We start from the raw sequence: 72089 nt of genomic DNA, 5'->3' as shown, positions 1-72089 counted from the left end.
AGCATTGAATATTGTGCCATATTTACGTTCTTTCATCTTGTTAAAATGTTTTTAATAAAGGCCAAAAACATTTTTGCCCTTGAATCGTATGTCTAAATGGTTCACTCCCGATTATTTTACGCAACCGAACTATCAAATTATAAAATGAAAGAAGTAAAAAAGACATCTATATAAGCCCGTGAGATTGTTTTGACTTTAAAATGGCGACCTTCGTGTTTTTGTCTTTTTTTCCAACGACATACAAATCTACCCATGTTTGATAAAAATGTGTTGAAATAATCACGACTAACTAATACCATTATCATGGTTTATTGGTAATCCGGCATTCTGCATTTGGCCATGAACATGTATACAAAAGAAATATGGCCGAAAATGGAATAATACAATATAACCTACTGAAGGCAAACAAACATTACAATAAAAAAACGTTTGCATAATAACAAATAACATGTAATACATTCATTGGTATAAACATGCAACCATACAACAGCTATACCATTTATTTCTCATATTTATTTCTAAGTTTAAAAGCTTTTATAAAAAAAATGGCAAAAGTTTTGAGCTTTAGAACATTATTGAAAGACCTTATTGATAGGTCTGTACTTATGGTAGGCCAGGATGTCCTGATATCATAATGAACGTCATGCGACCGTCAAAGGCCAAGAATTTAAACCGCAGATTTAAAAACCTCGAGCGAAATCTTCCAATCTTCATGTGGGCTTTTCACAAAATGCTGTGGACATATGCTATGATGGTCCTGACGTAAATAATATCATGATTTTAGAGGAACTCTAGTCGCCATTACAATTGTTGTTGCACATAACCATCCAAACACAGATAACCACAAACACCACTCAACAAAAGCTTCTTACTATTAACTCCACATTGACAGATCACAAAGCACCACAAACACATGCAAATAAACATAGAAACACATACACAGATTGCAATACCCATCAGGACCGCCCTCGAAAAAAATCCAATATCTGATGTTTTTATGTATGTTCAAATACTCTCAATTCTGTGAACAGTGACTTTTGGATGGGGCATCCGTGTCCTTTGGACAATATTGTATTTATATAATTGCAAATATCTTAGAAGATACTGTCTCGATTGCATGAATCTGAGGCATACACAAACAAATGCAGTAGATCGACACTTTTGAACAAAGCGATTTAGGTGGGCGATATTGGGCCATCGTAGCGCTTATGTCAATAGACTCAATATAAATACCTCATCATAAACATGTAACTGACGTTTGTTCATCACGTGTTAACTTGTTTATCAATATTTAGTTCTCCGAGAGATTTGTTGGTAAAAAAGCACGTCACACATACTCTGTTCTCGAGCTTTGTGACGTCAAAGTCCAGGATAGTCAAAAATATTGCTACGGCTATTATTTTTTATTCGTTTTCATTACTTTTTTCTGACAATGATTTTTTTCCTTATATTTCTTGAATTGCTTTTTTCAGTGGACACAAATCGTATCGTTATGTTATCTCCCTTTGTGAAAATGACGCATTATTAAGTAGTAAATTTGTACATTATTACATTTCTGGTATTTAATAATTGTTTTTATATAAATAATTTGATAGTTGCAACGAGTAATGTTTGAAATTATTTGGTTTTCGCTGCAACTGTCGTTTGTGTCTGTAAATTTCATAGCTTTAAGTTAATTTGTGTAGCATTTTAACTACGCGTATAGTGTATCGTTGAACATAACTAGGTATCCTTGTGCTATATGATTTTAATTATAACACACATGTCGCTATAATATTATTTAAATGTGTTTTATCGTCTGACGTTTATGAATTTAAGTAAATTATTTGTGTAATTAATATTTTATGGATGAATACATTGGGCGACGAAGTACAGAACATAACAGAAGTGCTGTCGATAACATGGTAATTTCTTCGAAACAAAGACTGCGATATTCATTGATATTTACGTATGCAATAACAGTAGTTTCATTATTTGTCTTCTTGTTCAATCAGCGACTCACATATTGATTAATGTATTAATGTATTTGCAAAAACGTATTCCCTTGAAAGTGCGTGTCGCATGCAATTATTCATATCAACCATATATATATAATGTTGTTAGTCAAGTTAATTGTTGATCATTCAAAATCATGTTTTTACTAATTAATATCATAGCCACACGCTAACCACCTGTGGTCTATCCCCCGAAAAAAACGGGACGAGAGTTCATCAAAACTTTGCCGATAAACCAAGTAATTTGATATCAAACACTGGTGCAGACAATGACGCGGGATCAGGTCGTCGGCGGCGGCCGAATTCTGTAGAGGTTTTAATGTACTGACAGTCCATACCGAACGATGTGAAGTCCCTGCCCTGTAAATTTCTGACGGATATCGTAGGACAATATTGGAATATAACACAATTCTGACACGCATCACATTCCAATGAGTGTTTTAGTTTGAGAAAGAAAAGTGAAGAATTTCGTAAAGCGTGACATCCGCATTGTTGCGACAAGCTCGAGAAAGATCGATTTTCCTAAGAGATTTATCGCATTGTATTTGAGACTTTATCCTTAAAGGGATCTTTTCACGGTTTGGTAAATTGACAAAATTGAAAAAAGTTGTTTCAGATTCGCAAATTTTCGTTTTAGCTATGATATTTGTGAGGAAACAGCATTACTGAACATTTACCATAGTCCAATATAGCCATTATATGTATCTTTTGACGATTTGAAAACCTAAAAATTATAAAGCGTTGCAACGCGAAACGATTGAATAATTTGGAGAGTTCTGTTGTTGTCGTTTAAATTAACGAAACTACGAAGATTGCTTATATAAGGTATAAAATACTTAACAAGTGTCTACCCGGCGGAATAGCCGAGAGGGCTTATGCGTTTTTACTTCAGACTAACTACAGGACTCCGGGAGTCACTGGTTCGAGCCCTGGTACCGGCTACTTTTTTTTCCTTTTTTAAATTTTATTCTTGATTTTTTACTGGAGCTTTTAAGATGCAATGTTAACATTTATCAATATAAAGCATTTAATGACAAACTTCAAAATATGCCAAAATCTGTGAAAAGGCCCCTTTAATGGGACTTTTTCACAGATTTGGCATGTTTTGAAGTTTGTCGTTAAATATTTCACATTGATAAATGTGAACATTAGAACTAAAAATCTCTAGTATAAATCACACATAAAAAATACAGTAAGATAAAAGTTATCCCTACCTGGTCTCGAACCTTTGACCATTGGGGTAAAAGATTAGCGCCAATACCACTCGAACAACCGTCCTGCTTTCAAAAGAAATGTATTTTAATATTCATTTCAGGTATGTTAAAAAATATAACGATAACAACCGGACTCTCCAAATCATTAAATCGTTTTGCTTTTGTAACGCTTTATCTTTTTTTTCAATTGCTAACGTTGATTTTTAAACGACAATGCCGTTTCAGTTCGAGTCTCTGTCATTAATGCTATTTCGCTCACGGATATACATTGTTCAATTATTTTTTGAATCCGTGACACAAATAAAAAAAATTCTAATTTAGAACAGGTCGCTTTCAGCGATTTTATATATTATTATCTGAAACGTAACATCATCAAAATCAGTCATTAGAAATAATTGACGCATCATTTTCCTATTATAAGTTATAACCTTGTCTTTCCATTTATTATATATAATATGTATCTTGAACATTGACCGCTATGTATTTAAAAATTATTATAAGTTGTGTTATAGAAAGAGTGTTTTCTTTTCGGATATAATGTATGGCATGGCAGTAAGGATATGTTTCACTTCCAGAACAATCTTTTCATTATAGATTTATCCACTTCTAACTAGGAATCCAAGCCATCCAGACATTAAAAACATTGTTCTATGAAATCTTACGGCAACATAGAACAAGAACATTCAATTGTTTTACCGTTTATTTGTTCATTATGCTATTTTCAAAGAATATATCGCTTATATCATAGTTCACATCAATATGAGCCGCGTTCTGAGAAAACTGGGCATAATGTATGTGCGTAAAGTGTCGTCCCAGATTAGCCTGTGCAGTCCGCACAGGCTAATCAGGGACGACACTTTCCGCTTTTATGGTATTATTAGTTTCAAAGAAGTCCCTCCTTACCAAAAATCAAGTTTAGGCGGAAAGTGTCGTCCCTGATTAGCCTGTGCGGACTGCACAGGCTAATCTTGGATGACACTTTACGCACATGCATTATGCCCAGTTTTCTCAGAATACGACTCATATAATAAGAAGATGAACACTCAGCAACTATGGCTAGTGACATATCAGTGGCAGCTTCAGTATCAGTTCTAATCACCATCGGTAGAAAATAGTAGATTATCACTACTATTAGCATATATTATATCCACAACTATGTCAAAAGCTGCTGTTTGGCAAATAGCATCGCCAAACCATGGGCTTAATTGCCTAAAACAATTGGAAAAACTATGGAGTAAAAAAGAGAAAGTTTTTGTTTGAGTACTTATCTGCAGTTATTTAAAAATAAATAATACATGAATATTATATTCTAAACTGTAGAATTGTAAATTAATACATTTAATGTCATTAAAAACACGTCTTTTGTATTGTCCCAGTCAAAATTGCCCGTTCTGGTCGCAAACTTATAAAGGAATCTAACGATGCCATTCTGAAAATCATTGCCTATGTGAGCGATATAGAGAATAACAGGTTACTGCCTGATCTTTTTGTAATATATCAGGCAAGGCTTAGAATGATATAATGACGAGGCTTGCCTCTGTATCTTCGATGCCCGCTGTTTACAACGAACCATATGCTCTGTACAATGATTGTATTAGCGATTATGATAATAATGATAATAGTAATTACAATACTCTGTGGCGTGCATTTGTTAAAAGCCGATTAGAACAACTAAACACGGAATGTTTATGTCCATTTGTGTGTTTGGATAGCAGGCTCCATTTTGGAAATGAACATTTTTGTGTTTCCAATATAAAGAGCGGAATTCCATTATTCATAATATGCTTCTAGATTATTAAGCGTTTCATTAAGCCCTTCTTTCATTTCTGATAAGATACAGCAGTTGCCGCGTTTAGGAGATACATTGACAATTGATAAATATCTAGAAATTCGCGGTTACTGCACTATTATCGTTTACTTATTATCAGCTGATGCATAGAATAAAAACACGCACGCAAAGCTGTTATTATATTCGCACTGAGTCTGATATAGTACACACCGTTAGGGAAGTTATCTATTGCTTGTTTATCAAATTTCAAGTATTTTTATTGGAACATCGGAAAACTGAACTTTAACATTTACATACAAGTAAACATAATATAGGCAAAGTGCATCAGTCGATTACAATTGAAATAATGTTAATAGACATGTACTGGAAAGTGTTGAAACAAAATGTACAAACGTGTACGTATTTTAAACAACTCGGAAAGACCAAACAAGTTATACATGTACAATATATTTAGAGTTCTATAAACCGTTTTTAGAAACAGCAAACACTTGTAATTTTTACTCGCGGATGTAATGTTTTAAATTCCACTTGATTTGGCAAGATAGAACGAATACAATATTTTGCTCGTTTTTATAGATTGGGAAAGTTTGAAATAAGTAATATTCGGATTAAAGTGTGTGTGCGTTACAAAGTTTACATTTGCGTTTTTCTGTAGGTGTTATTATAACTACCAGTCTTTGTCTCCAATTTATGGGCGCTTAGGCTTAATCTTGATAACTGTTGTTTATGATATTCAATGTTGTTATGAATAATAAAGGAGTTCATCGCCTTTTTAACATGGTCATATCGGATATTTATTCGTGCAACGAATTCACGATATGACGATGTGACAAAGGCGATGAACTCCTTTATTTGTATAATGAAGGCATCGAAGTCCCAATAAATGTTATGAAGTTGTTTGATACAAATATCTTGGCAATCCTTGGTTATAATTGAGAGGTAAAGTAAATTCAAATAAAGTTCTGTCAAAACACTGTTAAATGTAAAATCATCAACAACTTTAGTACCATTATATGCTTAGGCGGTCGCTTTCATTGATTGGTAGATACGAAGAATTGATTTTTTTAACTGTATAACAATAAGCAAATACTTTGTATCCATACTATTGTCATTAGTATGCAAAGATTAGAAATAGATGGTCAAATAACATCGTTAATTAGTCCACACACATTCTCCAAATTTTGAAGCATTCGATACCTACAGAGGTATGGTTCTTTCTTGAGTCGTTCGTATTGATATCTCTATTCCTCTATTAAAAGATATGGATAGTGTAACTGTTGATTCGTCAACCAGATTATTTGTTTACAAATAATTTAAACATGTATTTTAAAAGACTCCGCATTAAGTTGTTATGGTCAATACAACCCATAGACATAGCATTGCTAAAATACGCAATCATATTGGTCGATTAAAACTGTCAGACATTTTAACATTATCAGAAACGAAAGACAGTGCGCTTTATGTAATATTGACGGCTATAATGACGCGTATTCTTAAATATCCATTTTATCCATAAAAACAGCATGATAATATTATATTCCTTAGCACATTCAAGTTTGCTCAATTGTGGAATAAAGACGGGTTCCACTCATTAATTAAGTATATATATTATATATATTATAATTATTTCTTTGTCCCTTTGTAGACGGGTTAATGTGTGTTATCAATCATTCACTGTTTTATCGTTTTTAAACCCGCCTTATTACATATAAAGGCAGAGCATACCTGAAGGTACATAATAAAAGGCATATTTACAACTGCATCAATATGCATGACAATGTAAAAAGGCATTAGTCAAAAACACACATAGAAGCTATTATGAATGAGCAAAAAAAAAAAAAATTCTTTGTTTTTATATATATATAAATGTATTAAGCGGAGGCGGAATGGAGGTACGATAATTTTTCTAGCAACTTTCTGCTTACAGCGTTCTCTAAGACTGAGAGAAGGGCGCTTTGCTTTGTCTGCGAAAGGACGCTAAGCGCGTGGTCACGTGACTCGGACCCCGGCGCCCGATTGGCTGAGCGCTATGCAACATTAGGCAACCTATTGGTACACTTCCAATCCGCCCCGCATCTTTACATAACTTAGAACCAAGCTCGATTCATAAAATCTTTTATGTGTGCATAAAATTTCATTTATCATTAATTATAATTTGTAACATAAATGCTAATTCCATGTTTCAAATAATTGTTCTCATAGTTTATTTAGGAAAATCTATAAAAGTCGAGACTAATAAATCCGGATCGCAGCGCAATTTAACACCTGATTGCCAATTGAGTTTAATTGAGTTTAAGTTCTTAAACCCCGCTGGTGGTACCGCGCACAAACTTGGCAGTGCTGAGAGCAGATACAATCAGACCGTTATTGGAGAATTCCGTGAAAGTGTGCATTTTATAATCGACTATTTAATCATAAAAAGTCGTTGATTGATAATGTCACTTTATCAAATAACGCGGCATTCCGATCGACATTAAAATAATGCGGGCTCGAGACGTTGCGTTCATTTACAGCGGACAGGGTAGCTTCTGACCGGAATCCGGGGAGCGCAGGCTGGTATGGAGTTTAGTTGACCGCAAACCGTATAAGTCCCATTTTTGTTTGACGCGCCTCAATAACTCCGCACTAAATGCAAGATGTGGTAAATAATAAGGTTAAGAAACGTCCTCGACAACCTGGACAAATATAGAGTGATGTTACGCCTGCATCATTTCCTTATTACAATGACAGTACCAATAATAATTTCTTACACGCTATTCGTTTTTTTTTATTCAGAAACAACACACTAAATAAATTCACGAGAAGCGAACTCGCAGGCTCGTCTTCAATGAGTCGTATTCGGTAAATAGACCTTGATTAACAACATGTGCTTCAGTAGCTCGGGTAATTTTATTATGCAGATGATGGAATTTACTTATACAGCGATGCGATTCTACTGCTAATGAAATGCGGTAAACGTTGTGTAAAATACAAATCGGAACTTGACCTTCAAATAGAAACGTATTGATTGTAAACGTGTTCTCATTGCCAAAACATAAGAAATAGAAATTTTACTTTCGCGAAATAAATTATACCAATTTATGAATTAAACATGCTTTGTTCATTAATTGTAAATAGCCCACAATAATAAAAAAGCATGGGTAATGGCTAAACGACCAATCTTTATGATGCACGACAGCAAACGAATATATAGCGGAATATATATTAAAAGAGGTTTTAATGCATGTGCGTCCTTGCCTAGTCTGTGCGGACAAGGCGGATCTGGTGGGCGATATTGATCCATCGTTACGCTCCTCATCCCAGAAAATGTAGCTGACGTTGGTTCACTGAAACGTTAATTTCAATTCGAATTTCGCCCATGTGTTAATTAAATTAATTGTCATTAAAACTTACATCAATCGTATGCCAATAGATGTTCCTTGCTTTTCAGGATTAAAATCAACAAAGAGCTTTACACTTGCGGTCAAAAACATAATTGCAAAATAATATCGAAATGGTTATCATTACGAATATTTGAAATGTGTATTTCATGATTAGCATGTTATATAGATGGAAATAATGACATTCCGCTTCGTCGGGAAAATGATTCTGAACCAGCGCAATATGCTGCGCGCCACGTCTGTCATACGGCTTTATATATGAGTTCTTTGTGAGATGGACAAATGATTAAGTAGTAAAATTATTTTTATAATAATTTCTGGTATTTTTCAAGCAACAATGCAACATAATAAAAAGATGAAAGACGAGTCCTGCATCACAGATGAACGAATGGGACAATTTAGAACAGAATATATCTTCATGTATGATACAATTGACACATAATAATTAAACGAAACGTAAAAATTATATAAAAAAACAAGTAATAGTTTGAGGAAAATTATGAGGAAATATTCTTTCTGTCTGCTTGTATAAGGTCAACGCACGACACCACAAAGCGACTCATGCGTATTGTCGCACTGTCGCATTGTTGTGATCGTACTGTTGCATTGTCGCCATCGTACTATCGCACTGTCGCCATCGTATTGTCGCACTGTTGTCATCGTATTATTGCACTATCGCATTGTCGCCATCGTACTATCGCATTGTCGACTATCGCCTTCCGGTACACAAACTATTCTTATCGCAGAAACAAAATAGATAACTTTATAAATATGAACCTTTAAATAGGTTACAGTTATAATGAAATCAAACTCTTATTAAGTTATATAATGGGCATTGATGTTATGAATGCCGAACTGTAAAGAATTTTTAAAAGTGGCTCCATCTAGGAAAAAATACAATGTGCGCATGTGTACCGGAAGGCGATGGACGACAATGCAACAGTACGATGACGATAATGCGACAGTGCGAGAATACGATAGCGATAGTACGATGACGACAGTACGATAACGCGATTTTTTCGATGGCGACGATACGATGGCGACAGTACGGTATGACTATCGCATTGTCGCCATCGTACTATCGCGTTGTCGTAGAGGTCGTCATCGTATTATCCCATTGTCGCCATCATACTATCGCACTGTCGCCATCGTATTGTCGCACTGTCGCATTGTCGACATCCTACTGCAGCATTGTTGCCATCGTACTATCGCATTGTTGCCATCGTATTATTGCATTGTCGGCATCATACTGTCGCATTGTCGCCATCGTACTTTCGCATTGTCGCCCTTTGGATTTTAATGTGTAACAACGATGGCACTAACGGTATTCCGTAGCATTCACTATTGCCTAATCGGATTCCGTACTTAACCGATAAGTCTGTGTGTCCGCTTGAAATATTTAGAGGACGATACTTGCATCCAATCAATAATAATTACCAGGCCACATGTCTTTTCTAAAGAATTGTATTGTTTCTATTAGATGTTACATATGTGTGAGACGGGCACATTTTTGTCATGTTGATTGATTATTGACATTATATTTTTTTCTAATGAAATTTTATGAGACATTTAGCGATATTTAAGTAAGAACGAAGAGTTTTGACATAATTACCGTCTGGCTTAATCAGTGGCGCACATGCGCAATTCATGAATTGTTAAAAAGTATCGCCTTAAAAGTGCTTGTCAAATGCAATAACATGTATGCAATTATCAACCATCTATAGAACGCAATTATATTGATCTTGTTATCGCAGTTCCAACTAAATAGACTTGGATGTACTTCATTAGCACAGTTAATGCTATTAGTTACGCAATTATATTGATCTTGTTATCGCAGTTCCAACTAAATAGACTTGGATGTACTTCATTAGCACAGTTAATGCTATTAGTTACGCAATTATATTGATCTTGTTATCGCAGTTCCAACTAAATAGACTTGGATGTACTTCATTAGCACAGTTAATGCTATTAATTACGCAATTATATTGATCTTGTTATCGCAGTTCCAACTAAATAGACTTGAATGTACTTCATTAGCACAGTTAATGCTATTAGTTACGCAATTATATTGATCTTGTAATCGCAGTTCCAACTAAATAGACTTGGATGTACTTCATTAGCACAGTTAATGCTATTAATTACGCAATTATATTGATCTTGTTATCGCAGTTCCAACTAAATAGACTTGGATGTACTTCATTAGCACAGTTAATGCTATTAATTACGGAATTATATTGATCTTGTTATCGCAGTTCCAACTAAATAGACTTGGATGTACTTCATTAGCACAGTTAATGCTATTAATTACGCAATTATATTGATCTTGTTATCGCAGTTCCAACTAAATAGACTTGGATGTACTTCATTAGCACAGTTAATGCTATTAATTACGCAATTATATTGATCTTGTTATTGCAGTTCCAACTCAATAGACTTGGATGTACTTCATTAGCACAGTTAATGCTATTAATTACGCAATTATATTGATCTTGTTATCGCAGTTCCAACTAAATAGACTTGGATGTACTTCATTAGCACAGTTACTGCTATTAATTACGCAAATATATTGATCTTGTTATCGCAGTTCCAACTAAATAGACTTGGATATACTTCATTAGCCCAGTTAATGCTATTAATTTATTATACAGTTGATGGAATATCCATATACTGCGTCGCGAGTCTACTGCTAATGAAATGCGAAAAACGAAATGTAACATACAAATCAGAACCTGACATTGAAAAAGAAACTTATTGATTGTTAACGTTTACGGATGAAAACAATAAATGATGAAATATTTCTTTCGCGAAATGAATTATTACATTTTATAAAGTGCACATGATTTGTTCATTTATAGTTCATATACTCAATTAATAGTTCCTGTACTGCTTGAACTGTTCATGAAATCGTGAATATAATTTCTCAAGGGTTAAACAAGCCCAGTTCATGTACACTAAAAAGGTCCACACCTTTTCAAAAAATATTTACGACTTAATTGTGAAACCTTTTCATGAATGAAAGTTCACGAATTTCATCCAAGAAGAAATCAAGGCATGAATACATGAATATTTTTTTATAAGCTAACAATAAGTATGACACAATAAACTTTATTTCGCTAAGGCAGATCAATTAATGTTCTTGAACATGTTGGTGTTTTCTTAGCATTTTATACTGTGCCATATTTACGTTCTTTCATTTTGTTAAACATTTTTTAAAAAGGGCCAAAACATTTTTTGCCCGTAAATCGTATGTCTAAATGATTCACTCCCGATTATTTTACGCAACCGAACTATCAAATTATAACATGAAAGTCAAAAAGACATAGATCTATATAAGCCCGTGGGATTGTTTTGACCTTAAAATGGCGACCTTGGTGTTTTTGGCTTCTTTTCCCAACGACATACAAATCTACCCATGTTTGATAAAAATCTGTTGAAATAACCATGACTTACTCGGTTTATTTGCAATCCGGCATTCCGCCTTTGGCCATTAACATATATACAAACGAAATATGGCCCAAAACGAAAAAAATCAATAGGGGTCATCTGCGAGTGATGATCAATGTACCTATGATGTTTCATGATCGTAGCCATTAGCGTTCTTGAGTTATCATCCGGAAACCATTTTACTATTTCGCGTCACCGTGACCTTGACCTTTGACCTAGTGACCTGAAAATCAATAGGGGTCATCTGCGAGTCATGATCAATGAACCTATGAAGTTTCATGATCCTAGGCATGAGTATTCTTGAGTTATCATCCGGAAATCATTTTACTATTTCGAATCACTGTGACCTTGACCTTTGAAATAGTGACCTGAAAATCTATAGGGGTCATCTGCGAGTCATGATTAATCTACCTATCAAGTTTCATGATCCTAGGCCTAAGCGTTCTTGAGTTATCATCCGGAAACCATTTTACTATTTCGGGTCACCGTGACCTTGACCTAGTGACCTGAAAATCAATAGGGGTCATCTGCGAGTCATGATCAATGTACCTATGAAGTTTCATGATCCTAGGCCCAAGCGTTCTTGAGTTATCATCCGGAAACCACCTGGTGGACGGACCGACCGACTGACCGACCGACAGACCGACCGACATGTGCAAAGCAATATACCCCCTCTTCTTCGAAGGGGGGCATAATAATACAATATAACATATTTGCGGTAAAAAAACATTACAATAAAAAAACGTTTGCATAAAAACAATTAACTATGTAATTCATTCATATGATTTAAACATGCAGCTATACAACAGCTATACCATTTATTTCTCATATCTTAGTTTAAAAGCTTTTATAAAAAAATGGCAATAGTTTTGAGCTTTAGAACAGTTTTGCAAGACCTCATTGATATGTATTTATTTATGGTAGGCCAGGATGTCCTGATATTATAATGAACGTCCTGCGACCGTCAAAGGCCAATAATTTAAACCGCTGATATTAAAACCTCGAGCGAAATCTCCCAATCTACATGTGGGCTTTTCACAAAATGCTGTGGACATATGTTATACTGGTCCTGACGTAAATAATATCATGATTTAAGAGGAACTCTAGTCGCCATTACAATTGTTGTTGTACATAACCATTCAAACACAGATAACCACAAACACCACTCAACAAAAGCTCCTTGCAATTAACTCAACATTGACAGATTACAAAGCACCAAAAACACATACAAATAAATATAGAAACACAAACACATCCCCGCCCCTCCCCAACCACCACCAGAACCACCCAAACATACGATGAAACGTTTTATTAAATTGCAATACCCATCAGGACCGCCCTCGAAAAAATCTAATATGTGATGTTTTTATGTATGTCAAAAAACTCTTTTCTGTGAACAGTGACATTTGGATGGGGCATCCGTGTCCTTTGGACACTATTGTTTTTATCTAATTGCAAATACATGAGATGATACTGATTCGATTGGATGAATCTGAGGCATACACAAACAAATGCAGTAGATCGACACATTTGAACAAAGCTATTTAGGTGGGCGATATTGGGCCATCGTAGCGCTTATGTCAATAAACTCAATACAAATACCTCATCATAAATCCTGTATCGTTGAAAATAACTAGGTAATCCTTGTGTTATATGATAATAATTATTCACAAAAATGTCCCTATAATATAATTTAAATGTGTTTCATCCTTCTGACGTCTAGATTTTAAGTAATTATTTGTGTAATTCATATTTCATGGATGAATAAATTGTGCAACGAAGAACAGAACATAACTGAAGTGCTGTTGATAACTTTGTTTTTTTCTTCAAAACAAAGACTGCGATATTCATCGATATTAACGTATGAAATAACAGCAGTTGCATTATTTGTCTTCTTGACAGCGACTTACATATTGATTAATGTATTTATGTATTGCAAAAACGTATTCCCTTGAAAGTGCGTGTCGCATGCAATTATTCATATCAACCATATATATATATATATATATATATATATATATATATATATATATATATATATATATATATATATATATATATATATATATATATATATATATATATATATAAATCTATTATTCCTTCTCCTATATCCACCGGTTTCAATCAATCCAATGCTCCCGCAGATGGTTCAATTGAGGCGGGTTGAGTCTAATGAGGCCGAACTTATATATATATATATATATATATATATATATATATATATATATATATATATATATATACACACACATATACACATATATAAATAAATAAATAAATATATATATATATATATATATATATATATATATATATATATATATATATATAACGTTGTTAGTCAAGTTGATGGTTGATCATTCACAATTATGTTTTTACTAATAAATATCACAGCCACACGCTAACCACCTGTAGTCTATCCCCCGCAACAAACGGGACGAGCGTTCATCAAAACTTTGCCGATAAACCAATTAATTTGATATCAACCACTGGTGATGACAATGACGCGGGATCAGGTCGTCGACGGCGGCCGAATTATGTAGAGGTTTTAATGTACCGACAGTCCATGTATACCGAACGATGTGAATTCCCTGCCCTGACGGGTATAACACAACTCTGAACAGCATCTCATTCCATTGAGTGTTTTAGGTTGAGAATAAAAAAATGAAAAATTTCGTAAAGCGTGAATTCCTCATGGGCGCGACTAGCTAGAGAAACATCGATTTTCCTCAGGAAAATATTTATCGCATTATATTTGAGACTTTATCCTTAATGGGACTTTTTCACAGATTTTGGCATGTTTTGAAGTTTGTCATTAAATACTTCAAATTTATAAATGTAAACATTAGAACTAAAAATCTCGAGTTTAAATCACAAATAAAAATGCAGAAAGATAAAAATCCCTACCTGGGCTCGAACCTTTGACCATTGGGGTAAAAGTTTAGCGTCAATACCACTCGAGCAACCGTCCTTCTTTCAAAAGAAATGTATTTTAATGTTCATTTTATGTATGGTAAAAAAATATAACGATAACAACCGGAATTTTCAAATTATTCAATCTTTTCGCTTTTGTAACGCTTTGTGTTTTTCAATTGCTAACGTTGACTTTAAACGAAAATACCGTTTCAGTTCGAATCTTCGTCATAAGTGCTATTTTGCTCACGGATGGACATTGTTTATTTATTTTTTGAATCCGTGACACAAATTAATTTTTTTTTTAATTGAGAACAGGTCACTTTTCAATTGCTAACGTTGACTTTAAACGAAAATACCGTTTCAGTTCGAATCTTCGTCATTAGTGCTATTTTGCTCACCGATGGACATTGTTTATTTATTTTTTGAATCCGTGACACAAATTAAAATTTTTTTTACTTGAGAACAGGTCACTTTCAGCGATTTTATTTATTATCTGAAATGTAACATCATCAAAATCAGTCATTAGAATTAATTGACGCATCATTTTCCTACTATAAGTTATAACCTTGTCTTTCCATTTTTTATATAGAGGATATTTGTTGGATCCGGTGGATTATCGATTTCAATTCACGAGTGATCATAGAAAATAATATTTTCACGAGTGGCGCAGCCACGAGTGAAAATATATGTTTTCTATGATCACGAGTGAATTAAAGTCGATAATCCACTGAATCCAACACATTTTCTTTTTATTTAATGCATTTTTCACAGTTTATATACATTGTTCAAGAGTTTAACTAACGAATTTTGCTGGGATAATGACGTTATTTCGTAAATAAAATGACGTCATTTCACAGTAAACAATGAAAATTATCGATAATTCTCACTGATAATTTTCACTGTTTGAAACAGTGAAATTATCAGTTTTAATTCACCGATATTTCTCTATAAACCACCGGAAAGCATTAAATAAATATATGTATCTTGAACTTTGACAGCTATGTATTTAAACATTATTATAAGTTTTGTTATAGAAAGAGTGTTTTCTTTTCGATTATAACGTATGGCATGGCAAAAAGGATATGTTTATTAAAGATTTATCCACTTCTAACTAGGAATCCAAGCCATCCAGACGTCGAGGCCGTGATAACTTCGCTCCATTTTTCTCATATATAGCTGTCATAAACACAGTTAATCCTCAACACGATCGTATTAGTTTCTAAGTATGTGCATTTACGACATTGCAAATTGGAATTAATGCCTTCGTATGTTGTTCAACCGTACCAAATCCGTTTTAATGCGATACATTAGGACTATTATTATAGTTTTTATATGTAATCAATATGGTCACATATGAACTCGTGCCTGCGTGCAAATAGACGAATAACCATGGGGTTATGAAATGTTTTATGAGATAAATTAAACACATTGTTCTATGAAATCGTAATCTAAAAATTAACAATACATGAATATTATATTCTAAACTGTAAAATTGTAAATTAATACATTTAATGTCATTAAAAACACGACTTTTTTGTTGTCCTAGTCAAAATTTCCCGTTCTGGTCGCATTTAAATGGAATCTAACGATGCCATTCTGAAAATCATTGCCTATGTGAGCGATATGGGGAATAACAGGTTACTGCCTGATCTTTTTGTAATATATCAGGCAAGGCTGAGAATAATATAATGACGAGGCTTGCCTCTGAATCTTCGATGCACGCTGTTTACAACGAACCATATGATCTGTACAATGATTGTATTAGCGATTATGATAATAATGATAATAGTAATTGCAATACTCTGTGGCGTGCATTTGTTAAAAGCCGATTAGAACAACTAAACACGGAATGTTCATGTCCATTTGTATGTTTGGATAGCAGGCTCCATTTTGGAAATGAACATTTTTGTGTTTCCAATATAAAGAGTGGAATTCCATTATTCATAATATGCTTCTAGATTATTCAGCGTTTCATTAAGCCCTTCTTTAATTTCTGATAAGTTACAGCAGCTGCCGCGTTTAGGAGATACATTGACAATTGATAAATATCTAGAATTCGCGGTTACTGCACTATTATCGTTTTCTTATTATCAGGTGATGCTTAGATTAAAAACACGCAAGCAAAGCTGTTATTATATCCGCATTTAGTCTGATATAGTACACACCGTTAGGGCAGTTACCTGTTGCTTGTTTATCAAGTTTCAAGTATTTTTATTGGAACATCGGAAAGCTAAACTTGAACATTTACATACGAGTAAACAAAATATAGGCAAAGTGCATCAGTCGATTACAATTGAAATAATGTAAATAGACATGTACTGGAAAGTGTTGAAACAACATGTACACACGTGTACGTATTTTAAACAACTCGGAAAGACCAAATAAGTAATAAATGCTAATATATTTAGAGTTCTATAAACCGTTTTTAGGAACAGCAAACACTTTACTCGCGGAGCTTCAAAGCATCAGTAATGAATCTGACATCATCGTTTATGTCTTAACCCATTTATGCATAGCGTCTAGAAAAAGGCCTTTGCGAAAAGCTTAGACCCAGATGGGACGCCGCATGATGCGGCGTCTCATCAGGGTTTGCACTGTTTGCTTAAAGGAATTTCTGTAAGATATATTCTAAATATATAAATAAATATACTAGACATCCCTAATTTGGGAAATAAATTGATCCACTTTTAAAGGAACGGAGAGTCCACTAGGCATAAACGGATTAAGTATTTTGACAAGATATAATATTTTAAATTGCACTTAATTTGACCTGTTGGAACGAATAAACTATTTTGCTCGATTTTATAGATTGAGCAAGTTTGAAATTAGTAATATTCGGATTTAAGTGTGTTTGCGTTGCAAAGTTTACATGTGCGTTTTTTTGTAGGTGTTATTATAACTACCAGTCTTTATCTCCAATTTATGGGCGCTTAGGCTTGATCTTGATAACTGTTGTGTATGATTTCCAATGTTATTATGAATAATAAAGGAGTTAATCGCCTTTTTAACATGGTCATATCTGATATTTATTCGTGCAACGAATTCACGTTATGAACAAGTGACAAAGGCGATGAACTCCTTTATTTGTATAATGAAGGCATGGAAGTCCCAATAAGTGTTATCAAGTTGTTTGATACAAAATATCTTGGCAATCCTTGATTATAAATGCGAGCTATGGAGATTTAATGTGACAACTAATATTGAACGTCTTCAAATAAAGTTCTGTTAAAACACTGTTAAATGTAAAATCATCAACATCTTTAGTACCATTATATGCTGAAGGTGGTCGCTTTCATTGATTGGTAAATAAGTACAAAGTGTTTATTTATTTTGTTAACTGTACATAAATAAGCAAAGACTTTGTATCCATAATATTGTCATTGGTATGCAAAGAGTAGAAATTGATAGTCAAATAACATCGTTAATAAGTCCACACAAATTCGCCAAATTTTTAAGCATTCGATATTTACAGAGGTATGGTTCTTTCTTGAGTCTTTCGTATTGATATCTCTATTCCTCTATTAAAAGATATGGATAGTGTAACTGTTGATTTGTCAACCTCATTATTTGTTTACAAATAATTTAAACATGTAGTCTAAAAGTTCCGCATTTATTTGTTATTGTCAATACAACCCATAGACATAGCATTGCTAAAATACGCAATCATATTGGACGATTAAAACTGTCAGACATTTGAACATTATCAGAAACGAAAGACAGCGCGCTTTATGTATTATTGAATATTGACGACTATAAGGACGCGTATTCTTAAATAACCATTTTATCTATAAAAAACAGTATAATAATATTATATTTCTTAGCACATTCACGTTTGCTCAATTGGGGAATAAAGACGGGTTTCACTCATTAATTATGTACATGGACGCTATTTCTGTGTCCCTTTGTAGACGGGTTTATGTGTGTTATCAATTAATCACCTTTTAAGCGTTTATATTCTTTATCATTAATTATTATTAATTACATGGATGCTAAGTCCATGTTTCAAATAATTGTTCTCATAGTTTATTAAGAAAAAATTATGAAAATCGAGACTACTAAACCCGGATCACAAACGCAATTTAACACCTGATTGTCAATTGAGTTGAAGTTCTTGAACACCGCTGGTGGTACCGTGCGCAAACTTATCTCTAATTATGTGTACCGTTTGTTGTCAGTGCTCACAGCAAACGCTACCGGACCGTTATTGGTGACTTCCGTGAAAGTGTGCATATTAAAATCAACTAAATCATAAAAAGTAGTTGATTGATAATGTCAATTTATCAAAATAACTGGCATTCCAATCGACATTAAAATAATGAGGGCTCGAAACCTTGCGTTCATTTTCAGCGGACAGGGTGGCTTCTGACCGGACTCCGCGGAGCGCATGCTGGTATAGAATTTAGTCGACCGCAAATCGTACAAGTCCGATTTTTGTTTAACGCGCCTCAAAAACACCGCACTAAATGCAAGATGTGGTAAATAATAAGGTTTAAGAAACATTCTGGACATCCTCGACAAACATAGAGTTATTTTACGCCTTCATCTTTGCTTTATTACAATGACAACACAATTAATAATTTCTTAGATGCTATTCGTTTTTTTAATTCAGAAACAACACACTTAATAAATTCACAAGAAGCGAACTCGCAGGCTCGTCTTAAATAAGTCGTATTCGCGGATCACGCTCATATTCGCGCTCACGTTAACATCCACGTGCACATGGAAAACTCGCTAAACATACCCCCACATAGCCATTACCTGTGTACGATAACGTGACTGCACCACCTTAGGGAGTAAGGTAAGTAATAAGTAAGTGCATTCATAAGGTATAGCGAATACAGAAATGTAGGTTATACCTGTAAATGCCTCTACAACTGTAATTATTCCAAAAAATGTCATGCATTTCAGTCGGCAAGGCGTCCGTAAGCAGCTTACATAGTTCGATTGGACGAGATAATTCAATATATTATGCCGACTAATAATTGCCTACATGGTTTAATACAATGGCATTAACGGAATGGTTATAATGATTTCTTAAAAAGAAATCGTAGTATAATAAAATTATATAAATACGCAGTTTGTTAATGTCTTATTTAAATTGCTTTTTCTGTATAAAAAAGGTACAGGTTTGTACATGTATTACAATGTGTCTTTGGGTACGGTAAATATGATCGACATTCATATGTACGCGGTGAATAAAATAAAATAAAAACTTATCAAAATTTAACATCAGCATTATTTTGAGACAGTGGTGAAGAGAAAAGCGACCGCTAGAAGTATGAACGCACAAACGGGTTGGATACTCCAAAAGGCCAAGAATCCTTATGTTAGAGTGCGACACAATCCCTAATCTAAAGGATTGCCAGCCAAATGCATTTACTGCCGCCACCTTGCCCGGATAAGATGGCGATGATGTACACCGTGCACTCCCCAATTCCCGCTCCCCGGACAATACCCCCAACGCCTCTCCATGCAATACGTCCGTTCCTGAAAGTATAAGAAAAAAACACGACAAGTCCAATATTAAAATCAAACCCGTCAGTTACTATTAAAATTGGAACGCTGAATGTATGTGGACTAAAGAAAAGGTGTATTTACCCAGATTTCTGTGAATATATTAATCAGTTTGACATATTTTGCTGCACAGAATGCAAAATAGACGAGCATGATGTAATTAAAATTGATGGTTTTGAGTTTTAAGCCCATCCACGAAAAATGAAATTCCACAGAAAGTCAGGGGGTCTGGGTATTTTTGTCAAAGAAAAATTATTCAAATTTGTAGAAATTATCAAAACTGACTCCGATTATATCCTTTGGGCAATACTTAAAAAGGGTTGCATTTCAATCGAACACAACGTCCTACTTGGAATAGTGTACATTCCACCTGAATCATCAAGATTCTTTAACCTAGATGAACTCAATAATTTCGAAATCGAGATCACTGATATGAGCAACGAATATAGTCACGTTATAATAACAGGCGACACTAACGGCCATACAGCCCAATTATCCGACTTCATAGTATTCGACGATTTCTTGTCCGAATACTTTGGCTTCGACAATGACATGATTAATAATTTTAACCATAAGTATAATTTACTTAAATATAATATGAACATAGAGAGGAACTCACGCGATCCTAAAATAAACGGAATAGGCAAAACCATAATAAATATTTGTAAAAACAACAATCTACTCATCCTAAATGGAAGATTCAGTAAAGATAAGAATATAGGTCGTTCAACATTCAAAGAGAATTCTGTTATTGACTACATCCTTTGCTCAGTAAATACCCTAAAATACTTACACAGTTTTGAAACCATAGAACTTGACCCAGTGGTCTCTGATGGCCACTCTGTGTTGTCCTTAAACATCAAACCTCCAAAAGTGATCGAAAATAAGAAAAATCAAAATCCTAAACAACACCAAAATCGGCTATGGAAATCAGATTAACAAGCCGAATTCGTCTTGAATTTAGAAAATCATGATTTAACACCAATGTACTCTTTACTTAATACTACAAATAGTGCGGCTCATACTACTACTACCACTTCTTGCACTACTACTCAGAGCTCTAGATAAGGATTTGTGAAATTAGTACCGGTACTTCCAGTGACAGAAAGAAAAGGAGTAACGCTGAAAATCAATTAGTACCTGTACTACCATATCCAACAATACAGGTAGTAATGTACTACCTGTGTTCTTGGATATTGATGGGTGTATAACTGACTTTTCAGAAACATTTGCAACAATTATAATAAACATATTTAGCTTCTTTAATTATGATGCAAATACAAAACACATAAACACTCATAACTAAATACTATTTCTTCATTTTTATTGACAAAAACACAAGCCAACTAGTAAACTAAGTAATAGAACACTAATATCACTGTCAGAAAAGCTTAAGCAAACACTTCAGCTCAGGGATCATATTTTTTTCGGTTTTGTCGGTCCTAGACCGATTGGGGTCATGAAAGACCGATTGAAAATCCCAAACAGTCGGTCCGATTCTGTTTGCTATTAAAATTCCCATGACCATGTCATAAAATCGATTACACAGTGTACATGCTAACACACCCTTATGACATTCTTATCTCGATTAGTTGTGATAATCCATTCGCTGCAGTCTCTAAACCGGTCAGGACCGGTTTATTGCACGTCAGACCAAGAATCAAAAACTTGTGAACAGCGGATTAAAGACGCATCCGGAAAGACGCGTCTGAATGCACGCGCTGTAACTAAACAAAACATGCCGATACATTTTCCACCAGCGTAATAATCCGGTAATATAACTATCAAAGAAAGTCGCGGATCTGATCGACAGAACATCCGAAAGTTATTTTTATGGGAGGAACTTCACATAAAATAGTACACAAGAAAAATAATATACATTGAATAAATCTTTAGTAAAACCGTGTTAGAATCGAAATAATTCGTGTACTTTATACTTTGTTGTTGAATAACTCACGACCGGAAAATTAGATGCGTGGTTTCAAATGCTTGGCTCTCGTGATTAAATCCCTACGCATCAAAACTATCGGCCGTGGGTTATTTGACAACAAATAATTTCTTTATTATTTGGTTTGTTGTTGTCAGTAGCCAACCTACGCACAGACATTTGGTTCAGTGCATGTTTGTAAGCTATTATCGAGCCGACAACAATTTAAAACATCGGTATAGACTTACACAGATTAATAATATTGACAACGATGAAAAGTCTGATAAAACGGCACACGAAACAACAATGAAATACCAAATTATAAAACCAGTTGATAAAACTCGTTCCGTTTAAAAAACAAGAGCACCGCCTTGCGGGTGCAGACCGCTCATCTATTTTCTTTTTAAAGGTGAAGGGACTCTCATTTTCAATCACAAAGGAGGGAGGAGTGGAGTGAAGAGGGGTGTATAGTGTGGGGTTGTGGACATTTATTACATTATCTTCCAAAAAAGCGAAAAAAAAAAAAAAAAAAAAAAAAAAAATCGGGGGGGGGGGGGGTATAGTGTGAGGGTGTGGTGATAATTTGTGAGATGATCTTAAAAAAAAAAAAAAAAAAAAAAAAAAAAAATCAAAAAAAAAATTTGGGGGGGGGGGGGTGGGGGGGGTGGGGTGGGGGTATAGTGTGAGGGTGTGGTGGTCATTTGTGAGATGATCTTATAAAAAAAAAAAAAAAAAAAAAAAATTAGGGGGGGGGGGGAGGGGGGGGGAGGGGGGGGGAGGGCACGGGGGATGGTTTGGGTGAAGTCTATTGTGGTATGTCAGGTAAGAGTAGTTTCATCAAAGTATCAATCAAATCTAATCATAAATAAAGAAGTTATGGCAATTTTAGCAAAATTTAATAATTTGACCTTGAGAGTCAAGGTCATTCAAAGGTCAAAGTAAAATTCAAGTTGCCAGGTACAGTAACCTCATGATAGCATGTAAGTATTTGAAGTTTGAAAGCAATAGCCTTGATACTTCGAGTGGATCGAAACACAAAATTTAACCATATATTAAAAGTTACTAAGTCAAAAAAGGGCCATAATTCCGTAACAATGACAACCAGAGTTATGCAACTTGTCCTTTTACTGTACCCTTATGATAGTTTGTGAGTGTTCCAAGTATGAAAGCAATATCTATGATACTTTAGGGGTAAAGTGACCAAAACATAAATCTTAACCAAATTTTCAATTTTCTAAGTATAAAGGGCCCATAATTCCGTCCAAATGCCAGTCAGAGTTACATAACTTTGCCTGCACCGTCCCCTTATGATAGTTCATAAATCTTGCAAGTATGAAAGCAATAGCTTTGATACTGTAGGAATAAAGTGGACCTAAACACAAAACTTAATCAAATTTTCAATTTTCTAAGTATAAAAAGGGCACATAATTCTGTCAAAATGCCAGTCAGAGTTACATTACTTTGCCTGCACAGTCCCCTTATGATAGTTAGTAAGTGTTGCAAGTATGAAAGCAATAGCTTTGATGCTTAAGGAATAAAATGGACCTAAACACAAAACTTAACCAAAATTGTCAATTTTCTAAGTATAAAAAGGGCACATAATTCTGTCAAAATGCATGCCAGAGTTATCTAACTTTGCCTGCCCAGTCCCCTCATGATAGTAAGTAAGTGTACCAAGTTTGAATGCAATAGCATTGATACTTACTGAGAAAAGTGGAACTAAACGCAAAACTTAACCAAAATTTGCAATTTTTTAAGTACAAAAAGGGCACATAATTCTGTCAAAATGCACGCCAGAGTTATCTAACTTTGCCTGCCTAGTCCCCTCATGATAGTAAGTAAGTGTACCAAGTTTGAATGCAATAGCATTGATACTTTCTGAGAAAAGTGGACCTAAACGCAAAACTTAACCGGACGCCGACGCCAACGCCAACGCCAACGCCAACGCCAACGCCAACGCCGACGCCAAGGTGATGACAATAGCTCATAATTTTTTTCAAAAAATAGATGAGCTAATAAAATGGACCTAAACACAAAACTTAACCAAAATTGTCAATTTTCTAAGTATAAAAAGGGCACATAATTCTGTCAAAATGCATGCCAGAGTTATCTAACTTTGCCTGCCCAGTCCCCTCATGATAGTAAGTAAGTGTACCAAGTTTGAATGCAATAGCATTGATACTTACTGAGAAAAGTGGAACTAAACGCAAAACTTAACCAAAATTTGCAATTTTTTAAGTACAAAAAGGGCACATAATTCTGTCAAAATGCACGCCAGAGTTATCTAACTTTGCCTGCCTAGTCCCCTCATGATAGTAAGTAAGTGTACCAAGTTTGAATGCAATAGCATTGATACTTTCTGAGAAAAGTGGACCTAAACGCAAAACTTAACCGGACGCCGACGCCAACGCCAACGCCAACGCCAACGCCAACGCCAACGCCGACGCCAAGGTGATGACAATAGCTCATAATTTTTTTTCAAAAAATAGATGAGCTAAAAATGCCTAAGGAAATTTTAATTGTACATGTATTACACCACCTTCATGAATAGCAAAATCAATGGTATATATATATATATATATATATTAACGTAATTTGTCATGATTTCGGATATACATGGTCGGATACTTTTCCCCATTTATATCCGGACCGATTGATGTTGCGGGAAAATATGATCCCTGCTTCAGCTGTCTGTAATACTAATACAGTCAATCTGATATTAACATGTTTTAGCCTTTTTCCTTGGTTTATATGCTTCACGAAGTCTTTTCTTTCTCCTTTTCTTGTCACTTAACCATTTTTTTCACTGCTGGCACTGGATCAAACTGCTGCAGCTGTGGTCCAAGCATACTGATTTTAAGAAGAACATCAAGTGTATCTGTACTTAAAGTACACTACTTTTTGTTTATGAAAAGTCTGTATAATACAAACCTTCATAGGCCCACACTGTGCTCAATTTACAAGGCTTAGCAGCACTGCGGCAAATTTTACAATTTAGCCGTAAAACGCCTTCATTTTTTTCTGTTACGAGCCAATCATATTTTGTTTTCTAATAATCAACAGTTTTGGTTCGGATACGGTTCCCATCATGCTTTCTTCCTTTTTTTGCCACCAATGCAATTAAATTGTCCAATATCGGGGCGACAATGTCATTTTCTGCGCTAACACATTGGATTTCATGATGGTTAGACGACCTTATGTAGCCTAATAAAGTGTATTTTTGAACAGAAAGCGGCTTAGCTGGCCCCCCTTTGCGCATAGGGTCTCGGGTCGTTTCGCCCTTAATCCCGTTCGCCCTCTGTCACCCCGGGTCGTTTCGCCCAGGGTCGTTTCGCCCTTTCAAGTGGGTTGTTTCGCCCTTATTTAATTATTATGTAATATTAGGCTTTTGTAAATGATTCTTTCGCTCCGAATAGTATTTGTTTAACATATATGGAAAATTAAGATTTTTAATACAAATTTTATAATAAATTGCAATTTTAATTTAGTACTTGTTTATCATATATGGGAAATTAAGATTATTCAATTATTACAAATTTGATGTTTGCTCAATTATCCGTTTGATTTTAATTGCAATTAATTAACGGAAACGTTATGATTCATTGTGTTACAAACGTAAAGTATTACGATTAATTAGTTTGGCAGAGGTATGATGCATTGATTTGCCAATTAAAATAATTTCGGGACCAATTTAACAATTATCAAACACACTTAGATCGGAAGACGTGTGATCAGATGATTGACTAATTACTAGCACAGAAACATCAAAAGGAGACATTATAAAGGCGTGATAGTCATATTGTTTTTGACGGGTTTACGGGTATCGAAAATGACGCGACGGAATAAACATACATATTAGAGCCCAGTCTCAAACTTTTCGGTAATTTTAATTAACGAAAAGCGCCGTTAGGTTTCAGACCAACCAATCTCGCCGCGCTGACGCGGACGTATCGATACGGCCAGATATTTTTCGTAAATGCGTAAAAGGGATATTGAAGTCGTAATTGTACGGCCAGTTTATAAAAATAAATGCGTAAACCTTCATTAAAAAGCCGTATTTACGGCTGTACGGCCCTTATCTAGAGCTCTGACTACTACTACTACTTCTTCTAATACAACTTCTGCTACTACTTTTACTTCATCTAATATAACTACTCTTAACACAACAACCACCACCAACAACATCAACAACAATAATAGTACTATTCAACACGACAATTCTATCAACACCGAAAACAATAGTCGCAACAACAACAACAGTATCAATATGGCCCTCACACAAATAGCACAACTATTCCATACGACAGCCGTGCAAACATTTCAACCAAAATCATTTCATCATAAAAAACAAAGAAACACACCACATTCAATCAAATCTAAACCCTGGTACGGGCCTCAATGTAATAACAAGAGATTAACCTACAAACGAATGCGTAAACACTACAGTCAAAACAAAACATCAAACAATAAAAACGCACTGAACCATTCAAGCACAGAATACAAACGAATCGTGCATTTCCATCACAAAAACATATACATCGTACTCAAACCCAATTACGAACCATGAAAAACAAACAACCGAAGCATTATAGGAATTACCTTAAATCACTCGAAAGTCACAAAGACGAAATTAAACCAAACATCGAACAATTGTATACATATTTCAAAGAATTAAACACAACACCAAATGAAAACACAAGTGATCATGACCTCTTTAGCGTTGAACCTAATATAATTGACAACAACACAGAAACTACCCTTTACTCTCTGATCAGCAGTGATGAAATTGATAAAATGATCAACAAATGTAAAAACGGCAAAATATGTAGCCAGGCCGACACTATTTGCAATGAATATATTAAAACCACGATAACTCTGATGTTTCCAATTTACACTAAACTTTTCAATATGATATTTAACAGTGGAATTATACCAGACACCTGGTCCAAAGGTTACATCTTTCCAATATACAAAGGTAAAGGCCCACGCGATAGCCCTGAAAATTATAGGCCCATAACGATCCTATCATGTCTAGGCAAACTATTTACATCCGTCTTATATGAAAGATTAACAAGGTATAGCAATGAAAATTCCATAATCAACCAAAATCAAGCAGGCTTTCGTAAAAACTTCTCCACAACAGACAACATATTCCGTCTTAATTTTCTTATAAACAACATGAACAAATTAAAGAGTAAACTATTTGTGGGCTTTGTAGACTTTACCAAATGCTTTGACCTAATCCCCAGAGCAGAACTATTCCATAAACTAATTAACAACAATGTCCAAGGAAAACTCATTCGAATTATAAAAAAACATGTACGACAACATCAAATCATGTGTCCAAACAAAAAATGACACTCAGCTTTCTTTGCCTGCGACCAGGGTGTACGACAAGGGGACAACCTTTCTCCCTTTTATTTTCCTACTACCTTAATGACTTACTCGAACACCTTAAAAACAATAACAACAAAGGGATTCAAATTCAATACCAGGATGGGGAAACAATGCATTTCCTTGCAATAATAGCCATACTGTTCGCCGACGACACGATTCTATTAGCAGATTCCCCAAAATCTTTTCAAAAATGTCTAGACGATTTCAAAAAATATTGCAAACAATGGAAATTAACAGTAAATGTAGATAAAACGAAAGTCATAATATTTGTCACCAATAAAAGAACTTGGAAACACTACTCATTCAAAATAAACAATAAACTTATTGAAATAGTAGACACTTATAAATATCTAGGAACATACTTTAGTCACAGTGGAAGTTTTTTTAAAAGCAAGAACACATATTGAAGAACAAGCAAACAAAGCACTGCACCTACTATACAAAAGAATAAACAATCTCGATCTTCAACTCGACTTGCAAATATCAGTATGCGATAGCTGAATCCTACCAATTCTAACATATTCCACTGAAGTATTTGGATACGAAAACACAAACAATCTGGAGAAAATACATATATCTTTTCTTAAGAAATAACTAATTTCAGAAAATCAACTCCCAATTCATTTCTCTACGCAGAGCTGGGCAGATACCCAATACAAATACAAATAAAAACAAACACGATAAAATATTGGTAAAAGATAATAAATAGCGACCACACAAAATACACATACATACTATATAAGTATATGCTAAATAGCCCTCAAACTTACAAATGGCTCGACTACATTAAACAGATATTCAACGAAACAGGAAATACATACATTTTCGAGGCCCAAAATCATATCAACACAAACAACGTCCACCAGGCAATTAAACAAACTCTAATGGATCATTTTTTACAAGAATTGGAAGCAAAACTTAACACGTCAAACAAAGACAAACACTATCTCCTGTTCAAAAACAATATTAAACTCGAAAAGTACATAACATCACTTCCAAGTAACCTTACAACAAACCTCATTAAATTCCGAACTGCTAACCACAAACTACCAGTTAAAGTGCAAAAGATGGTCTAATATTCCTCATAACTTAAGAAACTGCCCCTTTTGCCTCCAGCTAGGATTAGGAGAATTAGGAGACGAATTTCATTACGTCCTTGTGTGCCCACACTCCACAGAACAAAGGCGTCAATTGATCCCGGGATATTACTCCACACGCCCAAATATCATCAAATACATTGAATTAATGCAGTGCAACAGCATTAACATGGCTAAACGCACAAGCTTGTTTACTCGTAAAATTATGGATGCGTTCACAAACACACAATAACTAACGTAGAATCCATGACACTACATCAAAATAAATAAACATACATACCTGCAATTCAAGGCAAATCCAAATCAGTAATCCCGCATGTGACTTTTGCAGAGCACGTGCAAAACTTTCCAATTTCATTCATAAACGCACTGCTTACACACACCCAACTCTGATCTACACGCGATCTCGATTTCGGCATGTAGGTCAGGTCTATTGGGTAAATCGATTGTTCTAAAAATAATTTAATCACAGGCTGCATACCACTGAATCCATACTCAAGCAAACGAATTAGATTAAAAACCATCTTTTCGATTCTATGAGGTTTAATTATCTAATGAACACACTTGTTATGCGCAATATAACTTTTATTATTGTTGCACGATTAAATTACTAAGTCTAATGTACATTATTATAGTGTTTGATTCGTTGCATGTTCTCTCAAATGCCTTGTAAATTCCGACTACATTCACCTTATAATAGTTATAGATGCTTAACTGTAAACAATGAAATATTATTGCATACATTGTTTATGCACTTCGACTATATCTCGTTAAAAAACGTTTGACTAAATATTTTAAGCACTTGTATAGTCTCCCGAACTTCTAGCAGATGTAACCAATATGTGTACTATGTGTTGTATTTATATGAATATGTTTTTTATTTCTTATAACCAGCAACCTTCGAATATTGAATACATATTATGTCTATTCGCGTTTTACTAAACCTTACCATATGCTGTAAATTGTTGATACTTTTGCCTATTTACCATCATTGGCGTTGAGACGCTTCTTACATTTAATAAGATCTTTTTAATACATACATTTTAATACTAATATCTGCCATTACTATTTTCGGACGAATATATTCTTTATGCGACTTTACTAATATCATAACGGTTAAATAAGCTACTATAATTACTGCATAAAAACTTATATAAATGAAAAGAAAAATCTGTTTAAATTAGTATCACTGAAACAATATTCATTCAATACAAAGATATAATCAAAACATAGAAAATGTAAAGCACAACTGTCCCCGGTACGCCTTTTTTACAAAGATAAAATTTGGTTATAGTATGAAACTTCACTTATGTCTCTGTTATTGAAAACATGCTTTCAACTATGTATATCGAATAACATGTGATAGAACGCAGTCTCATGACCAAAAGCGATGTTTATGCTTATGCCATGTCTGTTATTATCATGGAACGTGACAGAAATAAAGATATTGTGTATGTGTGTGTGTGTGTGGTTGCCTACCGAGAGACCAAGACCAGTGCGAGAATGTTTGGGTGCGATCGCAGCTGAGTACCAGCCTTAAGTCTAAAAAACAATATCAAGTGTTGTTATTTGTCTGTTGTGGAGTTGTTAACACGCTTCCATGAAAATATTACACGGAAGACATAACATATTTACTTAAAGTCAAACACATAGCAAATATATTTTGGAATATATATTACTAAGGATGCATTTTTTTTCAAAAAAGATAAAATAGATCTTCGCTGCTATAGGACTTAAAGTCATACAATACAACCGCTTGATGTTATAGCTGCCTGTCAATAAAAATATCATCATATTATAGTGTATTTTCATCTTCAATCGTCAGTTTAATATTTTATAAACTACTTAAATGTATAAAAAAATATAGCATAACCAATAACCAGATAGAAAAATAATGATACTTTAGAATCATTTTACATATTTATCATAAAATAATTTATTTCAGTTAAATCGTAAAATGAAACTTGTCTTCTTATCATTTGAAATACAATAATAATACATGCAATCATAATGGCAATACTTTGTTTTACAGCAAACAATTGCATTCTGCTGGGTTTTGATTAATACTATGCATACAGGACAACATTACAAATAAAAGTCTGCGTAAGAATCTAAAACTTTATTTACAGACACACGTATTGTACTTACATGAATGTGTTTTAAATACTGTTATATAGAAATGTTGTACAATCAGTGTATATAATTTAATATGACGTCCAATAATACTGTTAAATCACAAAAAAATTATACGAGATAACCTTTAATTTAACTCAATCTTTTGGATTTAAACAATTATGACATAATTAAAGCAGTAACAAAGTAATGATTTAACGAGATAACTATGGTACTGACGTATCAGTGCATTGCGAATTACACGTATAACAATGGAAAAATGATGGGATGGAGTTGTGACCATCAGACACATGTTTGTAGACCAGTTCATTTTTGAAACTGACCAAGTGCCAAAAATCTCGTGTACGTGTAAATGATTTAAGTAAAAAAATGTATTTATTTAAGAAATGTTTGCCATGAATCTGGCAAAGAAAAAACCCTAAAATACAGGGTCGTATTGCCTAAATATGCAAAAACAGGCATTATAAGATTGTCAAACAATGATATCAGTTTTTTGTAATATAAGAACTGTTATTGGACTTTGTGTCTCAATTAGGATAAAAAGCTGAAATGTACAAGTGAAAGATTTACTTCCAATGAATGGGGTATTCAGTTTTATTGAACGGGACCTCGTTTGATAATAAATCATGATATAACCATTCAGATAAGTGTAAACCTTGTATAACAAGTTTAAGACGTGTTCCTTTACCAGACAGCCAAATAAACATGAAAAGCAGAATATAATCAGGTTTTAAAATATAAAAATTCTCCATTTGCATAAGGATTAGAAACATATGTGAAACCCAGCAACTATCATAAATTACATGTCGCTTATAACAGGTACGTGATCTAGAACGCATATTAACACCAAATCAACGCGCGAATCTTTTTCTAATATGGATGGAAAATGGGCGGCTTTTTACCACTTAAGTAACAGTAATTAGGGGGTATAAAACGGAATAAATATATGTCGCCCTCCGCATGCCCGTTTGATCACTTAATAACCTCCTATGTAATAGTCTAATAACTCATTATGGTATCGCTGACGCTTAATTGTCTTGTCATTGATACCTATTTCCGAAACACAAGTACTACACAAGTTATAATGTGCCCTCTGGTTTCAGAATTTGTTTTAAATAAAAAAAGGTATACATTATATAGACCCTTATTTTGAATATAGTTTCTTTTTAATGGATCGAGTATGAGCGGTTTTACTCTTTAGATCTGTATGACGTTCCTTTGTAAATCGCACAGGGTCTACATTCCTTTGATAAGGTTAGGTCAACTTATATATAACAAAAATGCAAGACATGCACAACACAAATGAATACAACTGAAATAGGTTTTTGGAACTGTCACAGTAAATCAAATCCTCAGTGATTTAAATTGCTTTGAAGGCTACCTAATCATATTGGACAAACTAAATTTGTGTGTTTATTTTTGGGTTGAGAACGCCTAATGAATGAAGAAAACGAACTTAATGTCAGATGGAAACTTGGCATTGACATTGCATGTGTAAATAAGACATATGTCTCAAATATTAAGGCATGAACTTTTTGCAAGAATACAATTAGTGTATCCCAGGGGGAACAAACACATTAATAGTTATTGAACGAATAAAGCTTAATGAATAAGCAAACAATAAAAGAAGTGAGAAAATGGAATCCAACTATCTGTCAATCGCGTGAGATACACATGATATTGTCTTATTATCTACTGTAATACATCGTATTAGACCGTGCAAAAGTCAAACACACACACTCAGTTTATTAGGATTTTAATTAGAATAAGTAATGAAGTCCATTATTGGAATTGAATGAAAGCTCAGAATTGTTTCGTTTGCGTGTTAAATCTTCCCAGTTTCGTCTGCAAGAACTCGCTTATTCCTCAGTAAACATTGCCAGATACACCACACATTACGGAACACATTTGGAAAGTGGGCACATGGTCACATTGGAGTAGTTTTCGAGGCACAAAAAAACACACATGAAACCCAAAATAGAAGTTTCACAAGCACATGTCTTAATTAATTGAACAAGTTGAAGGCAGGTATATAGATCATTTGCAGATTTGACAGTTCTTTAAAGTGTACCAAATGAACACACGTAAAATATATTACTACATGTAATCTTTAAGAAACATGTTCTTTAAATGTTGAAATGAAAACATAAAAGTTAAAACAATCAGGTTATTTCTCTTGAAACAAAATTCCCAAGATACAATCCAGTAGAATAAATAATTTACAAATCCACATTTTTTTTAAGTCTCTGCATGACAAACTAGATACAAATACTGTTTAGAACTCAACCGATAACCCAAGCTTAGTCGCCAAGAGTTTCTCAATAATTGAGCGGCACAACTTATGACCCTTTTTTATTATCCCACCAAACAGTTTAATATAATTCTTCACACGATACCCGAAGTAAACAACTACGAGAATAACCGCCACGCGTCACTGATTGTATCAAATTGCTTAGTACTTAACTAAGAAGTAAACTCACTAAAAGTTCATAAAACATACTTATTAATGTACAATATACGTATACCACCCAATAGCGACCACATATATACAAACAAATCATTGAAAGCAAATTAGGAAATGTATGCAACAATTTTAATCGCAGAAAGGTATTATTTTCCAAATTAGGTTTGTGTTGATGGTTGCTTGAAGATAAAAGAAGAAATCACGTACTTATGTCTTAAGTCTCTCAATGGGAATCTATTGAAAAAAACAATAACACACTGTGAACATTGTCAAAGCTTGAATCTCATGAACCGAGTGTTTTATCAACTACAAACGCAACACGTAAAAATAGGCAGGGGTGGACGTGTTCTTTAAGCTCTCACAAATATGGGATAAAGTGACTTTTATTAAACGCGAGTGCAAAAACCGAATTTTGGACAGAGGAATGGAATATTTTTTTTGTGCTACATATGTGCTTTACGTTTTGAATATATATATATAATAGGAAGCGTGGTATTAAAAAGTACTTTTTAAACATATTTCTTATAATAATAGTACATTTTGCAATTTTAGCACAATCAAGACATCAATTTCTTGCACAATTCGTGAGCCGTATTAACCACCGATAACCTAATCCGATAATTGGACTTATTCAAGCTAGCTATATCACGAACCGGTAATAACACCAATTAAATAAATACAATCGTCCTTGACACCTCGCAGTCAATTTGGATTAGATGATATTAGATTAGACTGGTAGCATACACATCGTATGTCAAAACAGAGTAAAAAACGAAAGGGGGCAGAAACGTACCAAGGACGACGCCTCTGCTAATTATACAAACGACCAGCCAGAAAAGTGCGAGATAATGTCAAACCAGTCGCCGGAAGCATCAGCCACTGCACAGCTTACTGCACAGCTGACTGGTGTCGGGCAACCAACACAAGCTGCGTATGGAGGGCAATATTACCCACCACATCTGCAATTCATGACGCCACAGAACTATACTTACCCTGGTGAAATCCATCGAAGCTCGAACGAAAGAAATTGAAACATCTTCTCAATTTATGAATTATGAATTGGAAGACACCAGGCAGAAAATAAAATCCACCGACACAGAGATTAAAAACATTAATAAACATCATAAAGAACTCGAAGAAAAGATACAAAACGTTAAATTGCAAGCAGATGAAAACGAGCAAAAACGAACGACCTAAAAGCAAGAAGTAAGAAGCATGAGAGAAAATCTATTGTTCTATGGTTGCCCCGAAGTGATAAATTAACATTGTGAGGGGACTGTGAAATCCATTATTTCAGAAAAGCTTAGAATAGTGGAGAATATAACATTAGACAGAGATCACAGACTTGGTAAACCCAGTAATGGAAAATGCAGACCAATAGTGGCCAAATTCCACTACTACCAACAACGAGAATTGGTACGGACGACGGCTATCACCAAAACAAATGACCTCAAAACCACCGGGCTGGGCATCGGAATTCAGCAAACCAAAGCAGTGCTACAGCAGAGGCGGGAAAAGAACACTCTATTCAACCGTAAAAAGAGCGCCGGTTAACAAGTGAAGTGGGCCGGGGCAAAACTTTTATCACACGAATATGCAAGCAGTCAGTTCAAGGAGGTTACACACTAGGACAAGGAAGGGAAGTTAATTGTTATAGCGTGGAACGTGAATGGACTCGCCAGAAAAATAAATGATGTTGACTTTCAAGAATACGTTACAAAATATGATCTAATATTACTTTCTGAAACTTGGCTAAACAAAAAGCAACCGCTAAACACTGACATAATTGGGTATATTAGCTACCATGTTTACGGTAATAAACGTTCTGGTACAAACAAAGGTCGCTTTAGCGGTAGACTTTCAATTTATTATAAAAATGAGTTATCGGATAATATATCCATTGTAGAAACTTACCAATATGCATTTGTGTGGCTAAAATTAAAACAAGAATTGGAGTTCTGTAGAGTCGGATATGTATCTGTGTCATACTTACATCCAACCTGTCATTTCGAAAGTTTTAATTGACCAAGATTTCGCTTTTTTGATGAAATTGAGAAAGGGGTTGAGAAATATGGGCAGCTCGGAAATACATGTATAACGGGTGACCTCAATTCCCGAACAGGTAACTTATCAGATATACAAGAGTACGATAAGTACCTTGACTGTTTTGAATAATTAGAAACAGAATCTATAAATCAACATTTCCCAGTAATACGCAAGAATCCGGACAAGGTAATTGATTGTAACGGTAAAAGGCTAATTAATATATGCAGAGCTACTAATCATATTATCGTTAATGGTCGTCTCAACAAAGAGCAGGACAATCAATTAACTTTCGTCTCAAATAGAGGCTTGAGTATAACATATTATCTTATTATAAATGCAAACTATGTTGATAATATAAACGAATTTCAAATACTCAATCGGCAGAACTTTTCTGATCACGCAGGTGTTTACTTTTCTTTAAAATGTAACACCAAAACTAGACATTACAACCGCTGAATACAAAGAGGAAACTAAGCTTGTTTGTAACTCAAGTTTTCTTGCAAAAATTTCAAGACTCATTGAAAGAGAATATCAATTTGTTAAATGAAAACAAGGAAAACATTAATTGTGAAATAAAAACATTTAACTAGCTATATTAATGACAATGCAGTAACAATTTTTGGAAATAAAGTAAATATTAACCACGACAATATTTTTCGAAATAAAGCAGATTCCCAGAAATGGTTGGATTACAACTGCAACACAGCTAAAAGAGAATTCAAACGCGCACGAAACATATTCAATAAATTAAAGATGAAAACAAAACACACTTTGTAAATATGAGAACAAAATACGAAAGAAATCTAAAGCAAAATACAAAAAATCAGAAGGAAAAAACCCTGAAGACATAGCAAAATCCGATCCAAAACATTTCTGGAAATCCTTAAAAAATGCTATAAACAAGCACCAAACAAGGATGACAGTATAACAGTAGCAGACTTTTATACGCACTTTAAAAACTTATAAGCCGAACAACCCCAACACATAAATGAAAATGTTGCCACCACCGAATCTATGGATATTGATTTAGATACAGCATTCACATTGCATGAACTCAAGGCAGCCGTCTTCCATAAAAAATAATAAGTCTTGTGGGCCTGATAATATATCTTCAGAACTAATTAAATCCTCGTTTAGTGTATTAGGACCACACCTCCTAGCAATATACAACAAACTTTTCAACCATGCCGAATACCCGGAAGACTGGGGCCTCGGATACATCGTCCCTATATATAAGGGCGGGAAATCAAATGAAACAAAAAACTATAGGGGTATAACCTTAAATAATATCATAGCAAAAATATACTCACAATTGCTACTCAACCGTTTAACAAACTGGACAAACAAACACCAAAAAATCATTAACTGCCAGTTTGGTTATCAAAAGGGCAAAAGCACAACATATTGTATATTTATACTAAACGCAATTATATCAAAAATAATAAACTCAGGTCAAACATTATACACTATACATTTTTATCGACTATCAACACTGCTATGATAAAATCAATCACACACTACTTTGGCAAAAATTGATATCGAAAAATGTGAGTTCAAAAATGATAAACGCTCTAAAAGCGATGTATAGTATCGTAAAATCAGTAATAAATTCAATCATAACTTGTCCGACCCATTCTCGATACACCAAGGAGTGAAACGAGGTGATTCCAGTTCATCACTACTCTTCATGATGTTCGTTAATGACATGTTGGAGAACATAAAGACAGATTTAGATGGTTTATTCACTATAGACGAGTTGAATTATTTCTTATTTTATATGCTGATGACCAAATTTTATTCGCAACGTCACCAAACTCACTACAACACATGCTAACAGACATAGAAGCATACTGTAATGCATCGAAATTAAAAATAAATACAGCTAAAACAAAAGTACTTATCTTCGAAAAAGGAACACATTACACAAACATCGATATCTTTCTGTATGGTGAAAAACTAGAAGTCGTTACTTCCTTTAAATATCTGGGGGTATACTTATTTAAAAACGGTAACTTTAACAGAACGCAAAAGTGCATAGCAGGCCATGCGTCAAAATCAATGCACCGACTTGTCTCAGTGCATGTATGAATTCAGCACAAAAAGCAAATTCAAACTCTTTGATATCTTAGTAGCATCAATTTTGAATTACTCGTCTGAAATATGGGGTACTACCCATGCGAAAGATATTGAAGCCGTACACACGAACTTTTTAAGGAAATTACTTAAGGAAATTACTGTGTGTAAATAAATCAACCAACCTTAGCGCGTTGTATGGAGAATTAGGAAGAATACCCTTTAATGTAATACGAAAAATAAACACCATTAAATACTGGTTTAAACTACTATCATCAAATGAGAGTAGCTTGATCAAAATTACATACAATATGCTAAAACACGATACGGACAATGGACATACATACAACAATCTAAACTGGGCATACCACGTTAAATACATTCTCGACAGCATCGGCATGTCCGAATTATGGATAAACCAAAACATACCGAAATGTCAATTTATACAATGCAAACAACGAATATTAGACACATATACTCAAACATGGCACGCCGATATTAACAGCTCTACCCGTCTCTCTACGTTCTGTTTATTCAAACATAGTTTATCGTTTGAAAGTTATTCAGACAAAATTAATGAACCAACATATAAAATTGCCCTAAGCAGATTTCGTTTATTATCGCATAACCTAGAAATAGAAAGGGGGCGATACAATAATATTGAAAAAGAAAATCTAAGTGCAAATTATGTAATATGAATACTGTAGAAACTGAGCAGAATTTCTTACTAGTTTGCCCCATATATACGCACCTAAGAAGAAAACTTTGAAGTCACAGTACTGCAGATGGCCAACAATTTCAAAGTTTCAAAGTCTGATGTCCAGTGAAAATAAAACTATGTTTATTAGTCTAGCAAAGTTTATATACGAAGCTTCAAATTTACGACGCCTGCTAGATACGTAATTAGTCTTTTAGAACGTAACAACCCTTTAACATTATTCCATCTTTTGTTTCACGCACAACATACCTTAACTCAAATTTAATTTCTCATTCCTTATACATTTGAATAGCATTATAAACAATGCTAATTTGTTTCCGCTAAACTTGTTGTTTCATTTTGAATTATTTTTAATGGCTAAGCTTTAAATAATTTATGATATTATATCAACTTTCAGAAATTGTTATTTTTTATAAATAACTATGACCATAATTCTCGTATTGAAATAATGTGATTTATAATTATTTCTATAACTTGTTGCTGGATACTAACTTAATTTCAGTGAATGAATACTGTACTTCTTAACATTACATTGTTGTCAATGTTGAATATATTTTTTCAAACGAATATATTATATATTTTTGGCACTAACACCATGTGTTCAATTTAACACTTAATCCACATCTGCCATGACTTGTATTACTTGTATATATAAAATGTATATGTGTAGGCTAAGAGCTTGTATAAGCTTTATTTGCTGAAATAACTGTTGTTGTTTGTTGTTGTATGGCAACACTAAATTACAACAAAATCTGTCGGGACCAGTCATATTAAGCCAGGTTTTATTGGCTTACACGTATACAAATAGATTTACCGATATACTGGCCTATCAAATATTTGCACTATACCATATTGCCAATTTAAACGTATCGCTATGAAACTTGGGAATATAAAAAGTAATATTTTGTAAAAAAAATCCATCGTAGCTTCGTTCGCAGATTCACCGAAACAAAACCCTTATCGCCGAGATATAGCCTGTAAGTTAATATGGCCGATATTTTTTGGCCATACGTATCAAACACACATTTCAAATTGGAACATATTGGTATTATAAAAAATAAGACAAACAGCTCATGTACAGATGTTTACTTCATTCTGAATCAAATTTTGAATGGACCCATTCTAAACTTAACCGGTCATATTTGGTTACGGCAAGATAATATAACTACAAAAAGTATACATTCTTAAATAAATAAGGCTCTTATTGTAACATTTATACATAGCTAGTGTTCTCAATAAGAGACATCGTCTGATGGCCAAATGTTCTCCCTGTTGAAAAATACTAGCAATTAATAAAAACTACATATGCATACACCACAATCTCTAAGACTTAGTATGCTACACATACAAACATAACATCGGTGAGAAAATGCATGATATCTTTACATTTGTTTTCGAGAAAAATCACATTCGAATAAATATTGGTTACACTCAAACATTAATTAAATATAAACAACGATTTGTGTTAAAAGAACTAAATTACAACGAAATACGGCACAAATCATGAAAGACATAAATGACTTATTCGAACGTTCTTGAGTCCGTGTAAATACATGTAGTTCGAATAACATCACACATGTTAATGTGATGACGCATATTTTCAGTTACCCTCAAACAATTTTTAATCGCCCTACATCGATATTTACTTCGTAAATTAAAAAATAACCGACGGGCAACCGTTGGTTATTGCGGTAATAACCAACGGTATGGAGTTCCAATACGTAGGAATTAAACGACAGCATGGATTACCGTTTCCTTATCATCGACTTAATAATTGCTCATTCTACCTGGTTAATTTTGTTCATGTTTTTTTATCGAACGTATTTTTCGTAAATATTTTTTTTTAATAAATGATCACCTGTTGTCTTAATAAACTTATCATTTATTATATGATCAGTGAAACATTGAAAAGATCTGTTTTGTTTTTTTCTCGTCTGTTAATGAAGTGTTAATGAAACAGGAAAACTCACGCGATGTTTAATCCTCAAGCCTCGAGGATTGATTTTGCGAATAAGAACAAAAATACAAGGCACGCCTCCAGAGAAACTGTATATAAATATCGATGGCTGACGTTTCTGGCATACAAGGCGATCAGAGTATTGGAACAGTCGTGGCTAGTTGTATGGCTTTGTTATGTTGGAATATGAGATAAAAAGTGTTCTTGTCGAAAACGATTATGGATGTTCAATAATTAAGTACTATGTCTTTTAACTCTACTGACGTGGACCCTTATGCTGGGCTCTCCTTTCTAGATATCAAACGACTTAATTATCCAAAATGGGGACATCAGATCACAGGAGTGTTTTTGCTATTTGTAGGGCTATTCGGTTTTACAGAAAACTTACTAGTTATTCTAACATTCACTAGAAATAAACAGTTGCTGTCAGCGACAAATATTTTCATTTTGGGTGTCTCCCTTGGTGATATGTGTATGGTGTGCTTCGGTAACCCTTTGGCATCAACGTCGGCTCTCAACGGCGAGTGGTTCGCTGGGGAGGCCGTCTGCAAATTCGAAGGATTTATAGTATACACATTTGGTCTATCGCAGCTTCACCTGCTCACTGCAGTCAGTGTGGACAGGTATATCGTTATTGCGAAGCCGTTGCTTGCACCTAAAATCACCAAGCAGGTAGCATGGGCAGCCGTACTGGGGTGTTTTGCCCTAGCTCTCTTGTGGGCGATATTTCCGTTCTTCGGTTGGAGCAGTTACGGTCTCGAGGCTGCTGGAGTGTTCTGTGGACTTCACTATGACGATCTCAGCCTGAGTAACACGACATACATAATAGCGATCACGATATTTTGTTTCTTTATCCCCATGGGCATCATGATCTTCTGCTACTACCACGTGTTTATGACGGTGAGTGGATTTTTGACGTAACACGCATGTACCATTGCCCTACCACCATTGGCGCAATGGCTCGAATTTATCTGATACGTTTGCTGTGTTTAGCATATTTTAGTTTTTGTTGTTTGAATATCTCGTTTGGTTTGAAAACATCACATATTTATTTTGATTTGAATTCATGTTAATATATAAAAATGATAATACACCAGAGACATTATTAAGAATGGAATGATCACTTTATTTAAGGCAAGAAAGCGACTGCATATACTTAAATGTTCAATGTACTTCAATGTTCCATTAAAATACTTAAAGCTGAGGTAATCACTTTCAAAATGTCCTTACTACGCACCATTTCGTTTTGGTCATTTAATCGGAAACTCTTATAATGGTTACCCGTTTACAAACGACGAACTTTTCATTAGTTATTCTATCCCTTGATAAATTAAGATTATAAAAATATACATGTCGGATAAACCTTTACTTAACTGAAATCAAGGTTGATCTGAAACTAGCTCAACAGCGTGCATGTATACAAAGTCATTCGACGGAATTCTTTAAATGAAAAGTAAATAGTTTTGATGAAAACAATAAGACAGCAATATAATATAACATTAAGAGGTACACCATTAGATCTATAATCTCTACAGTGTACTTGTGTATGTATTATAATTGGAAAAAAAGTCGGAAATAACAATGCCAATACAAAGTACCACCGTACTATTAAGTTCACAAAACCATGCATCAAATAATCCCAATAGATTTTATCATTGCGTCCTTCTATGACTATCTACGACATTTTCTTAACCCATCATTTAGATAAAAAGCCTTAGTAGATCAACCAACTAATGAGATCATTTGCATCACGATAATAGTTGTATTAGGTTTGCTGTGACGGTCTTATTAACGTTAAAAGCAGCGTCCAGCATGATACTTTCGATAGAGATATAACAAACATACACATGTGATACTAACCTTTTACATGGAATGTGTTTGATGCGTTGCATTTAAATTGCAATATTTATTATTGTGTAGATGGTATGCTCTAAATAAAATATCAGAAAAAGAAGATTATCGGACACTATAGTGTACTTCATACAATGCGAATCATTAATATTATAAACAGTGTATTCATACTACGCAGGGAGAAATGCAACATTAATACGATTTCTATCCATACGACACTTATTTAACTTCAGATAACTTGTAGAAAATGTGAACAATAAAATCAACATTAAATAACATTAATTCGACAAGTCTCCATAAAGGTGCAAGCATAACTCATTCTTTCTCAAATTAAACTTCAAGTTTAATTAATTCTAAATCAAACGAAACTTCAGTTCAGCAAAAAAATCAATATAAAGAATGGTTCTAAAAAAATAATTACTGATTACCTGCAACTTCTGTGTTTTCCGATTTTATATTTGGATTTTAGATTTAGTGATGCGGATGTATAAGCACAATGTCAACACGTGCTAGTTTTAGAATTATCAATCATTTTATTCATGGGTCCATAAGAGTTAACAAATGATATAAGAAACAGTAGACTCAAGCTATATCGAATTTGTCTATCAAATTATATTAATTTTATGTAAAACTGAAAAAGTGTGTACATGTAAAACAACACCAACAAATTATTACTATCGACATAGAGTCCTGAGCTCATCATGCTTAGTATTTTACGACCGACTTGAGTCTGTTAATTGACAGACAGACAGACGGACGGACGGACGGACAGACTGTATATAGTGCATCGTCTAAACACATACATTTACAAAGAATATGTCAACGTACTAAGACATTTTTATTTCCGCATTTCCGAGAAAAACAATACAAAGACAACAACAACTCATCAACATGTAGGAAAAAGGTGTTAAGTAAGTATAAATGACGATGCCATTTCGGTAGTGGATATGAGCTCGTACTGAATATACATTTCAATTTGCAAAATATATTTATACATACGTAGTTAAAACTTTTAATATAAATACAACTATTATTTGCTCTAAGCGTATTTTAACACAGTTACCAATTTTAAGATAAATAAAATTACATTTGTTGCAAATCATCAATGCTAATAATTGTTCAATTTGTATTCATTCATAAATAGATCAACAACATTATTTCGTATTTGATATATTACGTGCATTTAAAATTTCAGACCGCATAGTAAGTGATTATTTTATAGAAAGTGGTTTAAGGGATCTTTTCACAGATTTTCGCATATATTGAAGTTTGTCATTAAATGCTTTAAATTATAAATGAAAACTTTGGATCTAAAAGGTTTGAGTAAAAAAACAACAAAGGTAACCCTCAACTGGGATCGAGCAACTGACTCCTGGAGTAAAAGTCTACCGTTAGACCACTCGGCAATCCGTGCTCATACAATGACTGTTGTATTTTATACTCTATATAAGCAATCCTCGTATTGTCACAAAATATAACGACAACAGAACTCTCCAAATTAGGGGTGATAAATCTATCAAACAATATTATTTAGTAATGTATTTCTTATGACTAAAGCTTCTTTGATATATTTATATACTTTTCAAATTACTAATCTATCATTGGAAACTAATAACTCGTCGAATTTATACACAGATGGGTTAATATAAAATTTACTACTTATATATCTTGTTCTTAAATCTATTTAACAGTGGCATATACATATAAAATGGTATTCGTCTTTTAAATCAACGGAATTACAACACAAACAATAACGCTCATTTCGTGGAATGTTGTTCTGAGCATATCTGCCAGTTTGGATTATCAAATACAGAACTGTTATTCATTTTACCAAACCATTCTTTTTTTAAATTGTCAACAAGTCTGCATTTGAACTCTCTGACAAAACTGTTTACTTGCATAACATTTGGATTTTCAAAGACATAACTAAATCCATTATTATTTAACATCTTCTTAACATCTGTGAGTGACGGTGACGGTCCAGGGTTCGCCAAAACTTGAAAATTCTGTCAGTCATTTGGACTGACAGACTTGAAATATTTGTCAGTCCGAATCAGTTTCTGTCAGTCCCACTGTTCGACTAAACTATAACAGCAAAACACAACAAAAGAGAGTACCTTTTAGGTGTTAATTGGTTTTGATCAAATTAAAATACAATAAAAACATGTCCAAAGTCGATATAATGAAACAATTATTATATTAATAATAAACCACATATAAACCAAAGGCGTGTCAAACTGTTTTTAGCCTCCACAGCTCTACAAATCCGTGTTCTTGAAAAGTTAGGGTGACATCCAATAAAGTTTGACTTAAAGGCTCTACAAAGGTGACAAATCAAATTATTATGCATATCAACTGGTCTGATTTTTACCGGATTTCAGTAACTCATGCATAAAACTGCTAATAAAACAGCTTAGATACAACGTTGTCAAGAATTATGGAAGATAAACCCGTTTCATAATTGGAAGAAATGTTTACATTTTTGCAACTAACGTGATGTGTACCCTCAGAGCGGTGACATATGCTAAAAAATAGCCGAAAGAAAATTCAATTTTTATTCTATTTTAAACAACTTTTAACAAGCAGAAAGTAACTGATTAGATCACTACAAAGGTTTAACCATTTAGAAGAGACCTTGTTGTGAATGTAACGTACCGTTATTTGCCGCGCCGCGCTTTAGTGTAGTACGTCCTTGACGTCACGTTATATTTCTTGTTATATATACATATGTCATTGTTTAAAACTTCATACATTTACTCTTTTATTAAATATTTCGGCCAAAGGCCTTCTTCAGTAATTGTCATTGTTTATATTTTGAATCTGAATTGATAGGAAGAACATGAACACAAAACGCTTTGTACCTTTATTATCCACAAGATCGCGATATTGGTGCCGTTACAAAAAAAGATTCTACAGAAAATACAGATACAGAGAGAGGGTCACCGCCGTATCATTGAGAAATATTTGGAGAAAATCGAACAATCTAAGGAGAACGATTCATTGAACGATTTTCACGCTATTCTCAAAGCTATCGAAGCGAAAGTCACGATTCTAGAGATACTGAATGAGAAAATACTTTCACACTCACAGACGGAGATGACGGAGAGAGGGATTTGAGGAAGAAATCTTTCAAACAGACACGTATTTAGCGGAACTGGATATCCAGCTGTGTCGCTTACGAGCTTTCCGAGATCAACAGGAGAAGAGAGCAGCCCCGCATACGACCGATCTACCACGAGATGGCCAGAGAAATTCAAGTAATCAGCAGCGCAACAGCAATGGTTTAAAACCAGACGCTTCTTCTTTCTTTCCCGACAGAACTGTGACGCCAGGAAGTGTGGCGGCGAACTCTAACAGCCTGGCTCCCGGCAATGTTGTACTGAAGATAAGGAAACGTGAACGCCACGAACATCAGCCACAACGAGGCCCAGGAGGTGGTCTGCGGGGCCACAAACATCCTGCAACTCACAATCAAGAAAGGTCCCGGAATAAGCGTCTCAATGTCGCCCACGCCCATAGGGTCCGGTCAGTTTTCGTCCCCTTTGGAGCAACATGATAAATACTCTACACTTCCAGATTATCGTATCGGAACTGGGTACCAAGCACTTAATTATGTCTCTAGTGGATATAATAACGGCCAAGAAAGTAGTGCATATGACATGCGTCAGTTGGAACAAACTCCGCCAATGTCTGGTAATAGTACCATGCCTGTGAGAGGTAGTGCGAATAAACAGAACACAGATGGTTTCAGGCCCGTGCAAAAGTCACAACAGAATAAGTACCCATTTAAGTCTACATCTGGTATTCAGTTACAGTTGAATCCACCAACTCAAATTGATATACGCAATGACAACAGCTACAACCAAAGAGGAGATTATAACGATGGTGGTAGTTACAGTCAGCCAATGACGCATGTGCAATATACGAACGGAAATAGGACTGAGTCTCCGTATCAAGGCAAACATCGGTAGGTTCTAATCGCCAATATCCTTATTCAGGTCACCCTCAAAGTTATTTTAAAAAACCTACTCCATTTTCTCCCGGTTGTGCAGATAACTTCACCGACAACAGCCCACAGCATCCACGTGCTCAAAGGCAGACGTCGTCCGGAAGTCAGCCAGTTGGTAATGTGTTCGACGCGACAATTAGCCCTGGCTTTCAGTCCTGCTCTTACATGTCGGACGAACCTCCGCCTACCCCACACCCACCTGAACTATCAACCGACTCGTTCCTTCAAGCGTTCCGGAGATTTGTCAGCCGGAAGTCGTTGCCCACGGTGATGGTATTAGACAATGCTACGACTTATATTGCTGCTTCCAATCACCTTAAGAAGCTATTCAACTACCAAGTCGTACAAGAAGAACTCAGCAGAAATGGAACAGAGTGGCGATTTATTCCCAAACGTACAACGTGCAAACTCTAACCATTAGACAGTCAATGATATTGAATAGAAACCATTTAAGTATTAAACGTTTAACGCGCAATTGTGATTGAAAAACTGAAACAGACAGCTGAGTGTACATGTAATTGAAATACGAGAGACAGTTTAGAAATTATTATTCAGAAACTGAGTGATAACCATTTGATATTCATTTCAAACCAACGTGTATACTTGTGGTCAAATTAGTGTTACTGCAATCTTAAGATTTTCACGAATGATTCAGAATTTCATAAGTTATGATACATATTCTCATCTGATTGTTAATAATTGTAACTTTTTGCGGCCCCCAGAATGTTGTGAATGTAACGTAACGTTATTTACCGCGCCGCGCTTTAGTTTAGTACATCCTTGACGTCATGTTATATTTGTTGTTATATATATACGTCATTGTTCATATTTTTAATCTGAAGTCAAATGAAGAACCTGAACACACAACGCTTTTTATCCTACTTTTACAGCGAAATCGGTTGATTAAAGCCCCGTTTATTAAATTTCATCTATAATCAACGGCAAGGCTATAATCAATGGCACGAAATGACGTCATCAACTGCCGAACCGGGACTACTTTTTCCCACGCACCTCGTCACCTGTGTTTGCCAAGTGCATCAATAATAAAAACAATCTCAAATGTTTGTCAATCTTAATGACCTTAAAACAAAGGAAAGTAGCAAAAAAACGTGTTTTTTTGTCATTTATTTTTATTAAAACCTCAAGTATTATGTAAATTTAACACTATGCAAATAGGTTCTGTTGTTGTTGCAGAAGAAGTCAGTGCGAGTTGCTCCCCTTTGACCATAGAAAACAATCGTCTGGACCAAGAAATCCTGTGTTAATTTACAAGCTGTACTCGGATATGCATCCATCTGATTTTTCTTCAAAGCATCTTTTCTACCTGGCAATACGCACAAATGACACTGCATCCCGGTGATTCTTGCGTCAACAATTGGGTGTCAACAAGTTAGGTCAGATGCTGAAGGCCATGGCAAAAGACTCCGGCTTTCTCAAGCACAAGAGAATAACGAACTACTCAGTACGCAAATTCGTGGTACAAAAATTTCGAAATACAAATATCCACCCACTGAAACCATGGCAATAACAGGGCACAAAAATGTCCAGTCCTTAACCAATTATTCCAACATATCTGTTGAACAGCTGCAAAAGTGTTCATTCTTGCTCAGTCCAGTAAATGTAACAATCCAACAGTTCCTCTTGTACACCTTCACGCACCGAAACTATGGCCGAAATGTAGCCTAGACAACCACTGTCTACCGTCGAACAAGTTGATCTTGATGTTCGCCCCACCCAGTCACTTCACGGTTCACCAGCGTTCGAACAACTTTGCCTCACAATTCTTTGGTGCCACTTTCAACATTCAAAATGTTAATGTATATAATTAGCCTAAATCCAAGTAATCTTTGTTATTTCGTCACGAAATAACCACATATTATAACAAAGAAGCAAATAATGTGCACCTCGTGATCGACTCGATAGTTTGATATCGAAAGAGAATTGTGTGTGGTGTTAGGCTACGTTGTTAACAAATGTAGTTCCTTGTATATAACAACTTAATGTCATATTGATATCATAAAACTTAAAGATTTGCAATTCAATATGATTAAAATTGTAATTAATAACGCTCGACGCTTTGTTACAGAACGATATTCTGATTTAAAAAAATGATTATTTGATCAGCGGTTATTTTTGGAACGCGGAGTAATACACTGACCTTGGTTACACTACAGTCATTATCAAAGTACGACAAACACTCGTGAAAACTTATTTTGTTTAAATAAAAAAAGTTTACTGAATAAAAAGTGGGATAAATAGAATAATAGGTCAGTTTTGATTATAGATCAGGTTTATCATGCTCGGCACGAAAACGAAAAAGCACTCGCCAAGGCTCGTTCTTTTTGTTTTCTAAGCATCGCATGATAAACCTGATCTATAATCAACACTAACCTATTATTCTCTATGTACCTTTATTATCCCACACGATCGCGATAGACCTACTTTGTGGGTGATACCGGAAAACGTTAAAAATCATCGTTATATTTTTGGTGACCTGAGTCACTTTCACTTGCTCTTTTCCGAGTAAACAGCGATGCAAATAAACTGATTGTTTGCAAACACAATTAACTTGGAAGACACTTTATTTTGAGCTCAAAACAAGTTGTTTTTCTTATCTTTTATTGTAATGTCCAATAGCATATATTTATTGTTTTATGATAACCTTTATAAAGAAAATATGAAAAAAATATTTAAAAATCGGTAAATAATTACGGATCTTCACCTTTATAGAGCCTTTAATTGCACACACCCATTCACACTACTTTGGATGACTTCAATTTCTGTTTATTAGCCAATTTCCCAAGTTCTAAACAACATCTATTGTTAAAATATTTTCTCTTAGCTGAGGTGGTTGATTTCCAGGTTCAATTAAATCAATGTCTTCCACACCTTTAACTTGATAGAAAGGCCCATGATAATTACCACCATCCATTCTTGTTGTCTGAAATAACACAAAACATAATGCTACAATCTATAAACAACAAATTAACACATGTCCGAATTTTAAATTATCCGCAATATAGTACATTGGGTGGAAAAACTTCGTTTGATTTCAGAAATTGTTGGTATGTCAATTAAAATATATCCTTCCCAGCCCAATATAATAATGAAATTATTTAACAGAAATGCTCACAAATGCCTGTTGAAACAAGTTTTCATACGGTTTTTGTTGTGGAGAAACTAAATGGAACAAACAAAATGGCGGACGCACCCGGTTGCTTTTAAAACAAAGACCGTTGGTTTTGAACTCGCATGTGATAGTCAATTCTAATCCAACTTTAAACATCAAAACATCAAAATGAAGGTAACAAAAAAAGGACTTTGACAGAAGTTGAACAAAACGCATTTACCTTCTATAAATCCAATAGCACATTATACACTTTGAGTGATCATTTTGAAACCATCCGATTGTGTCGGTCAGTCGGACCGATTATCTTAAATCACTTGTCGGTCCTGAAAAATATTTACCCGTCAGGACCGGCGGACCGACGGTTTTGGCGAACACAGTCTGTGACGCAATTTTTTTAACCTATATTACAATCGTTTAAAGCTTGGTTGTAAACAATTTGCATACTAATATTTTCATTGTTAAGAATTTTAAGCCAAACCTTGATAATTTAAACATACCTGTTTACAAACAAAGGGTATCCACCTAATTCTCCATAAACAGCAACATTACATGTATTTATTTTAACTTGAAGCAATCGTTTGCAAGATTTTAAATGTATGCGTTTAATATCATCTGACTTTGTGAAACCCTACACTTCTGAAGCATAATTTCATATAGAACCCACAAAGGAGTCAAACAACTGACAGAATATTTTTGGGTTTAAATCAAAGTCATGACATTTTATCAATAATGTATTCAATGTTTTAAGGACTTTACCAACCAAATGTTCTTGGTTTAATTTAAAACTTCCAGTATAATTCAACACCGTGCCTAAATAGTTAAAGTTATCAACAACTTCAATATCATTGCCATTGTATGACCATTTTTCATTTTCTTTTAATCCTCCTCTTTTCCGAAAAACCATTATTTTAGTTTTCGAAGCGTTAACATTTAGCCCCCAAGCATTGATGTAACAAATAATTTATCTAAATGTGATTCGACTTCAGCAGGATACATGCCTAAAATGGCCATGCCATCGGCAACTAATAACAAGAGCACCGCATAACGGGTGCCAACGCTCGGCTGCGGGTGCATTTTTGAATAAATGAAAGCTTGTCAGAATTATTGTTTTAGGGGTCACTGTGACCTTGACCTTAGATCTAGTGACCCCAAAATAGGTGTGGCGTGTAGAACTCATCAAGATGCATCAACATATGAAGTTACAAAATTGTAGGTGGAAGCACTTTGATTTTAGAGCAAAATGTCAACGTTTTAGCACGACGCCGGCGGACGGCGGACGACGAGCGGGCTATGACAATACCTCGGGTATCTCCGAAAACAGCCGAGCTAATAAAATCAAAACAATATCGTCTTTACTCAAACCAGAGTTAATGTTTTCTTGTAGGTAAAGTTCAAGATCTTCAACAAATAAAGAAAACAAAATCGGCGATATTACCTCCCCTTGCCTCAGTCCAATTAAAATAATCTGAATAAGATGAACATGATTTAACACGTGACTTAACATTCGCATGCATATCCTTCACTATTCTAAGCAATTTACCTTGTATACCAGACTTAAACATTTTCAACCATAATGCATTGAGGTATATACTATCAAAACATTTTAACAAATCGACGTATATAACATAAAGACGTTTATTTTCATTTAAATAATTTTGTACAATCGACATCTATATATATAAATAGCATCAATAGTTTAATTACCTTTTCTAAATCCAAACGGCGCATCCGACAAAACAGTGTTTTCATTGCAAAAAGTTTCAATGCGCTTGTTTAAAATCGGGATTATAACTCCTTTTGTCCATTTATCAGGAAAGAAGCCCGATACAAATAAACCGTTTAACACATCGCACAAATGTGCAGACAAAATATCACTACATTCAAGAAAATATTAATTCACCATACAATCACTACCCAATGACTTATTTCGCTTTAAATGTTTAATCGCATTGCGAACTTCCTCAACAGATGTAGGTACGTCAAGTTCTGGGAATGCAGAATTGGTTTGTGTTTTCTTAAATTTTCAATATCAATCTTTTTTTGCCTATAACAACAGGCATTTTTCTTGCGCATTAAGCCTTTATAATACTTTTTACGTGCTCATAAATGTTCTCGGTTTATATATGTTTTACTAGAGTTAAAAATACGTAAAGCGTCATGGTACAACTTTTGTGCTTCATTGCACTCGTGATCAAACCAATCTGCATTCTTCATATAACTATTTACATGAAAACTAGGATCTGTTTTATGAACACATGATTTAGAAAATAACGGGTCAGCAACACTGCGAATAGTTTCAGTAAATCTATTCAACACTTCATTAATTGGCGTTCTACTTGAATAATCAATATGCTGTTTAATTGTATTAAAACAGTTAGCATACAAATAATACCTTTAAATAATAATATATAATTATATCAACCAATGATAGCTTCCTTTAAATAATAACGGTTGATACGGTGTGTGATTTTGAAAGGATTACAAATGGGTCATGTTTATTTGTACCAGCAGATTAGTGGGTTTTTCAAAAAGTTGCTTTTTCCGGGATACATATATTGCCCACGTAACGCATCGTTTCACTTATATTTAACATCGGTGTAAGACTGATACTCAGATTATGCGTTATTACATAACAATGAAAACTGTTACGGGGCGTGATCGCTTAATACGTTTAAATCGTGAATATTAAAATCGAATATGCTTGAAAAGCTGTATTCGTTAGCCAATAACTAGTCAATGACAGAAGAATCTTTATTTGAATAAAATGTTTGTTTAAATCTATTGCCAACTCTACCATTAACACAGAACAGAACAGAGTCGTTTATTCAGACTTAAGCATGTCAAGCTCATCGTCATTTACAATCGTATACAATAACAACATGAAGTAAATACAAACAGAAATATAATCATTTCGAAGAAAGATAAATTTACAATATAAGGAGTAAACATGTTATCGTGTTTTCTTGAGAATGTTATAATTTCAAACGTAGTTTAATAATTGCAGCTCTCATTATATTATTCTGCAACAAGTTGCACTAGTGAATATAATTTTTGTTTCAAACTTCATATGGAAGATATTACTCGTATTTTATGCATTCAAACCTTTTTAACAAAGAAAAATACATTAATATGAAGTCATATGATGGGCATATATAACCGCATAAATCCAACTTTATATTTGCATGTTATTTTCATTCGTAGTCAAATGAAATTTATAAATATGGGATAGGAATGCTGATAACTTAAGAGAAGAGCTGTTTGTAATGCAAATAATACCTCAAAATGTGTACACTTACTTGAAGTTAAGTATTGTTTTAGTGTTAATATTAGTACTTTCCCATTTGTTGACCACCTATACGAAAATCGAAAACTGTAGTTGGTCTATTGGGATATGGTTCCTTAGTGAATATTAAAATCGGTTCATTTAGAGGGCAATCTATAAGTTCTAAAAGTAAAACCTCTATATACACTAGTCAATTTAAAGTGTATTATACCCCAGCGTTCGACCATCTATGCGAAAAAAAATACAGATGATCCAGGGGTATGTATGCGACAAAATTACTCTCGTAACAGTACGTAGACACGTGGATTTACATAGATCTAGTAATCTTACTCCAAATACGAAAATATTCGCAAATCATAACAATAATAATAATGAATAATAATAATGACAGTAATAAAAAAATATAATAATAATAAATGATGATTATTATGATTATAATTATAAGGGTATCAATGTGTTATAAATATTTTGCGATTAAAATAATAGCTTGCTTATGTGCCTACTTATTTAACGACAAACGCCTAAAAACTTCACAATTTATTATCCTGTAAGTTTGGCCTTTAAATGTTAAGGTTGAGATAATCACAGTCAATTAAGCAGGATCTTGTCGTCGCGGGCCTAACTCGGCAGCCCTTTTACCCGACATTCGGTGTTCTGCACGCTTTAAAGCCCAGCCATGACGATGCAGATTTCTAAGAGAACTCGTAGAACTTGACACAATTTGGAATTAATTGGGAGGGAGGTTGGCAAATGTAGCATTGTGTCAACAAGGGACTTACTCGGATATGCTCGAAAAAAGTTCGATTCTGGGCGAGGGCAGTGGTTTAAACTAGTGGGCGAGTTTACGTGACACAGTAGACTAGGTAGAATGGGTTATGTCATAGCATTGCAAAAATATTGGTTTGGGGTTTCGGCGTTCCCTTAGCATAATAGCATTTGCGTATAATAAAACACATTATTTATTTTGTGTTTTCGGCGAATTTAATAATCTTATTTGTTCTCTGCATATATACACATTAGCAAGAATCTGAAACGATAATTAAATAGTCAATCCATTGTCGTCGTATAATCGATTGATTAATTTAATAAGTGGGCTTTTAAAATTGATCACGGGTGATTAGATCCGTGAGACGAATGATTCTAATTTCATCAGTTTAGGCACTACGAAAAAAATATTCAACGTCAATGTGCACCTGTCCTGCGAATACAACCATAATCACCGTGACATTGCTTGACCCATAACTTATCGAACATTTAGCAGCGCTCATTGGGTCATTGTCGACCTGAAATGGCCCACAAGTCACCCGGTTGTGACTAGAAGCAGATTCATGTCACCCTGGGGTCACTTTGGGTGACACTTCACTTCACCCCGGATGACTAGAATCAGCTTCATGTCATCCCAGGGTGACACGAATCGGCTTCTAGTCACCCCCTGGTGACAAGAATCGACTTCTAGTCATCCGTGTATATTTTTTTATCAAACGGCACCGCATCAAAGTATCAAATAAAGGCTGTTGTGGCTGACTCCCGCAATTAATTAATTTATTTTTTAGCACTACTTTCGTTTTGTAGTATTTTTACACATAATCCCTCGCAGATGAACGACCAAATCGTGTATTTTTTGCTGAAAAAGTAAAATTGTTGCCGAGGGTGACTTTAGGCTAATTTCGAGGGTGATTAGAATCGGCTTGAAGTCACCCCGGGTGACAAGAAGCGGCTTCTAGTCACCCCCGGTTGACTAAAATCGCCTTCATGTCACCCGGGAATGACTAGCATCGGCTTGAAGTCACCCCAGGCTGACAAGAAACGGCTTCTAGTTACCCCGGGGTGACTTGTGGGCCATTCAGGTCGACAATGACCCATTGAGCTTTAGTAGCCGCTGAGCAACATGGGGTCAAGTGTTGATATCGAACTTTTATAATTCTTTCACTATGTCATTCAGAGCTAGAAATTCTAAAGCTTGAATTGTATGTGCTCCGTGCATTTACGCATACACTTGCTTTATACGCATATTTTCGAATTTACTAAACACGGAATTAAAACCTCAAGCCATTATACCTGATTCTAACAAATTATTTAACAGTTAAATGCTTTTCAATGACAATGTATCCCTAATAAATCGAATATTTTCCAATGGAAATTATAATTTGGGCAGCTTTATTGCTTTGGCAGCTTGAGTTCCACAAATAATTTGATTTATGTACAGGTAAAGACGGTGAACAAAAATTCCGTGTGGGACATGAACAGTCGCGTGGCTCGCCGGAACCTGAGACTTGAGCGAAAGATGCTAAAGAGTTGCGTCCTTATGTGTGGTAAGGAGCCGCTCTTAATTTGCTTTTTACTCTCAGTCCATCGTATGCGGTAGGAAGTCAGTCTTAACTTCCCGTTGAGCACATGTAAAATTTGCTTTTAATGTATATCACGTGTGTTCAATATGGAGTCAGTTTTATGTCATTTTAAAGCTCTGTATCGCGTGTGCGGTAGTTTAATTGTGCAAGAAGTTTTAAAGTTAACTTTTGAAGTTTTGTTTTTAGCCCCTCCCCTCAATAATATTGACCGAACATGTTTGAAATGATTCATGTTTCTACCTGGTGAACTCCTTCAAACAGCCTTTAAACTAAAGAAATTATTCTTTCAGAAACTTTGATATCTTTCTGTTTCATAAACACGGTCGACAACTGCATATTTTAAAAAGGAAACAAAAGATTGAATCATTGACTTTTAAACAGTAAATATTTAAGTATAATGTTAACAGCAGCACAGCTATTTGCATATTATACACTGTAAGAGCATTGTCTTGATAATAAGACAATAACACACGGCAGAGCTCGGCCGGACGTCTACAATCGGCCCGCTGCCGACATAACGGCCCGAGGGCCATTCTGCGGCTAGGGCCGATTTAAGACGTCCGGCCCAGCTCTGCCGTGTGCTATCGTTTATATCACATATCATACTATTTTGGCCCTTCACTAAAACTTATGCAGAACCAGCTTTCCGTACTTTTATTTTCATTCAATTGATTACGCAATTTATGACGTACCTCATGTGACGTAATTTCAATGACGAAACTACCTAGACTCTCTGGATTTTAGGAAAACAATTCGGACCTGCTTGGTTTTTAAATTCCACTCGTCCGCTCGTATTGACGAGTGAAATCTTGAAAGGACGAGTGAATTTCCCTAAAGCGCTCGTCCTACAGGACGAGTGAAAAAAGCTGATGTTAAAATATGTATTTTCGGACCAGTAAATAATTGAATAAAATCATTATCTTCATGCATATCTATTCCCAAAGTAGAACGATAATGAACCGGAAATTGTAATTGTTAATTATATACAGCAGGTGCGCGTTGTTATGCGAGACAGTGTCCCGAGTAAATATTGGCTTTTTAGTGTACACTTTGCGCGTCAATGTTGACATGGAACCATCCGACTGCATTCATTGTAAGTAATAATTTTTAAATAATTATTTAACCGCAAAGTACGGTTTAAAACCAGTCTGAATTTCATCTAAAAAATGTCTGACAACCGATCGCCGTGGCCTAGTGGATAAGGCGCCCGCCTTGGGATCGGGAGGTCGTAGGTTCGAGCCCCATGGGGAGCGTTTGTCTAAGGATGGATGTTTGTCATGGGACTTGTTCCGATTAGGCCGGCTCTTGAGCCGCGAGCGTTAAACATGAATGGTTACCGACTTCTATCCGCCTGGCGTCTGGCATAGTGATAGGAGTTGGGAGGTACATGGTATACACGCAAAAAGTGTCTCATAAGTCAGATTGACTGGCCCTTTCAATAGGGGTGACACTATAATAAAAAAGACCTTTACCTTTTTACAAGCGTTCTTTAAAGGGAGGGGGGGGGGGCGATGTTCAAACGTCCGTAACAGAAAGCACGCGAGCATTAGAAAAAAGTAAAACACAGCAGTCTTCATTTATTTATTGTGTGTTCCTCATAAATAAAGTAACTTATTCCGATATAGGACACTTTATTAGTCATATTAGCCCTTTGCAATCTTTATTTCACACATATTCAAGGACGAGTTCATGTGTTTGCAGGACGAGTGCAGTTTAGAAATATTTAGTCCCCTGCAGTTAAATATTTTTTAAGCATCGAACGATTCCAAAACGTATTTCGGATTTGTGTTTGTCATTCATAATTGGGAGCTTCGATAGAAATAAAAGTATTGTTGATCTAATCGCTTCGTCATTCGATTTCGTAAATCGTGTTTATGGACAGTGATTAGCATTCGATGCAATCGTTTAAAAATGTGATTTAAAATCAAAATAGAAAAACGGATGGAATAACAAAAAATGGAATAACAAATATTTTTATTGTATTATTATAAGAACCAGATTTAAGTTGTCATCGAGGTATGTCTGTCTTTTTTTATATAAATTTTGCTGTTTCAGTGGTTGTCGAATCTTGTTAAACGTATAGCACAACTAGAGGCATCAATTTAATGTACAGATGAGTTTCAGTTTCAGTGGATATTTGTATTATACAAATTTTCGATCATTTTGTTGAGTTGTTGCTTAATTGTATTGACCACCGTTGGCTAAAGGTGGTTCCCACTGCCGATCCGATCAACTCGATCATCTCGATCACCAAAATTTCCCGATTAAACCCGACCAAGCTCGACTAAATAGAGTATACACGACTTCTTCTCGACCTCTTGTCGATAACACACGACCCCCACACGACTCATTCACAACGTCCACTCAACCATCTTTCCGATTTCCGCTCGATCATCTCGACCTATACGCGAGCCCTATACGATCTCAGCTCGACCAAGTGGACCTCAGCACGATCGCCACCAGATCTTCACATGACCAGATCGTGATGGTCGTACGACAGTCGTACAAAGTCGCGAACGGTCGTGCATTGAAACTTTGAGAATAAAAACTTTAAACATTGTTGTTCACTAATCACTTTAATCATCATGGATTTTTTTACTAGTTTTAGCAGTATAAGTCGCCTAATTGCCATTTCTTGGCATCTTTAGATGTTTACTCGTCCGATTCTAAGAGCGTAATGAGAGACAAGCAAAACGTTTTGCACTTGAGTTTTGTTTTGGTGACATGAACTCGTGTATGGTCGAATAGTAATCGGGCAGTGATCGTGTACGGTCGAGTAGACGTCGGGTAGCAGTCTAGTAAATCTGTACATCAAATCGAATAGAGGTCGAGTGGATCGTGTTCCAATCTAAAATAGCTCGGGTAGAGGTCGAGCGGATCGGGTAGAGATCGTGTAAAAGATGTCAATCCGATCGGCACACGATTGCTTCACGATCAACTCGATCTTCTACTCGACTAATACACGACCACTTGCCGAGCGCTTCTCGATCCATTTCCTACTCGACCGCTACTCGATATTTTTTGACATGTAAAAATATCGGGTAGGACACCCGACCAATGCCGACCTACCATACCGCCCCGATCACTCATGCCGATCAAACCAGACCAGTACCCGACCGCTTGGTCGGGCTTGTTCGAGTTGATCTGATCGGCAGTGGGAACCCAGCTTAAGACTGAATGTGGACGCATTTTTTTCAGTAAAAGCCGCGCGATCCCATTCTTTTCTGATATGAAAAATCGGCCCGGCTCAGCGGGCTGATATATACGGAATATTACGCTAGTCAATTATTCCAAGAGTTTGTATTCAGTCGAGTGGCTTCTGCGATGACGTATATACTGTGAAACCATTTATTTTCGTCGGCACAAAATTTCGCCCTTAAATATGTCCATTTCTGGTTTTGAAAAATAAAAAAAACGTCCGATTTGTTTGTAATACATGTTATACGCAGTTGCGAAAAAATCGTGCTGGGGAAAGAGTGGTGACACTTGGTAGTCACTTGCAGGAGGTGGGCCTTGTTTGGCATATGCCAATTAACAAGTCTGTTATTTTAGGTGATAGTAACTGTCACTTATTATTTTATGTCATTGACACGTTCTTTGTTATGATTAGCGGATAAGTGGGACTGAATAATAGTTAACGTGTGTTTTAAACAACGAATCCAATTGCCAATTAGTCTTTTCCATAACTATCACGGTCAAACTGATAACAATCTTACCTTTATCGGCGCCAATTAGAGAAGGAGCGAACATTATGATGAGCTAAACACTATTGTATGCTGTTGTTTGCTTCGTGTTCGCTAAATAAATCTCATTTTCACAAATAAAACAAAATTAACATTTGTGCATTTTTCATGAGTATGGTATTTAGTCTGAATGACCTTAGTTTCATTAAAATTTGGTCAATGCAGTTATCAAACTGGTTCTATTATACGAAAGAGGATCTAGTTTGTTAAGTGTTTTTTTCTGAATGGAACGCTGCATTTATTGATAAACAACTAGTATTAACTCTATAAAAAAAATGTTTTTGTTATAAAAACAACAACAAAGGTACGGGTTTTTATGTATATGTTCAAAAATAGAAGATGCAGTTAAAACCAAACAACCAAACACAAATCAAAATGTTCTTTATTAATTTGTAACAAAGCGCAGAATATATTTCAGTCAGGTGTTGAGCACACATCGTCATATTTTAATTGCGTTTAATAGTATTGTCTTTAATCCGGATTCGCCGCGTGTAGGCTGTATAATCTGCAACACCCCTGAAAAACACAATACTCACAATGGGTAATAAAGTTGTTAACAATTAGCGCTAATCAACACTATTATACCTAAACGAAGTCGACGCATTCGATACAGATATTCTTTGTGTCAAAACCGGATTTAACTTGAGTGTGAATAGTCGACTGTTTCATGTTCTTTGTATCAATACCATCTGTGTATCTGTATTATTAGTATACCAGTCAACAAACAAAGTGCGCGCTTCCGCATATGGGTATTCGGACGTTCAAAAAATTGACCTACGGTTTAGCGTTCATGCCGTCGAACGCATTAAGCAATATAACTCGTTTTTTTCACTATTTTTTTATTTGCAAAAAATACTAGTGGCTAATAACTTACCTTGCAATCTTTTTTTCTCGCATTTTGCGAGTGTGCGAGTGTTAATTTTGAGACCTGTGTATATGCGTGGATTACGCTGGATTTAAATGCCTAATGCCTACGGTAATTCAGTCTTATTTGTTTCGAATATGAGACATGATTGCTCGTTAGGATCTTGAATTCGTCCATCGGTCGAAATACGAAAAAGGCGAAAATTAATGTCGGACGAATAATAATGGTTTCACAGTAATAAAATTTATATTGGCCCGCTTGATACGAATAACGGCCCTTTCGCGACGACATTTCGTTACTATTTAAAGTAACCATATGTGATATACATAAATAAATAATATCAGGTTTGTAGATCTTACGTGAGATCTCTAAACTTTTAATGATGTCACTTAGAGCTACACACCTTTTTTGGCATAGAAATTTTTGGTATAAATAATTAACATATTTTATATATGCCAATTAGAATATATCTGGTAACAAGGTAGAAATCCGTCCGTTTGGCGCTTTTAAACTTAAAAATAATCGCGTTTGTCGAAATGAATGGACGTTTACGTCTAGAAATCCCACTTTCGGTTTTAAAAGCGATACGTTTGAAAAATAATAAATTACTTGCTAACTAGGCTATAGATTTAATGAAAATTTTGCACTCTTTTAAATTGCATCTATATGTATTGATTATCATGTATTTCATTTCAAAGTCAGAGGCAAGATGTGTGGCTTTAAGTGTTCATGACGTCATGTTTAAAAGTAGTGCAATCTTATTATGCTATTTATTTTACACAAGTTCGTAAAGACCGATATTCACCCACCGAATTAAACCTGTATCTGCGATTCGCAGCAAGGGAAGCATTAAAGAATGCGTTAGGTTTATCGAACTGAAAACAGTTGATCTTTTTAGCATTAACATGGGTTCACTTTAACATGTGTAAATTTAAGATGACATTACAATTATATCACGAAAACCTAACGCAAATATGTTTAAAATCTCTTTGCTAGTTTGGTCAATTAACATCATAAAATGCCATAATAATAATAATAATGATACTAATAATACATGCTTTATTTACAGAAGGTTACACATTAAGACAATGACACATTATACATATTATGCAGATGAATCAATACTTTTTTACAATGTGGCCTTCTTAAAAAAAACATACACACATAGGTCTATAACATGTAAAACATTCAAACAATATTTTCTTGCACCAATACAGAACACACATTTTGTCTTTTAGACAGACACACATGAAATAACATTGATTAGAAAATAACATGACATATAATTGATTAGAAAATAAATGTGCTTTATATTGCCTTTTAAAAGCAGAGATAGAGCATGACATTCTTATTCCAATTGGTATACTGTTCCAGATATTTATGCTATGGTATGAAAAAGCTCGTTTTTTATAATCTGTATTTGCTTTGGTATTAACAATATCGTTATGGGTGGCAATCTGTATTTGCTTTGATATCTTTTTTAGCAGAGATATTTTGCTGCTTATTTTAGAGCATGTTTTATCAATGTGTACCTTCCATTGCAGATGTTTGTCGATATAAGCCGTATTTATTATGAAAACCCATCTGTATATAAATTCCACAAGTTATTACTTTCATGCGACAAATCAGTAATTTACAATGTATGTAAATATATAAAAGAAGCGCTTGTTATAAGAAATACGATTCTGAATAATACTGTTCCATAAGTTTCATTACCGCTTTGATAGTTGATTTGTATTTGTATTCCTAAATGTATATTTATGTTATGTAATGTTTATTTGTTATACCTAGTTACGTGACAGAAAATAATATGTAAACTTAAGTATGAAGACGATGTACTTGTGTATAAGTCTGAATAAACTGTCTGTCTGTCTGTCTGTCTGTCTGTCTATAAAGTCCTAAAATATTATGGCTAGTGACATTCTCAATAGCATAATTATCTATTTTTAGATTAAGGTCGATATTTTTTATTTTGAGCCAATAAGCATGCATTTTGATTTATTAGGGTTAATCATCATGTTATTGAGGGTGCACCATTTTTGTATGGAATAAATATCATTTTGTAAGTTAGTCTGAATTTCGGAAGGATTGGCCCTGTAGAAAAAGTGTCGAGTCATCAGCGTACAAGTCTTTGTCTGATTGGTTTAGTAATAACCCTATATCATTTATATAAATTAGAAACAAGAGAGGGCCCAAAATAGAACCTTGAGGGACACCACTCTTAATAGTTAGAGGGGTAGAAAAACTAGTCCCTAGTTTAACGCATTTTTGTCTTTGACTAAGATAAGACCGAAAAAGGGACAAGGTACCATCTGAAAAGTGATGAAGTTTTAGTTTGTACAACAGAATTCCATGATCTACTTAATCAAAAGCTTTGTTCATGTCAATAAAAACAGAACCAATACAATTACCATTATCTATATCTTTTAGCCACTCATTAATAAGTCGAATCAGTGCTGTTTGGCAAGAATGATTATCTCTAAACCCTGACTGATGTTTATTTAACACATTTGTTACACGAAAGAATTATTTTAATTCATTTGATAGGTGTCTTTTGAATATCTTGGATATTGTTTGTAAAATTGAAATCGAACGATAGTTATTACAGTCCTCTTTGTATGAGCCTTTATATATTGGTAGAACATACGCTTCTTTAAACAAGTCGGGGAAAATTCCTGTACGAATACTATTATTTATTAATCGCGGTTATTGGTAAAACAATATGCTCACCATAGTATTTTATAATATTTGCACTGTGGTGAGCATATTGTTTTACCAATAACCTCGATAATAAACACTTAAGGTATTCATAATCTTGTCTACATACTGATATAATCAATAATAATTAAGATTTTTGAATATTAAATATTACAAAAACTGGTTACAAATCAAATTTTTGCATTTAAATTGCACGTAATATCATATCGCCGTATGGTGCTAGATGTAAGTTTCCGTCAATATCAATCTGTCTAAAAGGTGCGTTACGGAGCTAGTTATAAAGTTCCAAATATAATAATAATAATATAATAATACTAATAAAAGCCCTCTGGCTATATGTTTTACATCTGCGTACATATAATAGCTAGACATGTGTACGTATGGCACGGATCCCCCACAGTCATTTTTTTTTAAACTTCAGCAAATATCAATGAGAAAACAAACCCGGTGCGGACGTGAACGTGTTGATTAATATGTAAGTAGAGTTGTATCCCTCCTGCAGCAAACAGTATTTCATTGTGCGCAGGAGAACCCATTCATTTGGCTATCAATCGGACATTACTATGGTCTTGCTGCTCACATAGCTCGAATAATCCCGCTTCCAAAATGTCTTAACATTTAACACTATGCTAACAATATGTTGTTTACTTTAGCCGTATACTGGATCGTGTGGACGCCCTACGCCATTGTCTCGTTCATCCAGACGTTTGGTGACGCTGACAGCGTTCCTATCTGGTTGGCTGAACTTCCTGCGGCGGCCGCCAAGTCCCAGGTCGTCTGGAACCCTCTCATCTATGTTGCGACCAACAAGCAGTTCCGGAGAGCGTTCTTTCAGGTAATTTTAACTATGTTAACAATTGTGTAAGTCTGATGACGTCAAACCAACATCAAGGTTTTGAAACAACCAATTATTAAACGAACGTTTCAGCTTTAAATGCATTTGTGCAAGTTGTTCGTCTTGTTATTTGGGAAAGTTTAAATGACTGGAGTGATGTAAAAGTTATAACTCAGTTCACCGTGAAGTTTGAAACGGTCGTTTATAAAATTCATTGACTCATTAACATTGAGGACAGATGTTAATAGGAAGACGACAAACGAATACAAGGTCGACAGGATGATAAAATTACAAAACATATAAACGCACACTATTAAACATTTCATAAAATATTAAGCTCACATTCTAGTAGCGTGCCAAACCTGCACCAAGTAAAAAGGTTTTTTATAAGTGTGCAACCATATCAACAATCGTGAAAATATATAAGTTCACAAAACAGTAATGTTAAGCATTCTCTAATAAAAAATAAAAGTAGCAATTGAAGTAATGAAAATAGCCATCAGAAAGTAGTGAAAACAAATCGTGAAAATAGCATTTCTATGAGACGTATACGTCAAACAACGAAACAGGCCTATCCCACTCGATTTTTCTGCTAAGTTCTTCTCAGCTGTCCACTTTAACACTCACTATTAGTAAATATATATCAAGAAAGTAAGTTACACTATACAAATAAAACCCGCTACAGTTTATAGATTGTTGATTCTTTAAAATTATACTGGTTAGAGCATGAAATAGTTTTCATTTAATTCATCTATCGTTTTTTAAGACAAACACGTTTGTTTTTATGAAGGATCGATCACTATTGGAACCGTTGCTGTGCATTAAGTACCTAATTAAAAGGCCGGCTAAAAAGTGTACGAAACACATGTATTTTGATCCCAATGTCAATCCCGACAGTCCGTTGCTTACAATTAAAATGTATTCGAGCTTTGATGTTCGCATATGTAAGCAGGTGCTCGAGAAGGCCACGTGGCTGGGTATTGAATGTTTGGGTAGTATATATATTCGGAAATGCCATGTTGTTTTTTCCTTTTCTTGTGTTCAGATTTTAGAAGTATTCGGATAATATATGCTATCAGATTGTAAATTAATATATGTTATAATTGGACCGCTCGGTTTACTAGTAAAGTTTCAGGTTATGGTATATATTATATTTTCGAAAAATATTTCGTGTCGAGTGTACTAAACTTGGGATCAGGCTAGTTTTCGAATTCGTCAGATAATCGTACAGTGCATATTTATCGGAATGATACTATTTTTTTGAAAAAGGAAGGTTGTATAATTGCGGGCAGATTTTCTATACGATGTGTCTGCATTCATATTAAATATGAGTGAATTTTGAATTCCATTACACATTCCATTTGATACAGGAATAAAGAAACATTATCAAAAGAGAAATATTTGCGAGCATCTTAACTAGTATTTTTTCAGGCAATGGACAAAACATATATTAAACATGAGTTTATGGCGTCTCTTTCAGTCAATACCGTGTGGTGGTCTGCGGGAGATGCTGATCAAGCGAGATGAAGTGCAGGAGCAGGAGTCGAAGGAATCAAACTTGGACGACAACCCGCAGCAGACGCCATCAAACGTGAGTTGTAAATGGGATTCGGAACTTGTTCTCATCTCCCAAAACTTTCTTGTAGGTAAATCTTAGTATACATTATTTTATAAAATTCATACTAAATAATACATGTGTAGCGTATTTGTATAACGTCAATTTTTTGTGCTAAATGTGTAACGCGACTTAAACGTCAAGTATTGTGAACTTTTGCGACACGTATAATGAAAGATAATTAAAGTACAGTTATTCAAGTCACACATACTTATCAACACCAAATATTGAATTTAAAAATATTTTACTCTAAAATAACCTAACATTGAAATTAATATTGCTTGGTGTACTCAGTGGTTTTCAGCTCATCTAATTTTTGAAAAAAAAAAAATGAGCTATTGTCATCACCTTGGCGTCGGCGTTGGCGTTGGCGTCGGCGTCCGGTTAAGTTTTGCGTTTAGGTCCACTTTTCTCAGAAAGTATCAATGCTATTGCATTCAAACTTGGTACACTTACTTACTATCATGAGGGAACTGGGCAGGCAAAGTTAGATAACTCTGGCGTGCATTTTGACAGAATTATGTGCCCTTTTTATACTTAGAAAATTGAAGATTTTGGTTAAGTTTTGCGTTTAGGTCCACTTTTCTCAGAAAGTATCAATGCTATTGCATTCAAACTTGGTAACTTACTTACTATCATGAGGGGACAGGGCAGGCAAAGTTAGATAACTCTGGCGAGCATTTTGACAGAATTATGTGCCCTTTTTATACTTAGAAAATTGAAAATTTTGGTTAAGTTTTGTGTTTAGGTCCATTTTATTCCTTAAGTATCAAAGCTATTGCTTTCATACTTGCAACACTTACTAACTATCATAAGGGGACTGTGCAGGCAAAGTAATGTAACTCTGACTGGCATTTTGACAGAATTATGTGCCCTTTTTATACTTAGAAAATTGAAAATTTTGTTACGTTTTGTGTTAATGTCCACTTTATTCCTACAGTATCAAAGCTATTGCTTTCATACTTGCAACACTTATTAACTATCATAAGTTGACAGTGCACGCAAAGTTATGTAACTCTGACTGGCATTTGAACGGAATTATGGGCCCTTTATACTTAGAAAATTGAAAATTTGGTGAAGTTTTGTGCTTTGGTCCACTTTACCCCTAAAGTATCATAGATATTGCTTTCATACTTGGAACACTCGCAAACTATCATAAGGGTACAGTAAAAGGACAAGTTGCATAACTCTGGTTGTCATTTTTACGGAATTATGGCCCTTTTTTGACTTAGTAACTTTGAATATATGATTAAATTTTGTGTTTCGATCCACTTTACTTAAGTATCAAGGCTATTGCTTTCAAACTTCAAATACGTTCATGCTATCATGAGGTTACTGAACCTGGCAAGTTGAATTTTACCTTGACCTTTGAATGACCTTGACTTTCAAGGTCAAATTATTAAAATTTGCTAAAATTGCCATAACTTCTTTACTTATGATTAGATTTGATTGATACTTTGACAAAACTACTCTTACCTGACATACCACAATAGACTCCACCCAAACCATCCCCCGTGCCCTCCCCCCTCCCCCCCCTATTTTTTTTATTTTTTTAAGATCATCTCACAAATGACCACCACACCCTCACACTACACCCCCCACCCACCCCCCCCAATTTTTTTTTCAACGGTTAAAAAACACAAATATTTATTTTTATTATTTTATGTTTGAAATACCGTCCAACCATCGCACCCAAGAATTCACTCCCCCCTCCCCCCCACCCGAATCCCCCCCCCCCCCCTCATTTTTTTTAAGATCATCTCACAAATTACCACCACACCCTCACACTATACACCCCACCCCCCAAATTTTATGTTTGAAATACCGTCCAACCATCGCACCTAAGAATCCCCCCCCCCCCGAATTTTATTTTTTTCGTTTTTTTCCCGCATTTTTGGGAAGATAATGTAATAAATTCCACACCCCCACACTATACACCCCTCTTCACTCCACACCTCCCTCGTTTGTGATTGAAAATGAGAGTCCCTTCACCTTTAAAATAGATGAGCGGTTTGCACCCGCAAGGCGGTGCTAATGAGGAAAAGTGCCACTGTCAAACAATTTCTTTAGAGTATCGAATAAACACACCAGATACTGGTCATCCTTGCAAAAGCGTAATATGAAAATTTCAGAGTATTTTTTTAATTCGATTCTATTGTAAGCTTTCAAATAATCGCGTGTTTTTCATACTACCTTTCAAAATCAAAAACATCTTATTAAAGGGACAATAGATTATAGTTAGTACGCATAGTCCTTCTTCGGCAGTTTTAGACTTTATGTAGCATTATTCTGTGTTCGCATTGTTAACGAAATTACATCTGCGTTTCCATTGTATGCGTCAATGACCCTGGTATTTTAATTGGATCCAAGAAAAAGTTAAGCAAAATCCAAAATTTTACTATTTCATGTAATGGCAAGGAAATAAAATCTACAAGTACTGTTAAATATCTCGGTTCATTTAAGATTCAGATTTGTCAGGTACATCTATTGTAGATAGTAATTTAAGTAAAGTTAATTCAAGAATTAAATTTTTATATCGTCAACAAAGTTTTTTTTAAATAAGTCCCTTAGGAAGACTCTTTGTAATTCCTTACTACAATGCCATCTAGACTACGCATCATCTTCCTGGTGCTGTGGTCTTACACAAACTTTAAAAAAGAAACTGCAGGTAGCTCAAAACAAAGTTGTACGTTTTATTCATAACTACCATTGTAGAACATCACTTTGTGTTGCAGATTTTAAGGACCTTACATTTCTGAATATTGAATATAGATGTAAACAATTGCGACTTAATCATGTATATAAGATTTTTAACAATATAGCTCCCAGTTATATGCACCACAACATCACTAAATGTAGTAATATCCATTCTTACGGGACTGGATCTAATGATAAGGGTGATTATCACGTACATTTAGTTGATACTTTTACTTCCAAATCTTTTCACCATAATGCAATAAAAGACTGGAATAACTTGCCAAATAATATACGATGCACAAAGTCTAAGAATACGTTCAAAAACTTGTAAAGAAACATTTATTAGAAGAAATGGAAAAAGTTGAGTAACAAGAACTTAGAGTATCTGTATTATTAACTTTTTATCATTTGGTTTTAGATCTGTAAACCATATTGTAATACATTTTTAAAATGTAAATCCTATTGCTATACATTTTTAAACTGTATATCATTTTGTAATACATTTTAAACTGTGTTTATGCAATCCTGTCAAGTTCATCATCATACGATGTGTTTTCGTATTTAAAAACAAGAATTATTTTATTAATACCATAATATGACATTGTGAGACCGTTCTCACTTTTTCCATCATATATTACGAATGTATGATATAATATTACGTAACTCAGATCTACATGTGACGACTTTGGACCCCGTTGGAAATAAGTGTTGTACGATCTTTCGTCAAAACTTTACGGGTTATCCAGTGCACTTTTATATCTATATTTCAAAATAATTTAATTTTGACCAATAAGTGTGATAAAGTGTTATAGAGTATAAACCATATATATATGTAATATTATCTATAATGGTGACTTTCTGTGATATTTCTGAATTGTTAATAACTGTTTATATGGATTGAAGTATTTTGTTATGTGCACAAATAAAATTATTATTACTATTATTATAAAGGAAATTGTATCCATTTTTTTTTAAATGAATCAAATAAAGATAGTCATATTCATTATAGATATCGGTAAAGCTTGTTGCAGCCCAAACAAATTACGTTTTAAGTCTAAGATATGCAGTTAAACTCAACATGGCGTTTAGTCTGGATTTCTAAACCCAATAACAATAGTACCGACCAATGAACCAAAATCAAGTAACTCATTGCTTATACAATGCAGGACAACACCTACATCACAACTTAATCATCATCAACAAATGATGGAAGATTGGGCCACCGCCTAGCAGCGTTGATGCCTTAGGATTACACATGCTTATTAAAAATATATCTTTAAAAGACCTGAAATTCTATTAGGGAGTTTAGCATTCATGACCTACATTTGACTATTTAAACCGCAGTATTTATAGCAATATTTACAGAACTATCAAACAGCGACAACGTGTTAATATTTAAGAGCGGTATTTAAAAACGTCAATACATTTGTCCGTTCCAAAAATCTGGTAACCGGCTATGTAGAATGTTAAGAAGGTTTGAAATAAGTGTACATATATATATATATATATATATATATATATATATATATATATATATATATATATATGCGTGTGTGTGTGACGCGCGTGTGTGCGTGCGTGCGTGCGTGTGTGTGTGTGTGCGTGCGTGCGTGTGTTCGTGCGTGTGTTCGTGCGTGCGTGCGTGCGTGCGTGCGTGCGTGCGTGTGTGTGTGTGTGTGTGTGTGTGTGTGTGTGTCATATGCTTTAACTCAGACAATAGCTTATAAAAATTACCCATACAAGATATGTAACACAAGTTAAGCTTGATAAGCAGAGATCAGAGATATCTCGTCACCAGCCATAAGTCCGTTGAATGCATGGTTCTCATTACCAACACAAAACAATACAATACTAAAGACAAAATAAAACATAACAAAACTGAGGGTTTCAATCTTGGATATGTCAATGCAAAGCGTTTGCGTTTTCACCAGTTTTAATGAAACTGACTATACTTGTCATTTGTTCTGAATAACCGATGGCCTGGAAAACATAATCGTGACTTATATGTTCTTCCAGAGCTATCAGCCGTCGGCGACGAAGATGACAACAATTGCAAAGAACAAGGTGGCACCGGCACCAGAAAATGTTATCACAGTCGTATCGGCATCAGAAAAAATTACCAATGTTGAGTGCTAGAACTGTGCGCCGTTTCAAGCGAAACAATGAAAAGAAAGACTACCAAGGAAACGGCTAATGATAAAATAACAAAAATCATAGTGCTTAAAAGCGAATGTGTTAGACTACGCGAAACTTCTTAAATAATTTTCAAGCGTCATGAGTTTATCAGTTTGTAAGGAAAACTCTGTTTTCCAGATGATAAGGCATGTTTTATGGTTGTTGATCCTTAAATTGTCTTGTACATGTATGAAGCTTTTTATTGTGGTGACAATTACCTTTATTTATCTACATTTATTGAACAGTATGCGTACAAATAGAGAGAGATACAATCCAGAGAGATCATCAGAAAAGAAATTCTGGTCCGCTAGTTTTAATCATTCCATGTTTATAATGTGTATTATGTGTATTCTGTTATAATAACCTAAGTGGATACGAACAAGAATTTCTCCTCTGATAGAATGTCTGGAGTTAGATCGCTGGCTATATTTGAGACGCGTTCTGGGAAAAAACGGGGTAAATGCATACACTTAAAGTGTCGTCCCAGATTGCCATGTGCAGTCTGCACAAGCTTATCTGCAACGAAACTTGACGCTTTTATCTTATTTGCATTTGAAGGAAGAAATTTCTTAACAAACTCCAGTCTATGCGGAAAGTGTCATTCCTTTAGGCCTATTGTCGGGGTCGACACTTAACGTAGATGCATTATGTCCAGTTTTTTAATCATTTGATTTAAGGAAAATGGCAAATAGTCTAGCTCATACGGATATCATGTTTGACGCTGTTCAGGTTTTTGATAAGATAAGATCAGGTTTTAAAATATATGTAGCTGTTTGACAGGGTGTGCTATACTAAACTCAGTGGGTGCATTACACGGTGTACTTGCTGACACTTGACATTTCCTGTAAAACGCCAATGCAGTCCAGCTGAGTCGATACCTTCATCTGAATTTAGGTAAAATGGTGAGGTTAAGTGCTATATTTTTTAAACCCGTCATCGCCTGTATGTGGACTGATGTTTTCAGGGAAGGGAAACAGCATGGTCTTTATAATACGATGATGTGTTTTCAAGACCTTATTAAAAATTTCTTTGCTTTAATTGAATAGAACAACAATTTACTAAGCAAAATATTCTAACATTAAGAAAAAAACGCGACATTTGTCGCCGACGAATATAAATGTAATCATATTCTATCTAAATTGTTACATATAAGGGACCACAGGCCCATACACACAAAAACAACTATATGTGCAGTTCGAGTGTAGGACATTAGCCCTCTGGGACATTAGCCCCTAGGACAAAAGCCCCTAGGACATTAGCCCCTTTTGACATTAGCCCCATAGGACATTTGCCCCTTAGGACATTAGCCCCTACATTCTTTTACATTCATTTTTAGGTATTTAATTTCATCTTTTTTTTTATTAATGGAATTAATGGGTTATTTTTTCTAAAACACAATATGTTACTTATGTATCTAATTGTAAGGTAATTTTAGACTTCTGGATGGTGTCAGATAGCAAAATGTTTGCAAAATAAATAGAGTTCAAAGAAAAAAATAGTAAAGAAATTGTAAAAAAAAACACTGAAATGTACGCGTGTGGTACAAGCTATATATTGTTTGTATTTACATATGAAATTAAAGAAATGGAAAAAAAATGCTTACTTTAAATAAAAACAAAATTGAACGTTTTACATGTAAAACACCTGGGGGCTAATGTCCTAGCGTGCACGTTTTGAAGGGGCTTTTGTTCTAGGGGCTTTTGTCCTAGGGGCTAATGTCCTAGGGGCTAATGGCCTAGAGGGATCATGTCCGTACCCCGTGCAGTTCAGTCAGTGAGGATAGTGTGCAAAAAATAACATAGCAGTATTGTTCCTAACAACAGTTATGATAATAAAAATGGTTAGAATAGTTATAATATCCAAAAAGTAATAATAATGCATCAATGTCAGACATAAGAAAAAGATGTGCTTGTATAAAACACCAATCGACAATTTGTATATGAATGTGTAATATGAAGCTGTGCGTTTAATTGATGCGCTAATTGAAAGCTTGTCAAATAAAATGATCAACTATACGCAATGCACCTTGTTGCGTAACAATGCAAGGTAAGTTTGACATAATAATTAAAAAAGGAAGAATAAGAAACCCCTCTGAGTGCCCTATGATAAAATAGTGAACGTTAATGTTCATCTATAATGTGTACTATATGTCCAAGCACATACAAGAACACGGTTCATCATTGTGAGGTTATAAAGTATGGAAAATAAATAGACACGTCTTTTTAATTATGCCAACCGTTGGAAATATTCCAATATATATGTTGTAATTAGTGTTGGTATGATATGTGTCTCTGTCATTAGTGTGCAATATATGCACATGATGATATATATTGTGGAAGTAGTGATACATGTATTTTTATCATTATTTTCGATTGTTTATAATGTTTGCTCTATTATTATGCCCCCTTCGAAGAAGAGGGGGTATATTGCTTTGCACATGTCGGTCGGTCTGTCTGTCTGTCGGTCTGTCGCTCCGTCCACCAGGTGGTTTCCGGATGATAACTCAAGAACGCTTTGGCCTAGGATCATGAAACTTCATAGGTACATTGATCATGAGTCGCAGATAATCCCTTTTGATTTTGAGGTCACTAGGTCAAAGGTCAAGGTCACGGTGACCCGATATAGTAAAATGGTTTCCGGATGATAACTCAAGAACGCTTAGGCCTAGGATCATGAAACTTGATAGGTAGATTGATCATGACTCGCAGATGACGCCTATTGATTTTCAGGTCACTAGGTCAAAGGTCAAGGTCA

General features: G+C 34.7%; 1 protein-coding gene and 1 long non-coding RNA gene across 2 annotated transcripts; one reads left to right on the top strand and one right to left on the bottom strand.

Annotated features, from left to right (window-relative positions):
• Positions 1 to 19266: 19266 nt before the first annotated feature.
• On the bottom strand, positions 19267 to 29106 carry LOC127866918 (uncharacterized). The gene is made up of 2 exons (XR_008043160.1): positions 28956 to 29106; positions 19267 to 20227 (listed from the first exon to the last, which is right to left on the bottom strand). It is a non-coding gene; the product is annotated as an uncharacterized LOC127866918 (long non-coding RNA).
• Positions 29107 to 40534: 11428 nt separating this feature from the next.
• Positions 40535 to 69296, top strand: LOC127869706 (melanopsin-like). The gene is made up of 5 exons (XM_052412362.1): positions 40535 to 40966; positions 54546 to 54651; positions 62667 to 62848; positions 64329 to 64439; positions 69177 to 69296. Exons 1-5 carry the CDS (start codon positions 40535 to 40537, stop codon positions 69294 to 69296), a joined length of 951 nt encoding a protein of 316 aa, XP_052268322.1.
• The last annotated feature ends 2793 nt before the right edge of the window (positions 69297 to 72089 follow it).

This window comes from Dreissena polymorpha, chromosome 2, assembly GCF_020536995.1.
Source record: "Dreissena polymorpha isolate Duluth1 chromosome 2, UMN_Dpol_1.0, whole genome shotgun sequence".
Lineage (NCBI taxonomy): Eukaryota > Metazoa > Mollusca > Bivalvia > Myida > Dreissenidae > Dreissena > Dreissena polymorpha.
Note: the sequence above shows the minus strand (reverse complement) of the source record. Positions and strands in the feature narration are given on the sequence as shown.

Bases quoted from the DNA above. Each gene is read 5' to 3' on its own strand.
- LOC127869706 (XM_052412362.1), top strand. From the start codon at position 40,535: ATGTGTATGGTGTGCTTCGGTAACCCTTTGGCATCAACGTCGGCTCTC. The intron at 62,849-64,328 runs GTAATTTTAACT...CGTCTCTTTCAG, and splicing joins TCCGGAGAGCGTTCTTTCAG to TCAATACCGTGTGGTGGTCT. The intron at 64,440-69,176 runs GTGAGTTGTAAA...ATGTTCTTCCAG, and splicing joins CGCAGCAGACGCCATCAAAC to AGCTATCAGCCGTCGGCGAC.